The following is a 72,089-nucleotide window of genomic DNA, read 5'->3' on the forward strand; positions in this document are numbered from 1 at the left end:
AATTGATATCAACTGGTTGGGATAACAATTGAATTCTTGAGCTGTAATGCATTGAAGTTGAATACTCATCCAATCTTTGGGGATTCAGATCTCCTGCGGGCACAAAGAAACAGTTGCAGGCTGTTGCTGTCCAATCCGCGCTCTCTGGCTCGGTGCCAGGCTGTGCTGTGCGGCTTGCGACGGTGCGCTGCTGATGCTCACTGACCGGCTAGTTAGTGTTGGCTTTAACTAGCAAAGTTTGTGCACAGGAGAAAAGATGACTGTGGGTCCCAGCAAGTCAGGAAGAGGACCGGTTCGTTCCTAATGAAGAGCTAGTTCTGAATAGTGATTCAGCTGTCCACAGTTCCGACCTGTTCACGAGGCCTGCTGCTGGTTACTCTCTGGCAACCTCCACTCTAGACTCTTAGAACAAAGGAAAGTTCTGGCACTCGGACACACTGGCCGTTCCGTGGTTGTCCGGGCTGAGTCTCAGGATGGTCAGGAGGCGCGCTGCGAGGATGTCCTGCCCTTGGGAGCCTTCTGCTCCTGGGCCGTCCTGCCCTGGAATTCTCCTTTGAATTCCCTTTAGAACAGTCCACAGAATCCTCTCCAGAATCCCTTCTGAATCTTGTTTTCTGAATCTGAATCTTGTTGAATCTCTGTGTTGCCTGTTTTTACCTGGAGGAACTTCAGCTCATTGATTGGCTGAAAGTTCCATGGGCATCAGAGTCCCACGTGGGTTACTCGGCCCTACCAGTCCCTGATTGGTTGATCAAGGTGAGATATGAGTCACTTACTCCTGACACTTAGGAATGCAATCCAGATGTCCAACTCGCACTCCCTAGACAGATAGGCGCCAATGGATGACCATTGATCACGATAGCCAGGCTTAGCTAAGTGCATCCCCCTTTGGGAGCTGGTTTCTTATCACAAGAAAACATCTTAAATCAGCTTGCATGAATTCTTTCTCTGTGGCTGCACCACAGAGATGAACAGAGAAATTAGGCCTAATTTGGGAAAGCTCAGAAACACTTAATTCTGCCTTATTAATAAGCCTCACCGCTACAATACACAACTGAAGCCCATATATGTGCTACTAAATGTAATAGACAATTAGCACTTCAGTGTAAGGAAGATCTCAGGAGGAATTACATAATATAACAGAACAAAAATAAGCATAATCTATTTGAATTCAATAAACACTTCATTGCATTCAAAAAGCATTGTTTAACGCCATATACAGTATATGCACAGTGCCACCTTGGTTCGTGCCATTATATGCTATGAGGATTCCAAGAGTCTTAAGTAGGAATGAGTTAACAATGTAAGGAATTAATGGGCATCGTGTGTTTACACATTATATAGTGGACTGACATATAATTGAGCACACTGACTGTTCTATGCATTTGTGTAAAACAAGAATACATTTTTGTAGTTTGCTGTAACACTGCCCTCTGGGATGCTAGGCTAGCTGCCAACAAACATTCACCCCATGAGGGTGCTGTGTAGTTGAAAACAAGAAAACTCAATTCTCAGCCATTCTTAAAATGTAGCATAAGCTGAGAATGACTTGAATAAAAAACACTGCCAGGTCCACATCAAAGAAAATATATTTTGTATATGAAGAGGAGAAAAATTAAGTCACTTCAGGATGATTGAAAACAATGGGTAAAAATAAAGCGAGAAGGAGAGCAGTGGAGTTTCAAATAAAACTCATAGGTTTCTCTGGCACTTTTTTTAGTGCCACTTTTTTTTCTGTTTACAAAGTACGTAACAGAAGCATGACAGTTTTGGTAACCTAATGATGTGAAAGTAGTATGCCAATATCAGCATTCTTCTGCAATATTCTCTTCATCATTTCCCAATCTTAGAGATTATATTCTGATTTTATTTTAATTGTAATTTCTTTATTAAATTTTAACTTGAAATTTAATTCTCTCTATCTTATGTATAGATGGCTAAGACCACCCACTGTACACATGACATGTCTTTGGAAAAATAAAACATTAAAGCAACCAAAACTTTCATATTTCTTGGTGTTATATACACTGGTATATATACTCAAAACTGGATTTCCTTCAAATTTGTAAATATACAGCCATTCAAAATGAGCGAGGTACGCTGCGCTGAAACACGGTGGATGTAGTGCAACATACCGCAACATACCGCATGATTTTTTAAATAAGATAATAGTATCTGGAAGTAACTTGCAAAACCGCCAGGTGGAGCTGATAAAGCTTAATGTCTCATGTACAGCATGTGAGCTGTCACCAGAAAACACTTGGTTTTGAATCCCGGTCACTGCTGAGGGACAACCTTTTCACCAATTAAGAAATTTAGTTGTATATTGTTTAGACTTTTAATAATTTAAAATTGTGTATTACAGCACGTTAAACATTAAACATTAAAAAGTCTGTATATTTTATGAAAGCAAGATTTCTCAGTTGGACAAAAGATCACAACCTTCCACCTTCTTCATAAATAATTTAATTATGCATAAATATTTTATGCATCAAAGTCTTTAACCTGGTAACTTACAGTGGGTTCTGGTTTTAATGTGTTTGTTCTAACATTCTTAAGTTCATATACTGTACTTCATAAAAAGGTAACATTTTATCCTTTTCTAAGAATACATACTGTAGTAAGAACAAGTATTGTAAAAAGATACATGTTGTAGTGATTTAACACCACTTGATAGTTACACGATTCCATATTAATATAACTAAGCAGGCAAAGTATCACAAGTGGACATTTTAGAAACATCTTGATATTAGTTTCTTTTTTTAAAAAAAACTTCTATTGTCCTTCTAGTGATAATGAGTTCTGTAATGTAGCGAGTTGCATCCAGGTGGTTCAAAGCACGATCAGAGCATTACTTTCGGTTTGTTTCTCATATAGCCGAATACATAAAATAGTCCACTATTGTAGCTTTTTGTGAACATGATGTGTCTCTTTCAGGTTTACACACGGAGTGAGAAAATCTATGTTTTGGCTTATTCCAAATGTCTGCAGCCAGTAATCAGCCAACAATTTGACTTGGAATTAAAAAAAAACTTTAAATTAAACTATATAGTACACTGCCTGGGATTGATCCCGATCTGACAACTCCATTCAACAAGGAACCAGTTGGCTGACCTAAAGGAAACCTCAGCTGGGGCACCTGATTTTCTCTGGGAGGCTGTTTCTGGAAAAATTAGCTCCGGCATGCGTATCTGGATGAATTATTATAGGTGATGGTTTTGTGTTTAAGGATGTCTTCACGGAAATCTTTAAATTAAACAAGGGAGAGGGGAATGGTTATTTTTTACATTTGCCAGTAATCGGAGAAAAGCCTATCAACATGTTGGGTGAATGATTTTTGTTTTATTTTTAAAAACGAAATAAAAAACTAAAATACAATGACGTGTCGTTGCCTAACATTGTATGACATTATAAGCTGCAAAAAACTGGTTTAGATGTTAAAAACCACTTTTTATTTTATTTATTTATGGCTGCTGCAGTTGAACCCTTTGCAATGGCTGGATAATTAACACTTCCCAATTGCTTTGTCAGTTTGTCCGTGTAGGGTAGGAGGGGGGCTCTCCTTGACAGCTAACACTCCTCCATATGCTTAAGTGAAAAATTAATAAAAACATCAATGTAAACGTCATATTTACAATTTGTTGAAAATAAAAATGTAAAGTTCTCTAAAGCCTTCTCAGTCAAGAACGAGAATTCACATATGGAGCTGTGTCAGCATACGTAGGCTGCAAAAGATCAGCTAAAGAGTGAAGAAAATGCTTTCAGAGAAAATAATGTTTTGGGTGTGAAGAATACAGAGTCCCAATTCAATTGCAGCCTAAACCTTTCCCCACACACCCTGCCCCAGCTACGATTGGAATATACACAAACAAAACACTGAAGGCATTTCAATAGATGGTCAGGTGTTTCACAGACATAGGGATAGTACATAATTCTGGCTTTATGAACTCACACAATAAGTGTTTTTAACTGTTTCATATATATATATAAACTCTTTTCGTGTTAATTTAAGTGTCCTTCTTTCAGATGGATTGCATGTTTAGAATGAAACAACTCGGGGTTATTGTTCTGATTTACAGATGCAGCCATTCAAAGTGCGCGGTACAGAAACGTACCGGAGGTAATTGGCTACGGCGTCGCGCATCGTGACGCAAGATGACGCGGGGTACCGCGGTACGTGATTGGTTGACCGACAGGGGCACTCGTGGTCCGTTGGTCTGTCGTAGAAAGATTTACAGTAAACGTCTTTACTGTGTCCATTGTAGTATTTAATATTTATATGGAATTTTACCTCTGAAGGGAAATCTTAGTGCCTGAGCATAAAAAGCATAGGAGCATACTGCAACGCGTGTGAAGTCCATAAACGATATTAATTTTGGAACTTAAACATACAGTATATGGCTGGTCTCGGTACTTTAAAGAAAACATACACACCAGTATTCCATTTCTCCCTAAACATTTTAAGCATCGAAGTCTTTAACTAACGTGATACCGGAGTCAACAAGCATACTTTTAGAATTTGATTAAAAGGGAATATAATATGGAATCGCGTATCTCAAGAAATTAATAACGATATAATTATATTCATGTTGCAAAAGAACTGCAACGGAAATACAAACTCCCTTGCTCTTAACAGAGCGTTCCATAATTTCTAACTACGAAAATTATTTAAACTGCGACACTTATCATTCACCAAGAGCTCGAAATATCACAAGGATCCTCTAGAGCACAGCAAAGACTGTATTAAAAGAATCGCGTATCTCAAGAAATTAATAAGATATAATTATATTTGTGTACTGCGACAGGGCTGTGTAGGGCTGTTTCACCTCTGTCTTCATGTGACTCGATTCAAAAGCCATTTGGCAAAGAGGGGATGAGAAGAGTGACAAACTAGTATACGGTACAGTACTTCAGATCTTTTTTTCTGAACCGGGGAAAATCTGATCATGTTTCTCTATAACAATAATAAAAAACATTGCCACACCCGGACTGTTAAACCAACGCATTAGCACGTCGAAGCCCATTGAGGAGCCGGGCGCAATAACTGTTTTGTCCCTTGATTTACTGATCTGCATTAATTACAGAAATCGAGTTCCTCCTCTTTGCAGACGAACTGGTCCTGCTGTCGCCCACAGAACAGAGGCTGGAGCAGAACTGTCAGACCTGGGCGCTGACAGTCAATCTGGACAAGACCAGAGTTATGGTTTTCCAGAAAAAAAGCCAGACCCCCATTAGTCTTCCTGAGATCGTCGGATTATGAACGAATAAAAGCATCTTATTAAAAACGTGTTTGCTTTTGTCTGGGTATTTACTTTGTAATCTGTGGTTTACATCTACTGTATTGTTTTGAGATGCCACTTTTAAAGGTGATATGTAAAATAAAGTTTTTTATTATTGTTATAGAGAAACATGATCAGATTTTCCCTGGTTCAGAAAAAAGACGATTAAAATCTGTAATCTTTCCAAGACGTTTCTGCTTTGTGCTAAGACATTAACGAGTACAACCCCCCTCTCTGTCAAATTCTTCTAGCACGCTTTAAAGCGGAGACGACGGCACCGAAAAGTTTTGGAGCGCCTTCTCTTTAAAGCCCTGGCCAAATATGAAGACAGTACGTACAGTTATAATTCAAACGGAATTAAAAACTACACATCCCAGTTACCATGGTGGTGCTTGTGATCATTGCGTTTAACCAATGAAACAGGGTGAAAAATCAGTCACATGACTTTGGGGCAGAGTTTCGAAAGCTTAACCTATCAGCAACAAAGCGAAATTTACACGATAGGCTACCTCAAACTGTCAGTTACATGACTGTGTATGTCGCTTAAGCCACTCCTATTTGGCATTTTAGTTATGGAGGTGAGAAGACGCCCCCCCCCCCCCCCTCTGGGTGTCTGATTTCCCGCCATCTTTAACTGTTCTTTGTAAACACGGAAAAACAGATTCACAACGCAAAGCTGTATCGCTGTGTAAAAAAACCCGGTTTGTAATGAGCTGCTGAGCTAAGAATAGGAATGTTCCTGCTGGCAGAGGGGGTGGAAAGTGCCTGCGGTCATTTAATTAGTATTGCAATTCGCACTGATTCCCTTACGAAAATATGGACTTAAGAATATTCGTGCCTGGTCAAAAAATGGCATTAAGCACTTAAAATTAATATGGTTAATAAAAGTAAACTGTAACATGCTGTAACAAGATCGGCTAAACTGCGAAGAAAATGCTTTCAGAGAAAATGTTTCAGGTGTGAAGAACATAGATCTCCAATGCAATTTCAACCAAACCTGTTCCCACACACCCTGCCCCCACTACCATTAGAATATACACAAAGCACTCAAATCTTTCGAGCTAATGATCAGGTGACCCGAGAGAGAGCGAGAGAAACACCAAGGGGTGCGGAACCAGGGAATTATTTACATGGAAAATGGGCGATCTCCCCAGACTGTCTGCCCATTTCACTGTTACCTGGATACCTCTTTATTTAGAACTCACTAAGACTGATTTTTAGTTTAGAAGGATTCAAGTAGGGTTTTAGATGAAAGGCAGCGACCTTAATCAAGCCCAGATCATAATTGAACCCATTCAGAGCCTACATTACATTTTAGCGTTTCATTCTGAGCAGAAGACCCTCACACCTGTAGAAGGCTTGCGTTTTCTCTCTTCTCTTTTAAGCATGTGTACAATGTTTCACCAATACTATTGGATAACAATTTTTACGATTTTGACAGACTGTTTTTTCAGAATGTTTCGACTGATGCTTAAAAATGTAGCAATGTGTACTGTGGGAAGAGCACAGAACATCTTTCCTCCTGTTAATAGATTTGCATATGTAGTTTATTCTTATCTGTGTGAAAACGGGAAACACATAGGGAGTTTCAGAAATTAAACAGTGGTCTGGAACACCCTGTCTCAAAAATAGACGTTTAATAAATTGAAGGTTGTGAAAACAGTGACAAAGCACCCAAAACAAAATACAATTTTAAAATACAAGCAGTATGAAATTATTAGTTGTTATTAATAAATCACTTAACTTCGAACATGTTTTGATATTAAGAAATACCAAAAAATTCAATGTAGTGTCCGTAATATTTACTATTTTCGTTTTTCAAAGCAATGTTTATTTGTTAAAGGAAAGCTCATGCTGGGAGCTGGGCTTGATCCCCCAACCTCCAGCATGCAAGTCACACGCATAAGCCATTACACCAATGCCCTGCTTGATAACATCCTATAGCTGAAAAGGCAGGCAAAATGTTTCCAAGTAATCGCGGATGAATTAATCAAATTGATGCAGATGTTTACAAAGAAAGTGGACTACAGTAATATTTTAAACTATATGAAAAAAATAAATCCTTAAATATCATTATTAATTTCTTTACATATGCGATTCCATTTTGTATTCCCTTGTAGAGGTTTGATGGGTTTTCTGAGAAAATTATTAATTGTAGCAGTAATCATGAGGTTGTTCGTTGGGGCTTTTAGAAAATCAATCGTCAGAACAACTAACAACGCACACACACGGGTTCAATACACGAGATACGTTTATTAATATAAATTGTGCACCAAACATATACTAGTCTGCCTGGATACGAGCGGCAGACCTTACTGTGAGGGTTATCAATATACAAGGTATATAATCTCGAAGAGATGCAAACACAAAGAGATACACAACAGAGAATATATGTCAATATATATCGTTCGGTTACCAAATCGCTAATCAGTGTTATTACCCACTGTTACTCTAAACTCGTAAGTAAATACATTACTCATGAATGAAATTGATAACAACTTGTGTTGAGGTACAATTGAATTCTCGAGACGCAATGTAGAACATGGGGTTTACTTATCCACTGTGTATGGATTTGGAATTTCCCGGCACGAACACCAAACCAGCTGACAGGCTCTGTTGCAGCCTCTGTTTCAGCGGTTGTCCAATGGGCATTGTCCCGGCGTCCTCTGGCTACCGGCCAACCAGTCGAGGTGCAGCTCGGAGTAGGACGGGCGGAGGAATCTGACTGCGGCGCGCAGGGCAGTCGTTGCTCCGAGGGGATCTACCAGCAGTCCGGCTGGCTAGTAGAAAGTCTCAATGCACAGAGTGTGACCGCAAGTCCTCACAAGCCACTCTTTCGTCTGGGAAGAAGCTGGTTCGTTCCCGGTCCAGCGCTGCTTCAGAATAAGCTATTCAGGTTGTCGACGAGGGTCCAACTGTAGGCTGCCGTTGATCAAGCGGAGCATTCACGTTGGTAGAATTCTGAGTACGTACGGGATCTTCGGCCTCGCGCTTAGCAGTTGTCACGTGATTGTCTCTGAGGATGCGCGAAAATGGCCAAGGAGAGCCCCGATCTGAGCTTGCGCTCCCTTTTTGACCAAGACACAGATGTGAGCTGATTGGTTGAGAGTTTGGCGGGCATTGGAGACCCACGTAGGATTACCACGCCCTGCCAGTCCCTGATTGGTTGGTCAAGGTGAGATATAAGTCACTTACTCTTGACACTTAGGAATGCAGTCCAGATGTCCATTCGGCACTCCCTAGACTGATAGGCGCCAATGGATGACCATTGATCATGATAGCCAGGCTTAGCTAAGTGCATCCCCATCTGGGAGCTGTCCCTTATCGAAAGAAAACATCTTAAATCAGCATGCATGAATGCTTTCTCTGTGGCTGCACCACAGAGATGGAGGGTGAGATGGGGCCTCATTTAGGAAAGCATTCCAACGCTTAATTATGTCTTATTAACAAGCATTGCCGCTACACCCTTTTAATTAAACTCTAAAAATAATGCTTTTTTTAACTGCGATAACGATCACAAGTATTCATAGAAAAGGTAAAACATTATATCTTTTTATAAAGTATATAAAATTAATATAGTCAAAAGGAGCACATAAAATCTTTTCCAAAATAACCACAGTAAGTAACTGAATGAAAGACTTTGATGCTTATAATGTTTATGAAGAAAGTGGAATACTGGTGTGTAATTTTTATTTAAACTACCAATACCAGCCATATACAGCATATATGTTTATATTCCTAAATTAATACTGTTTATGATGTTCAGAGACATTATACTCCTCTTATATTTGTGCTCAGCCACCACAATTTCCCTTTAGTTGTAAAATTCCATATTCATATTCAATATTAAGTGGATTTAAACATGCACAGTAAAGAGATTAAATGAAGCAATCGTTTCACTTACAACCAATGCACCACGAGTGCTACCTGTTGGTCATTTCGGCCAGCCTATCACTTACTGTGGTATTCCATGCTAATCTGCAGATAATTTTAAGTGGTATGGGGTTTTACAGCGCATTTTGAATGGCTGCATCTGTAGCTTGCTCTAATTCCCTCCAGATGGCTCAGCCTGCTTTCCAAGTGAGTACCGGGGGTTAATCCTTCCAGGGTTAATAGGCCGGCCAGAGTGTGATGCTGACCACATCACCTCCACCTCCAGTGTCAGATGGTCAAAGAAAAATGGTGGCCCTTGCCCCCCATTCTCCATAGGCCTTTATGGCCTGAAAAGGGACCTATGTACCTACTCCTTTATTTACACATTATGTTGGATTTGATTTTCTTGGTCTGAAAAAAAAACATTAAACCAAAGTAAAAAGAGCTTACATAACTAGTGATTTACTTGGTTTACAAATAACATTACTTAAATTAACAGGAAATTAAATCACTGAAACAGACAAGTTGATTTTTTTCTCTTGTTCATAACTTAACAAAATAAATCTTTGTGATGACTATCTTCCCTACTAAAAATGAAATGTTCACAATAAACAGAAATTGGGAAGCTTATCATCTAATATGGAGGAAACCTAATTTAGCTTACATCTTCAATGACACAATAGGATTATTTGTTTGTTAATTATTGTACTCCTACAACTCCAAGGTAAAAATTAAAGAATGCACCTTAATTCATAAAATACTAGATTCAAAAGAAATTGTGACGAATGAGTAAAAGTGGCACAGTGGCATATCTGCTGTCTGCATATCCAAAGACATTCTGGTATGTTAATTAGCTTCTGGGAAGAATTGGCCCTGGTTTGACTGTGTGTGTTTTTCTGTATGTGCCCTGCGATTGACTGGTGTCCCAACTAGGGCGTATCCTGGATTGTGCCTATTGCTTGCTGTGATTGGCTCTGGCCCTGTATTGGATAAAGAGGTTAGAAAAAGGATGCACGGAGTAATACAGAGTTTCACACACTAGTTATACAATGGCTGATTTACAGCAACAAATACAATAGATCCCAAAATATGAGAAATTAGTTACCAATAAAAATATCGAACATATATAACATATAAACTCACTGGCCATTTATGAGAAACCCCTACTCACACAAACTCTCAGCGGCAAGCAATATATGGTTGATGTGAGTAGCACGAGATACAGATCCAGCCATTCAAAATGTGCAAAGTGTAACGCACCATACTGAAAATTGCATATTTTATTATGCTGTGTGGCAACGCAAAGACCTTTTTATTTTTCTCTAAAGATCTGATGCCGCAATGCACTACTTTGAAAAACCAATAGTGCCACAGTGAATACTATATGTGGAATGTGAGCTGTCATGTAAAATGCCTAGGTAAGAATCCCTGCCAATGCAAAGTCCTGTGGGAAAAATCTTTGTCCCATAATAACATTTAATTTATATACTATATTTGACATTTGTATTTATTTTATATATCACAGTATGATAAATATGAAATTTATATTAAAACATAAATGAAGAGCTATTTGAAAAGCAGAATTACTCAGGAGGATATATAAAAAATAATATATATTTTAGAGGCCATTGTGAAGATTATGTTTTTTTCAGGTTAAAATAAAAAAACACATTTAAATAAACTATATTTGCCATAATGTTAATTTAACTAAAAAGTAATTAGGAAACTTATACTTTTATTTAAATTATTCTAAAAATATATTATACAGTACATATACTGTAGTGGCTATACAACCATACAGTATCATATTGTATTCAAGGACGAATAAACACAAACAGTACAGTAAAAAAAGACTTTGGGTCTCCTGTGCCGCTGTAGTGGAGCTGAAATAAAGTGCTCTGTCTCAGGAACCAAAGCAGCACAAATTCTACTTTATACAGCATAAATGGAGCACATAATACTAAGTAAAAAACTAAACATTTCCTTTAGCTATTCATCATTTCCTGCATCAGTTTTGACTAATACCATTCGTCTTTACAAAACTGCTTTAACTTGGTGGTGTTTAAGGACAGTGAAATGAGGTCTTTTGCAGGACTGTTCCCATGCCTATGACCTCACCACTGATAAATTAACTCATTTTAGTAAGGGTGCCTAAGAAGCAAAGTTCAACATATACATTAAATAAGAAAAACCTGTTGATAAATTTATGCAAGTACCTATCAGTCCACTAATTACAACTAACCTAATCCACATGGGGATTTATGACAGATTACTGGAAAAAGGTCAATGCATCATTCCGTTTTTTTCATTGCTTTCTACAGTATATTGGTTAGTTCAAAGCTTGAGTATGTTAGCAACAGTAAAGAAGTGGCAGGGCCCTGGGTAGTTCAATAACAATTTTCTCATTTTCATGGTTTACAGTTTATTGCACTCAAAACAGAGAGTGTGAAATCTTTCAGTGTACTAAACATGTTAAAACTGCCATAGAAGAATTAAAGACAACTAGTTTTCTATACTAGTCATTTGACCAGCAGAGAGTAAGCCAGCAGCTGTATCATCCTTTAGACTCACAACGTGCAGCCAACTGAAGCTAAGGAAGTATGAGCCTGTCCACTACCTGGATGGGGGATTACTGCCCTTACTGAATCTTGCACTGTCTGACAGAACAGAAAAGAAGAAAAAATGTGTAATGTGAGCCATCCATCCATTTTCTAATTGTTTATCCAGTACAGAATCACTTTGGCATAGTGATCCACACAACCACATGCCCATAACAACTCACTCTGTACAGGAGCCGGTAGTAGTAGGCTTGATGTGCTGATCAAAGCATTTCAGGGTTTTTCTCCTGCATTCAATATTTTTGTAATAAAAGCAAAAAAATGAACTAGAAACTGTAGATTGCTTAAGCAATTCCCAATGTATTTGGGAATGCACACAACACGTGAAATGCATATCAGTCAAAGAGAAAACACCTCACAAATCTAAAATAAGACACTGTATTGAGATTTGAAACTCCAGCCTTATCGTTCCACCTATGGGTGTTAAGTGTTGTGAAATCTGTATGTCTGCAAAATGAGTTATTTACAGTAAGTCTTGTTAATGCATTTTGGTAAAAAATGACATCTCAGTCTCCAAAGTCACATGGAATATGAAATTTGAGACTGTTTGTGGTGTTGTTCGTGTGTAGGGAGTTACATATTTTCACTTTGATTAAAATCATCAACAGACAAGATCAATAATTGTGATTTTTAAGTGATACGTGATTTTTCAGTTTATTCTTTACCTGATCTTTTGTAAAAAAAAATCCTTTTATGTCAGTGGTCGCAGTGCTTAAAGCAGTTAGAAAATGGATGGATCAGTGGAAGCATAATTCTAAAACTTCACAATTCAACATGCAAAACATTCTCTTCAAATGTTGTTTAACATTGTAGCTTACACTCGGTTTTCCTCCCCGCACTGCAGGGACATAGGTGCTAAGTGAGAAAGCTTACGTTAAGCCAGATGATTAGAAGCTGATTAGAAATGATATATATTGATCATATTGCTTGAAGAATTTAAAAACTGTCTGCATGAATATATTGTAATTTATCTCAAGGAGCAGAAAGAGCATCTGGAGATTCATTTAGATTCAAGTCTTCTGCTAATGGTTGTTTTTACTGATCACCATCCTTTAGACTTTTCTTCATCATATGTATAACCATAATCAACAACTGATGTGCTGGTCACTTATGGAGTTACTCCCTGGAAATTAGAAGGGCACAAAGAATGTTGTATCACATTGCTTAGCTTTGAGGGAACTTTTCTGCAAGCTGAAGAGTTATAGCGGAGTTTTATCTTGTGAAATTGTCTACTTTGTTCTAACAATCATTATTTGTTGAAAAGGGTGGGGGTGTTATATTCCACTGTGTATGTTAATTGGAATAAGCAGGCTTGTTTGGATTGAGGGTGTTTTTTCTTTGGTAACTGCCTAGCAAATCTAGTATCTTTGAATCACAATGATGAAGTATGCTACAGTACATTGAAGAAAAGTGCTGCCCCTGTGACGCACTATGGGTTTTAACACACATTCTGAATGGCTGTATCTGTAGACTTCCATTAGTTACTCTGGCTAGGACAATCCACAGATGTCTTATATTTATACAGTTTTTAAATTATCTAATTTTTATAAACCTGTGTAAATCATTAGGAAATGCATTTTTTGAATTTTCTGTGTGATAAAACGCTTCATTTTACATCACTTGTGTCATATCCTGGTGCATCTGAAATGTGTAATGATGGAGCAAGATGAAAAATAGGTGTCAATTTGAGAACTTACAAGCAGATGTTTTACAAGCAATTTTAGTGTCCCCATCACTATACTGGGACATCAGGACCCACATGGACTGCAGGGTGAGCACCCCCTGCTGGCCCCACTAACACCTCTTCAAGCAGCAACCTTAGTTTTTCACAGGAGATTTCCCATCCAGGTACTGACCAGGCTCACACCTGCTTAGCATCAGTGGGCTACCAGTGGTGAGCTGCAGGGTGATATGGCTGCTGGATGGTTAAACAGAAAGAGTAAAGATCTGGAAACTTATCTGCGGTGTCACGTGTCTTCGTTCCAGGATGACTGGGCCATCCATTTCCCATAGGCCAAATTCACTAGGAACATCCTCTTGATGTTCTAATGTTCTAATACTGATAAGCAGTTATCAATATTAAAGGCAGTCTTCCACTCATCACCTCCCCAAATCCAGATGAGATTGTATGCCCCTTGCAAGTCAGTTTTGATGAAGAAGGCTGCCCAGCTGGCTTACTCTACAAGCAGTGGAATGAGAGGTATAGGAAAATGATTTTTCTTGGTTACCTGATTGAATAACCAGGGAAAATCAATACATGGTCGTTGAGATCCATCCTTCTTCTTGACAAAGACTAATCTAGCTCCAACAGAAGAAGAGGACGATTGAATGAACCTATACTGCAGATTTTCATTGATATACTGTCTACCCTCATAGCCTCTGTCTCCAGTTGAGATAGATTAAAAAGGCATCCTCTTGGTGGTGAGGAAGGGTTAAAGCTTTCTTTTTGGAGAACACATCGCCTAAGTTGTGATTACATGATGGGAGAGAGGACAGATCAATAGTCACAGAAGTAGGGAGAAGTGACACGTTCCATTAAACTTTTTGACAGATGTCAGCCCCCTTTTTCAACCAATGAGAGACCGTTATGTGTCAGTTGTCCCGCCCCCTTCTGAGCCAATGGTGTGTCATTATGAGTTGTAATGCCCTGCCTTCCTTAGTGGTTCAGTGCCTCTGGGTCCAAATATCCGCCACTGTGGTCCCCCTCGTTTATAAATATATGTATAAAAGTGTGCATTAGCATCAAGGGGTAGGCAATCATGACTGCCGCGGGTTTGAGTGTGCTCTATTGTACCCCTAAGGAATCGGGGAGTTACAGCGGCGTGGGGAGTCTGGTTAGAGCTGCAAGTTCCAGGGGTGTGAGCGCAAGCTGCAGTCGGGTGTCAGACTAGCTGTCCAATCAGCTTGCTTATACACTGCACAAGCCAGCTTGTGTGAGATTTAAGAGAAACAGGATGCTGGTGTCCGATATGGACTGGCACTGGCAGGCCGACTTGGTAGACATGAGAGAGTACAACAAGTCAACTACAGTTTGTTTTACATCTTAACATGTATAGACATGCTGTCTAAATATGCCTGAGCTGTACCGCTGGAAATCAAGTCTGGAGGGGCTGTGAGAGGGGTTTTCCGAAATATACTCCAAGAGGGTCGTTCCCCTAAAAACTACAAAGGGACGAGGGAGAATAATTTCTTAACAGGACCTTCCAAAATTTACTCAAACATAAGAATATTGAACATTTCGTTATGGCCAGCGATGTGAAGGCTAGTGCGGTAGAGAGGTTTAACAGAACTATTAAAACAAAAATGTGCAGGTACTTGACACACAAAAACACCTTCCGATATATTGATGTCTTGACTGATCTTGTTTACTCTTATAACCACAGTTACCACACAACTATTAAGCAATCTCCAGCTTCTGTCACACCAGATAACTCCATTAAGGTGTGTAGAACAGTCTATGGTAATCACTTTGCGAGAAAACTGTCAAAGTTTTCATTAATTGTGGGTGACCATGTGTGGGTGTCCAAAATAAAGGGATTTGAGAAGGGGTATGAACAGACCTTCACAGATGAAATTTTCATTGTCAAAGAGCGGCCCCCGGCTCTGAGACCCTATTACAAACTGCAGGACTACGCAGGCGATGACATTAAGGGCTCCTTTTACTCAGAAGACCTACAGAAAATAAATCCCAATGTCAAGAGCGTCTTCCGCATCCAAAAGATTTAAGCATCCAGAGGGCGTGGTAAAAACAAACAGCATTTGGTAAAGTGGTGTGGCTGGAACGATAAATTCAATAGCTGGGTAAAGGGTTCTGAGGTGAAAGATATATAGAGGTGCTAAAAAAAATTAACCCCAATGCTTTTATGTTACACTGGACAGTAATTAATCCTCAAAGATGTCTCCAAAGAACGTCACTTTGTCCTTCACAGAGTATTTAGCAAAGGCGATTGACCTGGATGGGAGCTGGGAAGTGGGCCTGGTAGAACTACTATCCGCACACACTATACACATTGGACCGAAGATCCAATGAAGATTTTCTGCTCATCAACGATGAAACCGAGGTTAGTTCCCAGAGGGTACTACAGCAGCATCGACCAGCTCATACTTGAAATGAAGCGCGCTGTAGACAAAACCAAGCTAAGTAGTGTAGGTTTTAAATACAGCCCCATTAGCCGGTCTGTCAGGACTGTTGGTGATAACCGGCTTGTTATGCACATGCATAACCATCTGTCATGGATGCTGGGTTTCAAATCAGGTATTGGAAGTTTAAAATCACTATATCCCGTCAATATGACGTGTGGGTTTAACACCATGTATATACAGATGCAGCCATTCAAAACCAGCGGCCGATACCGCATTATAATGCGGTGCGCTTGTCGCGGTGTAATGCAAGTTACCGTATTAATACTGTATATTCTCGCATAGTACCGCATTGTACCGCAAGTAAAATAATAGCATCTGGAATTTCCGCAAGGTGGAGATAATAAAGCTCAACCTCTCATGTTTGAGCTGTCGCCATCAAAGTCTTTATCGAAGATATTACTAATAGTATCAATAATCAATGGCCTTGGACAAGCTGTAAACTCAAAGTATTGCCCTGGTCCACATTCTTTGTAACCCTCTTTGTAAACAAAAATATTGTATTTTTTCATTGACCATCTTTTTGTAAAAGTAACACCACAGCATTCCGTTGATCCAATTATGCATTTGTTTCCAATCATTCAAAGTACAGTAATTTTTGAGAATCTCCGATTCACCATGCCTTTCACATGCTCATAAAAGATATTGATTTAGGAACATAAACATATTACTGTATGCAAACTGTACTGTATACAGTATGTATATGTATATTTAATGTCTTTACTGTGCCCGTTTTAGAATTGAATATTTCTATGGAATTTTAGCACTGAAGGGAAATTTTAGTAGCATAAAAAGAATAGGACCATAATGCGTGTGAAGGTCATAAACTATATTAATTTTGGAACATATACAGTATTATGTAAACTGTATATAGCTGGTCTCGGTACTTTAAAGAACAAATACACACCAGTATTCCATTTCTCCCTAAACATTTTAAGCATCAAAGTATTTAACTAACTTGTGAAATAACGTGTATAAAAAGTGGTAGTTTTAAGCTTTTCTGCGAATACGCTCGATACCGGAATAAACAAGCATACTTTTAGAATTTGATTAATAGGGCATACATTATGGAATTGCATATCTAAAGACATGTCTTGTAAAGATTACTCATAGCTTGGCTTGTTTTTCAGGAAGTTAAAAAACACTTTAATTACTTATCCAGTCTCTCGAAATTAAATTATTTTTCAAGCAATGTAATGCAAGATGCTTTCTAACGTCGGGCAATGTGTTTTTTTTAATCTAACATTGATAGATTAAAAAATCATTCCTAATAGCAATTATTTACCCACATAAACTTATAAAGGTTGTATTTTCACACAGTGAAGAGGTTTTAGTTGTTTTAGTTTTAGTTGTGAAAGCTCTGGTGAGTGTGTCTTTTTTTATGAGTTTCAAAGGGAAATAGGTTCATATTCGTCTTCCCTGACGCAAAACACTCACATTCATGCGAAGACAGAGCCATTTCCTCTTGTGAAGATTCCCTGTGTGAACAAAATCAGAACAGTGCTGATTTTAGGTACAGCAAAAAGTAGTTTTTGTTTTCTGATGCCGTACTAAATATGTCTGAAAATGCTTCTAAAATAAATTTTATTTAATGCCAATTAGCATTAACTTTCAGAAAAAATGCAGATCTAAATACTCACCTATTGCATGTTATACTTCTCAGCCCGTGAGTGCTAGAAATGATTTTTAGCTACAACATTTCGTGCACTGCCAACATGTCTTCAGAGAATAGTTTTGGGTTTCTGGCACATACTAACTTGATTGTGTCTGAACACATCCCAGAGCACCTAAAACTGGGAATCAGTAAAATGGTGATGAAGAAAATCTTTCAGGCACAAAAAAACTTAATTGCACATTCTTTAGTTCATTTTTTATATAGCCACATCTTAAATCTTGTCCATCAGCTCTTTTTTCTCTGTTTGATTTGTGGTGATTCAAATAACTTGGGATAACAAGTAGTCTCAAAGTCAACGAGCTCACAGAGCTTCAACAACAGATGACAACTTTCTCGGGAATGTGAGTTATGTGAGTTAGATTATGAATAAAAGCATTTTATCAAAAACATGTTTGCGTTTGTTTGGGTGCTATATTATGTATTTTTCATATATAAGATATAATGATGTGTTCCTGCTTAGACATTGCACGACTTTAAAAGCTATAAAAACAGGTTTCGATTCAGGCTTGAAGAACTAACAATTAATAACCCTAATTAGTCGAATCCCAGGTGTGAGTTCATAAAGCCTGAATTACGTACTATGCCTACGTCTGCGAAACACCTGATCATCTGCTCGAAAGATTTCAGTGCTTTGTGTACAGTATATTCTAGTCACAGTGGGGGCAGGACATTTGAGGTGCCCACCTGCACTGTGACCACTCAACAGCCGGCTGGCTGTGCCGGAGAATAAATAAAAAACGTTTTGACAACTCTTAAGCATACTTAAGCATACTGTGGTTTTTGTTAACAGAAGTTTATCAGTGAAAAGACAACGAGCATTCTCAGAGTAGAATATTAGTGCTCTCCAATCAAAGACAGTCCCCCTTCCCCCCACAGAAAGACAGACAAATGTTTTCATTGCCTATTCAGCTACAGGCTACAGGCGTGCGAAAAAACTACAGGCGTGCCAATTGTAATCGTTTTTATTTTTAAATACATTTTAGCAAAGTCATGTTCCATAAAAGTACGGTAATTAAAAGCCTTTAATACTTTAGTTGGAGTTTAAATAAAGTTGATGTTTTCTCTTTTGGCTAGACTTGACTATTTAGCCATGAGATTATGTTTATGTTTATGTCTATTAATCTTCCTTGTCATGCACTGTGAGACTGATCATGTAGCCTTTGGCTACAAAACTAAAACCAAAACTAAAAATAAGATACACTCTACAGACATTCACAACAGCGACATATCATAAAACATTTACATATATTGTTAAATTATTACTTTAAATAAATACTTTGAGTTACTGAAATTTTTATCTTGTAAAGCACTTTGAGAAGCCACCTTTAAAGGTGCTATATAAATGCGTGTATGGCTGGTCTTGGTACTGTATTTTAAGGAAAAAATACACACCAGTATTCCATTTCTCCTGTGTCCTGTCACAGTGCAGTAGGAAGTGCACCTCTGTTTCTATTTCTCCCTGCTGGCAGTGGGAGCACAGCCTGTCCTCTCTGGGCAGCCAGGTCTGCCCATTGAGTGTAATCCTGGTCTGTGAGGATACCAGGATGACAACAGCATACGTTGTTTCTATTCAAAACATGTGTTTAATTAAGAAGTAAAAACCTTACAGCGTACAGAGATTTCTAAGCTGATCAGGAAGAGGAAAAATCACCCGTGTTTTGTGCATAAAAAGTGATTATTAACTATCGAAACCTATTTTTTTTATTTTTATTTTTAATTAGATTAAGAGTTCCCGTCACCCCAAATCCGTGTTTAATTAAATGTCTTTATTGATTCACAGTCTGGCAATGCAACATAAATCGTTATCTTTGTCTTCTGGATATTAATGTTCACCTCTCTGTCCAGCAAAATAATAATAATAATAATAATAATAATAATAATAATAATTGCTTACACTTATATAGCACTTTTCTGGACACTCCACTCAAAGCTCTTTACAGGTAATGGGGACTCCCCTCCACCACCACGACAGCCATAGTGCGCCAGAACGCTCACCACACATCAGCTAGCAGTGGGGAGGAGAGCAGAGTAATGTAGCCAATTCATAGAGGGGGATTATAAGGAGGCCACGATTGGTAAGGGCCAATGGGAAATTTGGCCAGGACGCCGGGGTTACACCCCTACTCTTTTCGAGAAACGCCCTGGGATTTTTAATGACCACAGAGAGTCAGGACCACAGTTTTATGTCTCATCCGAAGGACGGCGCCTGTTTACAGTATAGTGTCCCTGTCACTATACTGGGGCATAAGGACCCACATGGACCGCAGGGTGAGCGCCCCCTGCTGGACCCACTAACACCTCTTATATAAAATAAACTTTATTTTATATAGCGCCTTTAAAGGTGGCTTCTCAAAGCGCTTTACAAGATAAACATAACAATAACAATACTGTTAGACTGGGCAAAAGATTTTTAATTTTTTTAAAAATGAGATATAATGATGTGTGCCAGCTTAGACATTGCACGACTTTAAAACCTATAAAAACAGATTTTGAGAGTTAATAACCACTTTTTATGTGTGAAAAATGGGTGATCTTTTGCAATTGACATTTCACTGTTTTAAACGAATAAGAAATTAGATTGCTCATAAATCTAATCGCTTATTCTACATAAACACAGCGTAATTGATCTCTGAAAATGCTCTTTTTCTTGTTCGTTTTGGAGACCTTGATCAAAACTGATTTGAGATGTCAGAACGGATTTATTTTCTGTGTATGTCTGTGTGCGCATTTCCTACATTGCTTTGTTTGTCGAGATTTTAACTTTATATTTATAAATCATACACTAATTACTAGCAGTAAATACTGATGTTTTGCTCCCTCTTACCAGAAAAATCTATATGTATTGTAGCTGGGATGAACTTTTTTTTGTACGTGTCTCTACCTACTGCGACTCGGACACGGAACAGTTAAAGATGGCGACAAGTCAGGCACCCAGAGGTGGGGGGGGGGGGGTGCCTTTCCGCCTCCGTAACTAAAATGTCTATTTTTAAGCGCCATGGCCAGGGTGCCAACCTGTAGAAGCAGCACCTGTATGGAGACTTTTCGGCAGCAGCAGGAGCAGTATGACTTATTACTGGGGAGGATTGGGAGGTTAGAGACACTCCTGAAGATGCAGAAGCCAGAGACAGTGTGTACCAGCAGTCAAACGCTAGAGCAGCTGTCTCCCGATAAGTGCCTCTCCCCGCCGCGCAGGTTGCAATGCCTGGCGGAAGCTCTGCCCCCTACAGAGCACACACTGCCTCAGGACACTCCTCCCGGCCTCTCTGCTCACCACTGCCCAGGACTTGGCTGATGCTGTCCCCACCGTCTATCTCCCCTCAGGAAGCACCGTTTACACAGCGGAATTCACAGACGCCAGTGGAACGAACAGTTCTCCCAGATATCCAACTGTTGCCCATAACTCAAGAGAAAGAGGGGGGGTTGTACTTGCAGTGCATCGGTATAGATGGGAAAGCGAGAGCCTACCACTACGCTGCCCTTGTGTTTCGAAATCTTGTGTCTTTTGAAATTTGGGGATGGACCACATCAGTAAATTTCGATGGATCCAGAGGCAAAAGTGTCTTGCCTTGCAATCTCCAGGAAACCATTAGTAGCATGGTGAATCGGAGATTCTCAACACTAACTTTGTGCGACTGGAAAATAATTTGTGATCGGATCAACGAAATGCTTCAAAGAAGGAGGTGGTCTTTTACTCTAGTTTTACAGGCTGTCCAGAAGCAAAACATTCCTGTTAAACAAGAGGAATGTAAAAAAAATTGTACAAAAGTAAAAAACAATTACTTTTTGACAATGAAAAACTGTGTGTGTGTCTTCTCTCTCTGCTGGCGCACGGGCGCGGTGGGGTGCTGTACCAGCCGTACAGAAAATTAAAGTGCCCCTTTCCATTCAACGGGTGTCTGAGTCGCTGTGTCCTATCTTCTGACAGTCGCTGTTGTGAATGTCTGTAGAGTTTATCTTATTTTTAGTACTAGATTTTTATATTATATTCCCTATTAATCAAACTCTAAAAGTATGCTTTTAAATGCGCAACAACATGGTCAGAAGGAGCAAGGGGCATGGTTGTGGCAACGAGGGTGATAGATCGGCGGGCGCATTTTCAGGTAGTACAACACTTAGTCCCCTTTTCAGAAGCCTCTTGATGTACTAAGGTCAGATACTGCTGTAACACCTGACTATACAATTTCACTTTTTCATATTTGGTCATATGTGTATTTTGAAGAATGTCTCTCATTTCATCATCCAGCCTACGGGCTGTTAATCGTCTCACATCGCTCTCATTGCCAGATTACTCTCAGAGATGGTACAATGTACATTTTTTCAGCATGCTCCATTATCAATTTTGTAGAAGCCCCGTAATCAACAGTGTCCCTATAAAACCACAGGACTGGTTAACTAAGAGTCTCTTTCTTTAAAGAGAAACCCCCTTTCAACTCAAAGTCTTACGCTTTCTCTTCAGGGTCAACTGCTTAGCAGATAGTGGTATGTTCCCTTTCAAAGTGTTCAATGTGATTTCTGTGATTGTCTGAACAAGGTCGTCAGTGGCTCCACAGAGAATAGTTTTCCGCTGACTGGGGCTGGCTATTATCAGAAACTGTAAGAGAGTCAGGTTTCTCCGAATGCGTGAAGACATGTCATCGGACCGAATGCGGTTTGTCAACTGAGACTGTGGCTGCAAAATCATCGACTTTTAGATTTTTTTAATACATAAGCTGTGGGTACATCTGGGGGGAAAAGACCTGTTCTCAATCAGTAGTGTTCTGCATTTAAATCCACCAGCAAGTAACCAATAGGTTTTTTAGTAGCATCCTCGAACGCTTCTAAAATAAGTTGGCCTTACCAGGGTACATCTGTCGGGACAGCATTGTAATCTGTAGTTTATCTTTAGGGTTTTTAAAAAGCACCGTGTACTTTGTATTAAATGCAATGGTTCTGCTTTTCTGCCCCTGACAAAACACATTTTGCACAATATACAAAATGCTAAGGTTTCTTTGGTGTACATATTTGGTAAAAGCCTTTTCCATCTCATTATTTTCACACGCAGACTCCATCAAATCATCAACTATAATCAAATTTACTTTATCAGCCGGCAGTAACTGATCATCAGAAAACAACGCCGGTAGACCTTCTATAAACTAAATATATGGAAATTTCACAAGCAACTCTTGAGTAAAGAGGCTACCAGCAGCTGTAACACCAGATGACGTTTTCAGGTTTACAAGTGATAATGGCATCACCACTCTTCAAGAGCTGTTTTATAAAAGAACTTTTACCACAATTTGAAGGTCCGGACAAAATGCAGGAAAAGGGGTGCTTTAACCTGACATCCATCGTATTGATATCCATATGGCAGCGATGTAAAAAGTTCCTGGAGCACCCTCTTGTCATACACCACTTTCTGCGTTTTCTTTAATGTCTGGGTTTCGATGCACCAGTCCTTTTTAACACATACAATCCCCGGCTGCTCAATAAAAATGTATTTAAATTCCCAGCCCTCATCATAAGGGTTAACGCCAAAGTAAAACACAAAGCCTCTCAAAGTTAACTTTTTTGCAATTACTCACATTGAGCATAATACCATTTACCTTTAAACAGGCTTTCCCTCCAGACAGCTTGTACCTATACGACTTAGGCCCTGTTGATACAAATTCTGTGATGTGCTGGTTGGTATCGATTTCATTGGTCAACTCCCCCATATAATCACCCAGTTCTGGATTCCACTCCCCTTAGCGGCTCACAAAGATGACCAAGTCTGTGTTGTGGTATAGACAGCGGTCTAACAAAGCATTTAACAATGTGTATAACTCCAATCAGGCATAGATGGTGGAAAAGTTAGCTATGAAAAGGTTGGTGTTGGATTGGCCTGTATAGTGGTCTTAGTGTGTTTCCAGGTGACACAGGCTGTGTTTTCATCGATAAACTTGCAGGTTGACACCTCATAATAAGGCGCAAATAAGTACCTGAACAATTCATCGGGGTTTCTCACAATGGTGGTCTGTGGTAAATTGGGTCTTTACCTGTACTTGCCCCATAAACTGTTCAAGGCAATTTTTAAGAGCTGTCTTTTGGCTGGGTTCTTTTTAATGTTTTCGGGATCCAAGCGGACACCCTCTTTTTCATAATATTCATTGATATGCAGTACCTTTGCTGTTTCTTGGCATCAGTACACCACTCTGGAAACCCCAAAGCGTCTTGTTTTCCTTTCAGATACAGTTTGATGTAGTCAGAAAAAAGATTGTGTGAGGCCTCGTCAAAATGCCAAATCTAGTAAATTTCACCCACCCTGTACCCCAGATCTAAGGCCACCTGTAATTTCGGAGTGCACCACACGCCAGTCAAAGCGTGATCTCTATCACAGTGTGCACAGGGGATGCTCTGTTTTGTTTCAACACACGTGTGACACAGCATGAAAAACAATTTTTGTTGGAAGAACAGGAAAGTACAACCATCTGGATGGGTAAACTTTCACTTTTGCTAAACCAAAATACCCGTTCAAATTGTTATAAATTATTCTGGGGTGACCCACTGGGTATTTTTTAGTTTTGTTCACAAATGGATACAGACTGGTGAAATCATAGTAATAAATGTTTTCACCAGGCTTCTCTATGTAATGCATGCAAGGGAATCGCATGGTTGCAGGGGCTCTGGGAACTGAGCAGATGTGAGAAATTTTCCATTTTCAACAAGCATGTCTCTGAACTCGTGCTCCCACAAAACACGCACGTTAAAACCTCTTAATTTCAGAAAAATAATTTTTACCATCGCCTTTCTGTACAACCAGCCAAAAGTAGTATTTGTCACCAGATAAAAATAATTTTTGCTCAAAAGCAGTCTGCACTCCATCAATCACAGCATAACCATCCAGAAAATATGGTCCGCCTTAAACTTGCCAGGTGTGGTTAATGCGAGTTGGATTTTAATGTGCTCTGTATGTTCGATGTACCTAAGCCACTGAATGCTGGGGGTAGAAAATTGTTTTTGCTGGCGGTGGTAATAAGTCTGAACATGCCATGCACAAGCTAGCGATTGTCACAAATTGAAAGGGGTCAATGCATACCATGCACACAGCCCCCGACTCAGTCACAAATGCCTGCTGTTCATGTTCATGACCTCGTCTCTGAATCTGACACAACCTTCTCTTAGAATTGCAATATCCTCCTTGCAGTAACGTTTCAATTCAGCCTGCAAGTTAAACACATTTCTTCATACCAATTGTCATAGCCCTTGCCATTGTGCGATATAAAAGTAAAGTTTTGAAACAACCATCAATAAACTTACACACAAAATCCTTTAAACAAGTTTCACCATAAAATTCCCAGCTTTGTTTGTTGTTAATGTGAAGGGTGTAAACGTGATTTGGAATGTGTGTCCCTGTTTCTTGCATGCATTCAAAGTAAAAAACAAAATGTACTTGTTTGAAATTTTGAGGTTCTCCAAAGGCTGTATGTAGCACAAGTGTCAGGGGTGTCGATTTTGATGTAATATCAGAAGCACAGTTTCTCTTAAGATTTGTGATTTGTGAGGTTATAAACCCCACATTTCTCACAAAAGGACCTGCTCTCACACTTACTGATACCCATCGCCGTATTCTGAAATTGTCTCGTCAAACACGTACAGAGCTATGACAAAAGACTTTACAGACAGGGCAATTCTGAATTTCTACCTCAATTTCACAACACTGGTGATCTAAACATGTTTTACCAGATTTAATGCATGCATGCATGTTTTTGTGGCTGCATGTGGCGTGGCAGTGACTGTAAAAATACAGATGCAGCCATTCAAAGTGCGCGGCACAGACACGTACCAGAGGTAATTGGCTACGGCGTCGCACATTGTGACGCACGATGACGCGCGGTACCGCGGTACGTGATTGGTTGACCGACATGGGCACTCGTGGTCCGTTGGTCTGTTGTAGAAAGATTTACAGTAAACGTCTTTACTGTGCCCATTTTAGTATTGAATATTTATATGGAATTTTACCACTGAAGGGAAATCATAGTAGCTGAGCATAAAAAGAATAGGAGCCTACTACAACGCGTGTGAAGGCCATAAACGATATTAATTTTGGAACATAAACATACAGTATATGGCTGGTCTTGGTACTTTAAAGAAAAAATACACACCAGTATTCCATTTCTCCCTAAACATTTTAAGCATCGAAGTCTTTAACTAACGAGATACCGGAGTCAACAAGCATACTTTTAGAATTTGATTAAAAGGGAATATAATATGGAATCGCATGTCTAAAGAAATTAATAACGATATAATTATATTCATGTACCGCAACACAAGAATAGTACACGCTGTACATTGTCTGTTGATAATGTTTCTGTAGTGCTTTTTCAGCACTCTGCATATGACCTTGCCAGTGGCGCTGTGGGTTAGGTTCCTGACTCCCATGGCACATGGTCTGTGATCAAATCCCACTGGAGCTATGACTTTTTTTTTAACAAACATTTCTTTGAAAAAATGAAACGTTTCCCTTGGTCAGAGATTAAATAAAACCTCACTCGCACCAAACAAATTTATATTTCTAAATATCACAACATGATCGAATTTAAGTCATTTTAATAACAATGAATAGTCACCTATGCGTTACAATATAAACATTTATATTGATTTAAATCGCGTTTTGATTTAAATCGTAAACGCGTGTTTAAATATATGTGTTTTTTGATTCACAATCAGACAAATGCAACATAAATTGATATCTTTGTCTTCTAAGTATCTTAAAAACTTTCAGCATAACTTTCTCCCCGTTTAGATTTATTTTTCTTGGGATCTTGGGATCAAACGTGGAAAGATTAGATTGTAATCGTTTTTATTTTTTAAATACATTTTATAAAAGTGTTATCTATGCAAAAACGTTGTACACCACCTGCTATAAAGATACATATTGTAATACTTTCGGGTTCGGATAGGACAGACACGAGAACTCAGACTTGCGGAGTTAAAGCAAGTTAAAGCCTTGATTTTATATATCACCTTTAAAAGTGGAATCTCAAAGCAAAGTAAATACCCAACACTGATTGTACCCATCTGTCATGCTAATAAAGCACATGAATTGAATTGAATTGAGGGAGAGAGGGGGGAGGGCGAGCGAGAGAGCCAGGACAGACAGGCAAATAAGATACACTCCACAGACATTCACAACAGCGACATATCATAAAATGCATGTCATATATTATATAGTATATAGTTAAGTTATTACTTGGTTTTCAAAGTGCAATGAAATACAATATTGTTGTTGTTGCTGTTATTGTTGTTTTTATCCTGTAAAGCGTTTTGAGAAGCCACCTTTAAAGGCCATATATAAAAGCGCTGATTCTTATGGAATGTGTTCCACCGGGGATTCCAAAAATTTATTTTTTTTAATCGCGTATCTAAGGAAATAGCAGTATAACTTTGTTCATGCACAAACAGTGGCATGTTACATTATTAATTTGGGTGTCTCCTCTTGCCAGAAAGCTCTAAATTGCATTTTAAGTGCGGTTTTTGACTTTTTCTAAATTGCAACCCATAAATAAAGCTGATACAGTTTAGACTTTGAATTATTTTAAACTGTATTACAGCAGCACAATGGACAATGCAACGTAAATTGCAAAAATGCACTTGGAATCTGTCCAAGCCCTACTTTATCAGGCATTTTCTTTTACTGCAACGGACATAAAAACTCCCTTGCTTTTAACAGAGCATTTCATAATTTCTAACTACGAAAATTATTTAGACTGCGACACTTATCATTCAACCAGAGCTCAAAATATCACAAGGACCCTCAAGAGCACAGCAAAGAGTGTATTAAAAGAATCGCGTATCTAAAGAAATTAATAAGATATTATTATATTCGTGTACTGCGACAGGGCTGTGTAGGGCTGTTTCACCTTTCTCTTCATGTGACTCTATTCAAAAGCCATTTAGCAGAGAAGGGATGAGAAGAGTGACAAACTAGTATACTTTAGATTTTTTTTTCTGAACCGGGGAAAATCTGATCATGTTTCTCTATAACAATAATAAAAAACATTATTTTACATATAACCTTTAAAAGTGATATCTCAAAGCAATACAGTAGATGGAAAAACAGTTAAAGGGACCAAAGTAAATACCAGACAAACGCAAACGCGTTTTTAATAAAATGCTTTTATTAATTCAGCAGAGAGTGAGAGGGACATCCAGCAGAGAGAGACACACACACCGGTTTTCATTGACAAAAAGTAATTGTTTTTTTACATTCCTCTTGTCTAACAGGAATGTTTTGTTTGTGGACAGACTGTTAGACTAGAGGAAAAGAGTGCCTCCTTCTACGAAGCATTCCGTTGATCCAATCACGAATTATTTTCCAGTCGCACGAAGTAAGGGTTGAGAATCTCCAATTCACCATGCTACTAATGGTTTCCCAGAGATTGCAAGGCAAGGCACTTTTGCCTCTGGACCCATCGAAATTTACAGACATGGTCCACCCCCAGTAAATTTCAAAAGTCACAAGATTTCGAAATACGAGGGCGGCGTAGCGGTCTGCTCTTGCTTTCCCGTCCAATGAAAAGCAGGTTCCTTTTGCCAAAGTCGGGAGACATCTGAGGCTTGCCACACCCGGACTGTTAAACCAACGCATTAGCACGTCAAAGCCCATTGAGGAGCTGGGCGCAACAATTCTTTTGTCCCTTGATTTACTGATCTGCATTAATTACAGAAATCGAGTTCCTGCTCTTTGCAGATGACCTGGTCCTGCTGTCGCCCACAGAACAGAGGCTGCAGCAGAACCTGTCACTGCTGGATCAGCACTGACAGACCTGGGCGCTGACAGTCAATCTGGACAAGACCAGAGTTATGGTTTTCCAGAAAAAAAGCCAGACCTCAGGGAAACAGGTACAAATTCACACTTAACAACAACACATTAACACCTAACAACGGGAGCAGGGACGAATTAGGCCAGTACCCACTATTGTTAAACATACAGAAAAGAATATTAAAGTATTGGCTCTAGTATTAGCCATACAGAACATTAAAGTGCCCCTTTCCATTCAGCGGGTGTCTAAGCCGCTGTGTCCTATCGTCTGACAGTCGCTGTTGTGAATGTCTGTAGAGTGTATCTTATTTTTAGTACTATATTTTTGTATTATATTCCCTATTAATCAAACTCTAAGAGTATGTATCGGCTTGTCCCCCCCTCCCGCCCCTCTCTGTGTACAGTAGAGCCTCCTGTCCAGCCAGCACATGTCCACAGACATTCACAACAGCGACATATCATAAAATGTTTGCACATATAGTTAAATTATTAGTTGTTTTTCAGGAAGTTAAAAAAGCACTTGAATTACTTATCCAGTCTCTCGAAATAAAGTTATTTTTCAAGCAATGCAACAAACGTCGGGCAATGTGTTTTTTTTTTTAATCCAACATTGACAGCTACATCTTAAATCTTGTCAGTCAGCTCTTTTTTCTCTATTTGAATTGTGGCGATTCAAACAACCTGGGATAACAAGTGGTCTCAAAGTCACCGAGCTCACAGAGCTTCAGCAACAGATGACAATTCCCTTAGTCCTTCCTTAGTCTTCCTGAAATTGTCAGATTATGAGTGAATAAAAGCATCTTATTAAAAACACGTTTGCGTTTGTTTGGGGGCTATATTATGTATTTTTCATATGTAAGATATAATGATGTGTTCCCGCTTACACATCACACGACTTTAAAAGCTAGAAAAACAGGTTTCGATTCACATTATCTGGCGAGCCTTGTTTTGTCAAAGGACAGCACAAAAAAACAGACAATACACAGGGGGGGGCAAGCGAGAGAGAGTTTTTTGCCCTCTGTCAAAAAAAAAACAAATCCCCTGAGGCAGAGACTCTGGGGTGATCATTGTGTGGTACAGAGCTGAGCTCAGTCACTCCAAACAAGTAGTAAAGAGAGAAGAGTCAACAGTTGATTTAAGGACGCTCTGTCAAAGTGCAATGAAATACAATATTGTTGTTGTTGCTGTTATTGTTGTTTTTATCCTGTAAAGCATTTTGAGAAGCCAACTTTAAAGGCGATATATAAAAGCACTGATTCTTATGGAATGTGTTCCGCCGGGGATTCAACATTTTTTTTTTTTTAATCGCATATCCAATTAAATAGCAGTATAACCTTTATGTGATATCACCTTAAGGACAGCACATACAGGGGTTAATTGCACAATGAACCGCGCCAAGAAATTTAAAATAGTTTTCTTTAGGTGTGAGGGTAGGAGTGGATCGCAGCAGGCATAATCAGCAAATTAGGAAAACAAAGAACAGGACAGATGAGACGTGTATCCAGAGAGCGAGTGATCAGAAAAAGGGACAGCTGTTACACCCAGGTTTTTGACGCAATTGTTTTAACTTGCTAATGCATCAGACACATTTCCTGGTGTCCTGGTATTAGCTCATCGGTATGGTGTAAGTTTTATCTGTACCATACCATACAGTATATAGGTACAGAATTCAAGCTGCACCACTGTTTATCTTTGGTAAGGAGACGGACAATGGCCAAAATCACAAAACTCTCTCACACCAAATAATGAAGATGAAAAGAAACGGGAAGTCAACACGGGACATTGTACTTTATTTGGCTTCGATGGACATCTTCATTTCTGATGACTAATGAAAATGATGAGCTGCCGGCGATGCAAGTCCAAAGATGGCTATGGGCTGACCTCGGTGCGACCGTTAGTCCGACATCGATAAGAAGAGTGCGCAGGAGGCTTGGATGGAGATACAGAAAAACCAACACATGCCTCATGATAAGGCTAAAAAACAAAGAGGAAAGACTCAAACAAGCGCTCCAATGGATTGAACCGGGAGGCATTTCAGGATTTACTTTTCACCGACGAAACAACAGTGGCTCTGGAACAGTTTTCAACAATGTCATTTTGCAAAAGGGGGAGATATGTGGACAAGCCAAAGCCCAAACATCCACTGAAGGTTCACGTCTGGGGGGGTATATCTAGAAGAGGCCCGGGACCACTTCTTATTTTCGAAGGAATTATGGACCGTGAATTGTTCGAAACACACAGCAGCAAGGGCGAGGCTTGTGGCAGAAGGAGTGAAGGTGAAAACCAGCCGAATCCCCAGATCTAAATCCGATAGAGATGGTTTGGCATTCTCTGAAAAACTACGTTCGGAAAACTGCTAAGCCCGTCACAAAGCAGGAACTGATCAATGCGATCTATAAATTCTGGGAGGAAGAACTGACCGAACAAAATTGTAACAATTTTATTAACAGGCTGTTTTGTGTTCTTCCTAGGATTGTTGACCGGGGCGGGGGACATTCGGGAATGTGAGTCTGAGAAAGACAGTCTCACGTTTGTCCTGTTAAACAAGAGGAATGTAAAAAAAACAATTACTTTTTGTCAATGAAAACCTGCTGGATGTCTCTCTCTCTCTCTGCTGAAAGAATAAAAGCATTTTATTAAAAACGAGTTTGTGTTTGTCTGGGTATTTACTTTGTAATCTGTGGTTTACATCTACTGTATTGCTTTGAGATACCACTTTTAAAGGTGATATGTAAAATAAAGTTTTTTATTATTGTTATAGAGAAACATGATCAGATTTTCGCTGGTTCAGAAAAAAACATCTAAAGTGCTACACCTAACTTTCTTTATTCGATGTATTTAAAGCAGTGAACTACTGTAGGTGTAACATAACATTCAGAAATACAATCGAGAATAGTTTTGTGGTGTTTGTATAGATGAAACGTTCCTAACATGTATAACATAACAAAATTAAAGACGATTAAAATCTGTAATCTTTCCACTTGTACTGTATGTCATCGGAAAATACAAGAAGTTTCTGCTTTGTGTAAGGATGGTATCAAAAAGTAATCTAAGTGGTGAGAAAGCTGTGCTCAATGTATTTAAGGGACTTAAAAGTAAAAGGAGATGCTTCATATTGCTTGACTAATTTTAAAAACGAAGTTATAAATGCAGGCGCTCTCTCGGTGCCGCGCCGGGTGTAAATATCAAAATATACATTCGTCCAGGGCAGAGGCCGAAGAGTGCCCGGCTGGGGTGCGCGGGGAAGAGCAGGACAGGAGTGAAAGTGGTCAGGGCGGGGTTTAGGAAGGCGTACAGTCTGGGCAGGTATAGATTACACTTTTCTAAAACGTATTTGAAAAATAAAAACGATTACAATCTAATCCTTCCACGTTTGATCCCAAAATCCTAAGAAAAATAAATCTAAACGGGTAGAAAGCTATGCTAAACGTTTATTAAGATACTTAGAAGACAAAGATACTGTATCAATTTACGTTGCATTTGTCTGATTATGATTAAAAAAAACACATATAATTAAATACGCGTTTGCGATTTAAATCAAAACGCGATTTAAATCATAATAAATGTTTATATTGTAACGCATACTGTCCAGCCTCCATTTCTCTATAAAAATTTACTCTATTACAAATTTACAATTTGTTGATAATAGAAATGTTAGGTTCTCTAAAGCTTTGTGATAGTTGACCCACCCAGGCAGCAAAAGATCAGCTGCACTGGTAAGATGCGACACCGAAGATATGATTAATAACCTTTTAAATCTGAAGGGAGATCTGAAGGGGTCCCCCCCCACACACACACACAATAGAAGCAGGAAGCAGAAGCAGGGACCGTTGTCAGAAGGAAAGAAGGTGACTATTCATTGTTATCAAAAATGACTTAGATTCGATCATGTTGTGATATTTTGAAATATAAAAGTCAATTGATTGTCCATAATATTGCTATTCTATTTTTTCAAAGAAATGTTTGTTAAAAGAAAAGTCACAGCGCCAGCTGGATTTGAACACACAACCCAGGCGTTGGTAATCAGGCACGTAGACCAGTAGGCTACAAGGGAAGTCACATGGAAAGAGAGGCGAAACAGCCCTACACAGCCCTGTTGCAGTACACAAATATAATTATATCTTATTAATTTCTTTAGATACGCGATTCTTTTAATACAGTCTTTGCTGTGCTCTTGGGTATCCTTGTGATATTTCCAGCTCTGGTTGAATGATAAGTGTCGCAGTTTAAATAATTTTCGTAGTTAGAAATTATGGAACGCTCTGTTAAAAGCAAGGGAGTTTTTATGTCCGTTGCAGTTTTTTTGCAACATGAATATAATTATATCGTTATTAATTTCTTTAGATATGCGATTTCATATTATATTCCCTTTTAATCAAATTCTAAAAGTATGCTTGTTGACTCCGGTATCACGTTAGTTAAAGACTTCGATGCATAAAATGTTTAGGGAGAAATGGAATACTGGTGTGTATGTTTTCTTTAAAGTGCCGAGACCAGCCATATACTGTATGTTTAAGTTCCAAAATTAATATCGTTTATGGCCTTCACACGTGTTACAGTATGCTCCTATTCTTTTTATGCTCAGGTACTAAGATTTCCCTTCAGTGGTAAAATTCCATATAAATATTCAATACTTAAACGGGCACAGTTAAGACATTAAATATACATATACATACTGTATACAGTACAGTTTGCATACAGTAATATGTTTATGTTCCTAAATCAATCTCTTTTATGAGTATGTGAAAGGCATGGTGAATCGATTCTCAAAAATTACTGTACTTTGCATGATTGGAAACAAATGCGTGATTGCGAAATGCTGTGGTGTTACTTTTACAAAGACGGTCAATGAAAAAAAGAATGTGGACCAGGGCATACTTTGAGTTTACAGCTTGTCCAAGGTCATTCATTATTAATACTATTAGTAATATCTTCGTTAAAGACTTTGATGGCGACAGCTCAAACATGAGAGGTTGAGCTTTATTAACTCCACCTTGCGGGAATTCCGGATACTATTATTTTGCTTGCGGTATTATAGGAGAATTTACGGTAACTAGGGGTATTTACTGGTAACTCGCGGTAGACTGCGTAAAGCCCACCGCAAAATAATGCGGTATCGCCCGCGCATTTTGAATGGCTGCATCTGTATAAGGACCCCACAGAAGCTTTAATATTTAAAACACCATAGAAATGATCTTCATGCAGTAGAACAAAAAGTATTTTAGATTCTGATGGCATGGGACCCAATGTAAAATATTTACACTCTTCCTGAGCATGGTACAAAATTTTAATGACCACCTTTAAATAATTTTCAAAAGCTGCAACATCTGAAAAGCTAATTTTCTGATTCTCTGAAAAACCCAACTTGTTGTGTAATCGTTTAGCCCCCTGCAACTTTTCCCTATCACTACAACCAGTATTCATCAAACCATATACACAACCGGCGAAACACAAATTACTGTCCAGGTAATGCAAGTTGATAAGGTGCGCTTTTTCCATTCAGTTACCCTACTGTACAAAATTGATTTAAACCTTCTGCGGGCACCACCCTACATTTTCCGAACTATGGTAACTACTAATCTGAAGCTGCCATCTGTGAGAAATTCTGCGTGGCTCTTTAAGAGGTCTGAGATGTGGATTTAAAAATCAGCAGCATTTAATTCACCGGGGCATCTTCTGAGCAAGTAAAATGGGTTGTTAAAGCTTCCGGAAGACAAACGCAACTGTACAAAATCATTCGGCTCTACGTTTTGCCAAAGTTCATTCAATATTCTCTGAACTGCACCATGCACAACGTCTATAGCCTCTAAATATGAGTCTATTCTGTCAAGATTAACAAAACGAAATTTTTCATAGTTCTCTGTTGCTCTGAAATTATTATACGGTCTATCATAACTATGCACACGTTCCAGGAAAATTAAGGGGGTCTCTATTTGCATCACAACAGCCACGATCGTTCTCATCATTCATCACAACCGGCTCTTGGTTTTCATTGTTATCGTTATCAGGTTCTACTACCCCAACCCTGAGCATTACATTATTTTCTACCCCAGCATTCTCATTATGTGGCTTGGGTGGGCCTTGGGAAATCTTGTGCCTCTCTCTGAACCTTTTGTGTCTCAACAAAAATGCTTTTGCAAGTTTAATTATTTTATTAACATACAAACGCTTGATGTTAGTAAGGGTTCGATCTTTTAACCACTTCTTAGACCGCATGTTGAGTCATTTACAGACACCAGGGGTCGGCATCATTGAACCATAAAATATCATTGTCAGGTCAGGAAATCCTGATTTTAGAGCTGTATCCTCTGTAGAAGTTATGTCAAAAAGTCTAGTGGTAAAAGACTGGACAGGTTTGGGTAGAACGGATTGTACATCTGTAAAAACAGATTTTGATTCAGTGCTCTAAATCTCTCTTTTTATCCAATTCATTAGTTCTTGCGGTAGCCACTAACCGAGCTATGTAGCTCGCACAATTTGCCGCATTACAAATCTCTAAACGCGTTATCAGTTCTTTCCAAAGGTTTGACACATTTTGATCTGGACAGCATTTTAACTGCAATCTTCCATGATGAAATGTTCTCCCCTGGAACTACCGTCGGCCCCACCGTTTCTTCCACATTGTTTTCTCTGTTCGAAGATGCAGCGTCTGTGTGAATAAAAAAATAAGAGGCTAATAAAGGATTAGTCAGCAATACTGAATATCTCAAAAACAGAAAACTGTGTTAACTAGGAACTTTTAATGAATTAACATTCCACCAAAAAAGTAACTGTTTAAGAGATGTGATACAAAGTTCATTTTGACAACCTTTTAATTGTAACTTGAAATAAAGTGGTTCAACATTACATCTTGACACCGCTTAAAATATATGAACCTATTGTCGCAGCTGTGCTTCATCTTGTGTTCTGTTTCATTTACAGTATTTGAAGTCTTTGTCCTTCTTTCTTGTGCATCTACTTTATTTTCTGACGGTGTAGCGTCTGTATGGATGAGAAAAAAAGTGCATTAGCAGAAGACCGCAATACTGAATACCACAAATTACCAAAAATAGAAAACTTGTAAGTTGGAATTTTGTTTTTAATTAGTTTAATTCACCTTTAATTGTGATTGATAAAAGTATGTTTTATAATACATCGCAGACAACTCTTAACTAATATCAACCCTTTTTCACAGATGTTTTGGAAATGCTCCCCTTCTTCTCTGGATTTCTGCGGACAATGGCCTGAGTTTCCACACAAGGAGGTACTGAAAATCCCATGCGTGGTTTTTTAAACTTGTATCGACTCAGACCTTCACCATCACCTGAGAATAAACACACATAATGGTGAGGAGAGAGTGAACTAACACTACATGAGGTTGGATCCGTGAAGTTGGAACCCCTAACGGACAGCACAATCGATGAAACGCAACTCATTTGTTAGTGCTACGCTTGTGCCGGTTTGTGCCATTGAAAGTAACTTCTTAGCTGCTTTTGTTCCTTAGATATAATGTCTTCTTTGTCAGTGGGTGATGTCACTCAGCCCCCCTACAATGTCGTAGGGGAACTGGACCGGTCTCAATCGTCAGTGCTGCATTTGTGCCGGTTTGTGCCGTTGAATGTAGCGTCTGCGGTGCTTTTGTTCCCGAGATATAGCGCCTTGTTTTTCTGGTGATCGCGTGACCATGTACGGTGACTATGACCTCCAGTAACCCCATCTACCGAGTTCAAGCGCTCTGTTACCGGTGCGAGAGTAACAATTCTGCAACTTTGTTCCTCTGTTTGCCCTGGTAAAGGCACGGTGGTGGATTTTGCATTTACTATAATTATCTTCTCTGCGTTTGTGTGAACAGGAAAATTAAATTTGTCTCCAATATCATACCCAAATCAGAAGAGTTGTGGGTGTAGCCTTAAAAAGCGAACATCAGCAAACAATTGTATGTTCTTACAAAGAGGCTTTAACGAACACGTCTTAATACCTCATAGTGGTGTCCTTTTTAAAAAATTTGAAGAACTCAGATATATCGCATTCTCTCCTTCTTAAATAAACATAGGCATCAAGGGACATGTGAAGATTCGACCTGTCTGTCAAGCCACGTTTTTAAAAAGACATGAATTTGCAACTTTCTGAACCAATGTTACTCTTTTTTATGCAAAGCACATTCGTCAACGTGAAAAGGAACCAGGACTTCAGGATGTTTTTTGTAAAGAGGCACTATGTACAAAGTTTACACAGTTCATAACACATCCGAGAAACAAGAGTCTACCATCTCACACATGCAGACCGCACTGTGCTGTCGCTGTGCAAACTGAAGCAGTACGTTATTAATTACACTCTGCTTATTGTTTCAGTGTACGTTTAATTTATGTCATTTTAAACACCTGACTTTCTTTTTAGCAGACATCAGACACTGACACAGTCATCGCAGACGGAGGCTTTCCTATACATTCTGAAAGTGTTTTTGGTAATGAGGAAGCGTCAACATCTAACGATGAAGATTCCCTACAAGTGGTACAGATGCAGCCATTCAAAGTTCGCAGTACAAACCCGTACCGCGGCCATCTACGCGTGCGCCACCACGCCCTACCACGGTACGTGATTGGCTGGCCGAAATGACAAAACAGGGGCACTTGTGGTGCGTTGGTCAGTCGTGGAAAGATTTAATCATTTAATCTCTTTACTGTGCATGTTTTAATACGCTTAATATTGAATATTTATATGGAATTTTACCACTAAAGGGAAATTTTAGTAGCTAAGCATTAAAAGCAGAGGAGCATAACGCATCTGAAGGTCATAAACTATATTAATTTAGGAACATAAACACATTATGTAAACTGTATGTTGCTGGTACTTATATTTTAAAGAAAAAATATACACCAATATTCCATTTCTCCCTAAACATTTTAAGCATCAAAGTCTTACATGTGGTTGATCTTCTGACCATATTACTCTATCTGTGAAGGCACTCTGGGCACTGTGGGAGAGAGGCCTTGGAGGTGAGGGATGGGGTGCTGCGCCGGGGATGGCAGGTGCCCTCCAGCGGCGAGGTCAGGTGGCAGTTTGTGGTGCCACGGTCACTCTGCGGTGCGATTCTCCAAGCAGCAGCCCATCTCTCACCTCCAAGGCCTCCCACAGTGCCCAGAGTGCCTTCATAGACTTGGAGTGAGGGGCAAGCTTATCTCACCATTGCGCTTGGCCCCCACATTCCCCCTAGCAGCCGCCCCGTCAACCACCCAGCCGGGTGGCCTGGGAGTCAGCTCTGGCATGCTCGCCCGACACCCGCAGCTCCGACAGGCCCTGGCGATGCCCGCCGCTGCCGCCTCCGCTTCCTGCTCCGGTCAACCCGTGTGCCCTGGATACCTCCTGCCTCGCCCACTGCGAGACTGATTCGTTCCCCCTACCCCACCAACTCTCGCTTGCCCAAGTCAAGTCAACCACCCACCTGCTGCAACTAGTCCAACCCCAGGATACAGTCCTTGCGGACTGGTGCGAGGTAGAAGGGGTGTTTCACCCTCACAGCCCCTAACTGCAGGTGAGCGCCCGCTTACCGAGGACCTCTGCGGCCTGCCCTGTCACCATCCTCAGGCGCAGGCTGGTGGTTTCCCATCCTGGGGGTCCGGCTGCCTCGGACATCAGGCCGAAGTAGGATGATGTTCAAACCGATGTCGACGAGGGCCTGAAATAAGCCCCAGCTGTGGCCAACCCGTCCCACTGCAGCAGGCGGGGTGAAGCGCTCCTTCTGGCTTTCCGGAACGGGGGTAGCGTCGCTCAAGGACGCTCGAGCGCCTGGCACAAAACCGGGGCTCGAGCGCCTGGCACTCTAGGGCGAAGTCCCCCCTCTCCCCACAGCGGTGGCAGATGACCCACCGTCATCGCTCCCCTGGCGTCGCTGCGCTGGCCGTCTCCTCCTCCCCGTCTGATTCCCCGTGTACCGCCTCCGCTGCCTGGCAGGGAGCACCCCTCCGTTTGTGCCCACCGGTCACCTCGAATACAGCATCAGCCTGCTCAGCCAGAGCCAGGGCCTGCTCCAAGGGGACCAGCGCGGCCAGCATCACATGGCGTTGCACCTCAGTCGGCGCCAGGGCCCGGAGGAACGCCTGGAGCGCTATATCCCGGTGGGCCTCCTCCGGGAGAGTAGGGTAACCCTGGCGGGCTAAGTAGGCCACGTCTGCGGTGACAGGACCCAGTGGCTCTCCCATTCGGTGGCAGCATTGGGCCAATCTCGCCCACAGCAGTCCCAGCGCCTCCTCTCTCCCGCCAAAATGCCTCCAGAGGGCCGACGCCAACGCCACGTAGTTGTACCGCTGGTCCCTGGGTACATCCAGCAAAGCCTGGCAGGCCATCCCCTCCAGAACCGCGGCGAGGTGGCATTATTTCTAAATATCTAAATATCACAACATGTGTACACAGCGATCCCCTCAGATTCAAGCTAGTGCGTAATTACGCATCGATGAAAAACCGGAGGTTTAAAAAAAGATAATTAGCTCACTGATAGTTTTATGTGCAAGCTGTGAACATTTTCACAACTCATGGTCTTTAAAATGCAGTTATTGGTTCACAATCTGACAATGCATTGTAAATCATTATATTTGCATTGTAAGTCCCTTAATTCACTTTAAAGATAGCTTTCTCACTATTTAGATTTATTTTTCATACGATTGTTAAACAAAGCAGGAGCGTATACTACAGGTATTTCCTCATGAGATCAAATGTGGAAAGGTTAGAGTAATCATTTTTATTTTTTAAATAAATTTTAAAAAAGTGTCAATTATATAAAAAAAGTTGCATTTAATACCACTCGATAGTTATATTAATAGAGATAAGCTCTGTATTAAAGCTCACATCAAAGATCAAACAGCAATATCTCATACACAGGGACTGATCTGTGATGTGGTTGAGTGTGAATTGTGGCGTTCTACCAGGCAAAGTTGTCTGTGCTGAAAAATAAAAATCGGTTTAAGAACTATAAAGCATACTGTAGTTTTTGTTAGACCATTAGACATGCAATATACTTCCTCATGATCATCTTACAATCTCTGATTAAGCTGCAAGTTTTTATTTTTATTTTATATACACAATACTGCTGACAGAAGAAAGATTCCCATGCTTTTACTCAGCAGCTTCTTAAAAACAGCACCAATGGTGTTTAAAACGATTTTGTTACACAGAAGACTGACACAGCTTCGCGCTGTGAATCTCTTTTTCTAAGAAAACATGTTTCCATAGGGGGAGGTGCCTTTCGCTGGAAGACTCGCCCTATTCTACTTTGAAAATACCTGTGAAACCGGTTTAATTCGTCACAGCCAGCACTCCCGCAGAGAGTGATGAAAGCCGCGCAGCGCCAGGCAAATGCACATTAATGTTGGGCTTTTGGGCTTAGGTGGATTTGCGCCATACAGTTCAACCTGCGGTACTGCTGTGTACATACAGTATGAACATGTTGTGTTATTTTGAATTATAAAAAATGTCAATATACTGTAGTCTCCATAATATTTGCTATTTTAGTTTTTCAAAGAAGTGTTTTTGTTAAAAAAAAATTCATAGCGATTGCTGGATTTGAACATCCGACCTCATGCTTATACTGTAAATCGGTCACTTAAACTGTCACGTGACCAAGGCAAGTCATGTGACACGAACTGAAACAGCAATACAGATAGAGAAATATGGTCAGAAGGTCAACCACATGTAAGACTTTGATGCTTAAAATGTTTAGGGAGAAATGGAATATTGGTGTGTATTTTTTCTTTAAAATACCAATACCAGCAACATACAGTTTACATAATATCTTTATGTTCCTAAATTAATATAGTTTATGACCTTTGCATGCATTATGCTCCTCTGCTTTTTAAGCTTAGCTGCTAAAATTTCCCTTTAGTAAAATTTCATATAAATATTCAATACTGAGCGGATTAAAATGTGCACAGTAAAGAGATTAAATGATTAAATCTTTTCACTAACGACCAATACACCACAAGCCCAAAAGCACAACATTATTAATAATATCTTCCGTGTCGCACTAACATTGGAATGTTTTTTTTACAAGTGTAAAAAGAAGCGATACACAACATGTCTCCTCTATAACTCTTCAGTTTACAGAGAAATTTCACCAGAGCCTCACAAGATTGTCCAATAATACTCTTCTTGTGTCTAATTTTTAGTTAAGCAGGATTTGAGCTACAGACCATAAGAAAAAAAAAGAATCCACCTGCGATTCGGGTGTTAACAAAACGTGTTTACAAAGAAAGTGAAATACAGTAATACTACCAGCTATATAGATACATAGATTTAGATATTTAGATCCTTAAATTAATATCATTATTAATTTCTTTAGATATGTGATTCTATATTATATTCCCGATTATAAAACAGATAATTCCTGTCCTGGAATCTGATTGGCTGACACCTTTCTGAAGCGGTGCCATAATCTCTGGTATATGCACACCCCAGAATTTTGACTTTTTACTTTGTGATAAAGAAATTTAAAGACTACTTCTTAGCATAAATAAGAAAGCATAGATAAAAGAGCTTGGATTCTCATGTATCTCATACACATATCTTTTTCTGCTGTCTTTGTTGAGGTCTTGAGGATCCTTGTGATATTTTGAGCTCTCGTTGAATGATAAGTATCGCAGTTTAAATCATTTTCATTGTTAGAAATTATGAAAAATAAAGTATTTTTGTTTAAAATGACGGTTACAAAGAATGTGAACCAGCATAATACTTTGAGTTTACAGCTTGTCCAAGGTCATTAATTATTAACACTATTGGTAATATCTTTGGTAAAGGCTTTGATGCATAAAATATTTCTGCATAATTAAAATATTTATGATAAAGGTAGGTTGTGTGCTTTTGCCCAATTGAGCAATCTTGCTTTCATAAAATATATCAACTTTTTAATGAATGATGATTAACATGCTGTAATACACAGTTTAAATTTAAAAGCTCAAATGCTGTACATGAGAGGTTAAGCTTTATTGGCTCCTCCTGGCAGTTTAACAAGGTGATTCCGGATACTATTAACATAATCTCATTTGCATATGGTAATTTCCGGTATGATGTCAAATGACGCATTATACCGCATTATACCGCGTTTTGATGTGGCAGGCCCACCGCGTTGTACCGTGGCGTACCCCACTCGTTTTGAATGGCTGCATCTGTAAATATCTTATTTTAGGAAAAAGCATACTAACGACTACTTGTTTATTTTGTTAAGCATTCTTTTTCTTTTATCTTTTAATAGAATAATGAAGAGGCAATCTTCAAATTACCATCAAGATTGAATGTTTCATGTCTGTGCATGTGTGTTCTCAAAAATGTAAATAATGACAATGGTCAACCTACTTTAGGTAACATGAACAGTAATGCGACCTTTGCTATGTACCAGATTGTAAACTTGGTTGTTTGTTGTATCTTCAACCACTGTTTACGGGGTGTTCTGATTGATGAATGCGAAACCTGTTTGATTAATCATTCAGGTTAGATGGGGCACTCATGCCTGACTATCGGGTATGAAGATGTGTCAATTGCAGCATTAGAAATGTATAAGTCTCTCAGTTTTACTTGAATTTTAGCAGCTGTTCTGTACATCACATGTGCCCTGGGTACATTTACTATTATGCAGGATACTTAGCAGTGTATAAGGCAGTTACTAAAAAATATAAATGATGACTGATCACCACACCACTATACGAGCTCCTTACTTGAAAATGTAGATGAAAAAATATTAGACATATTAGACAAAAATATTTTGATACTGTGCAAAATAAACATTTTTTTTTTACAGAAATAAAAAAGATCTAAGTAAAAACCAGGGATGTGAAATATTTGCATTGTGAATAGAGCTTTCAGTCTGTTTTACAGACCTGTTTGAGACACTGTCTGAAGAATGAGGAATGTCGATTGTATGTACAAGAATTCTTGCAAACAGTGCTTTTAATCTTCTTTCTGCAAAGCTAGAAATGAAAATCAAAGAGTAGAATGCTAATGCCTTCAACTTTGTAAAAGAATTGGAGGTATATGTAAAGAACATGAGTGAAATTACTTCAAATTTGCTGTTTTCAGATGGGAAACTAAAACCTGGTGCATAGAACATGTGGTAACACCATATCACTGATCACCCAAACAAATTTATTTGCCCTGATGGACAGAGTAGCGCAGATAGGTGTTTACAGCTATAGAAATGGAGAGAGAAAGGTTGTTATGAATGTCTTTTCAGATGCAGCAGAGTTTTTGAGCCATGTTGGAATAATAGCTACATGTACTTAACTAATTTTCTGCACCAACATTTAATTGTAGATTGCAACCAGGAGTCTGTAACATATGTAAAAAGTTTAATAAGTTCAAAGTGTATACTGGGGTGTTTCTGTCTTTGTGTTTTTAACAAAAATAATAATTGCTTACACTTATATAGCGTTTTTCTGGACACTCCAGTCAAAGCACTTTACAGGTAATGGGGACTCCCCTCCACCACAACCAATGTGCAGTATCCACCTGGATGATGCAACGGCAGCCATAGTGCACCAGAACGCTCACCACACATCAGCTATCAGTGGGGAGGAGAGCAGAGTAAGGTAGCCAATTCATAGAGGGGGATTATTAGGAGGCCATGATTGGTAACGGCCAATTGGAAATTTGGCCAGAACACCACGGTTACACCCCTACGCTTTTCAAGAAGCGCCCTGGGATTTTTAATGACCACAGAGAGTCAGGACCTCGGTTTTACGTCTCATCCAAAGGACGGCGCCTGTTTACAGTATAGGGGCATCAGGACCCACATGGACCGCAGGGTGAGCGCCCCCTGCTGGCCCCACTAACACCTCTTCCAGCAGCAACCTTAGTTTTTCCCAGGAGGTCTCCCATCCAGGTACTGACCAGGCTCCCACCTGCTTTGCTTCAGTGGGTTGCCAGTTGTGAGTTGCAGGGTGATATGGCAGCTGGCAGGTGATATGTTTGCTTTGATACAGACTCCAGACCCCCAACATCTCGGCAAAGATGCCCCCTGTTTTGAAGCTGGAATGTTCATGGTGCCAGGTGTTTCACAAATTATCTATATTCTTAGACAACTGTTTTGTCACCTTCCTCAGCCTGTAACAATATCATCTAATAGGAAGTAGAAAAAAGCAAGCACATAGTTAAGACTGAGTTTTTGTTGCTCTAATTTGTACTTAAAAACATTTGATTGGATAGTATATAGTCTACCAATTTTACTTAAAATATGTAAAATAAATCATACTGTGAAATATAAAAATGCATATTAGTTATTTTAAAACTATGAAAAATGATAATTTCCCTGTCGCCTACTCAGAAAGTTTCTAGAGGTTTCTTTATCATGTAAATCAACCCAGAAACCAATTATTCTAATGGACCCATTGTCCTTTTGTCTTTTTATCTTTAGAAATATTCCCTTTTATCATGAGGTTCTGAGTAGTATATCCTGGTGGTATTAGTAAAAAATATAAACAATTAAAACTCATAGTTAGGACTATATTTTTCATATGTAGATCTTTTGATACTCCTCTTGTATATGGGATGCTCCAAAATTTTTGGCCCGACTGGTGAGTGGTATAAACCTCTCATGTTGTGACAAGAGTTAACTTTCCAAACATATTTTTTTATTGTGACATACAGTCACAATAGCTATTATTCTTAACAATTAAATATTAAATACTGTTAATATTACAATTGCATTAAGGGATGTCAGAAATATATTGGTAGGGGAGTAAGTATGTCAAAATAAAATATACAAAGCTCTTGACAGGAAGTTGCAAAAATTCTGCACTTAAGTTGCTTTGTCAAAAGGTGACACTTCCAGTTTTCATGAAATGTCTTTTTTTTTGCTTGCAACAACCTTGGAATTACAGTTTGCTTTATGGGCTTCCATCCTGATAATGTACCTGGAAACCTATCTATTGCCCCATTTATACATATGCAATAAGGTTTCAGTTTGCCCTAGCTGTAAATAAACCATAGATAATTGGGTCCAAAGTTGTAAAACACTCTTTGTTGAATCGTACACTGCCAGTGTTAATCAAATTCATCACAGTCAATAACAAAAATAATTTGTCTAACAGTTCCTTGAGTCACTAAGGATCCATTCTGAATACGCTTCAGATGCATTGGTTTGTGTCAGTATAATCTGCTGATAGATTGCTTTTCCTAATGCAAGAATAATGACACACCCACAATGTCTTAATAGTGTTTACAGATAAATAAATGTAAACATTTCAAGGTTTGTTTTAAGATTCTCATACTGATCACTGTTCTATTAATTGCAACAAATGCATTGAGAATGTCTGGAGAAGGCCAATTTTAAAATTAACACATACAGCCTCTTCCATCATGTCCAGCTCCCTTTTGAGCAAACGGTGTGTAATTATATGTTGTGATGTCCCACCTTCCTGAGTAGCCTGGTGCCTCTGGGTCCAAATATCCACCACCACGGTCCCCCTCGTTTATAAATATATGTATAAAAGTTGCGTATTACCGTCAAGGGGTAGGCGATCATGACTGCCACGGGTTTAAGCATGTTCTATCGTATCCCTAAGGAATCAGGCAGTTATGGCTGCGTGGGATGTCTGGTTAGAGCTGCAGTTCCTGGGGTGTGAGTGCAAGCCGTGGATGGGTGTCAGACTGGCTGTCCAATCAGCTTGCTTATACGCTGCACAAACAGGCTCGTGTGAAATTTAAGAGAAACAGGATGCTGGTGCCTTATATGGACTGGCAGTGGCAGGCCGACTTGGTGGACATGAGAGAGTACACCGAGTTCAACAACGGTTTGTTACATCTTAACATGTATACTCTCTGAGGTCATTAAAAATCCCAGGGCTTTTTTCGAAAAGAGTAGGGGTGTAACCCCGGCGTCCTGGCCAAATTTCCCATTGGCCCTTACCAATCATGGCCTCCTAATAATCCACCTCTATGAATTAGCTTCATTACTCTGCTCTCCTCCCCACTGATGTGTGGTGAGCATGCTGGTGCACTAGGTGGATGCTTCACATTGGTGGAGGGGAGTCCCCATTACCTGTAAAGCGCTTTGAGTGGAGTGTCCAGAAAAGCGCTATATAAGTGTAAGTAATTATTAATTATTAATTATTATTATTATTATTATTATTATTATTATTATTATTAAACATTGGCTTACCTTAGTTAAGTTCTGGGTAAATGGTTAAGTGTCAATCAACAGTCCAGAAGCACAATATATAAGATCACATCAGGAGAAGGAAAGAGAAGAAGAAAAAGGAAAAAAAGAGGTCAGATTACAAGACAGGGAAGGGAAGGCGGAACTTGAAGCTTGTACCAAGTGAGGGTCCCTAATTCATGCTCATCCAAAAAAACTCATGTGATAAAATGCATTTCTTTTGAATTTTGCTAAGACAGCTTGCCATTATGTAGCTTTTAGGGAAGTTGGAGTTCCTGAGTGAAGAATCTCTTGAATTAAAAGAGATAGGGTCCCATTTATTTTGTAGCTTTCAGGTTAATTGTAATTGTATTCTATTTAGTTTTTAAAAGGAAGTTTATCTTTGGCTCCTGTAGGCATTATTTTAGAGTCAAATACTTGGTAGCAGCCAGTGGGTCTTCTGGGTGTAGGCCTCTGAAACGCCTTATCTGTGTACTTATACAGATGCAGCCATTCAAAGTGCGCAGTACAGACACGTACCGGAGGTAATTGGCTACAGCCTCGCGATGATGCAAAATACCGCGGTACCTGATTGGTTGACCGACAGGGGCACTCGTGGTCCGTTGGTCGGTCGTAGAAAGATTTACAGTAAATGTCTTTACTGTGCCCGTTTTAATATTGAATATTTATATGGAATTTTACCACTGAAGGGAAATCTTAGTAGCTGAGCATAAAAAGAATAGGAGCATACTGTAACGCGTGTGAAGGCCATAAACGATATTAATTTTGGAACATAAACATACAGTATATGGCTAGTCTCGGTACTTTAAAGAAAAAATACACACCAGTATTCCATTTCTCCCTAAACATTTTAAGCATCGAAGTCTTTAACTAACATGATACAACAAGCATACTTTTAGAATTTGATTAAAATGGAATATAATATGGAATCGTGTATCTAAAGAAATTAATAACGATATAATTATATTCATGTACCGCAACACAAGAATAGTACACGCTGTACATTGTCTGTTGATAATGCACTCCGCATGGGACCTTGCTGGTGGCGCTGTGGGTTAGGTTCCTGACTCCCATGACACATGGTGAGTGTTCAAATCCAGCTGAAACCATTACTTTTTTTTTAACAAACATTTCTTTGAAAAAATAAAACTTTTCCCTGGGTTAGAGATTAAATAAAACCTCACTCGCACCAAACAAATTTATATTTCTAAATATCACAACATGATCGAATTTAAGTCATTTTAATAACAATGAATAGTCACCTATGCATTACAATATAAACATTTATATTGATTTAAATAGTGTTTTGATTTCAATCGCAAACGCAGGTTTAAATATATGTGTTTTTTGATATCTTTGATATCTTTGTCTTCTAAGTATCTTAATAAACTTTCAGCATAGCTTTCTTCCCATTTAGATTTATTTTTCTTGGGATCTTGGGATCAAACGTGGGAAGATTAGATTGTAATTGTTTTTATTTTTTAAATACGTTTTCGGGTTTGGATAGGACGGACACAAGAACTCAGACTTGCGGAGTTAAAGCAACTTAAAGCCTTTATTTTTCTTCTCCGTCACTACCTGCTAGCCCGGCTCTCACGCGCCCCCGCCCGCCAACAACGCAAGCCAACACACCGCCTGCGCACCCGAGAGAGAGAGAAAAGAGAGAGAGAGTAAGACCCAGGGGTGCAGAAGCAGGGAACTATTTACAAGGAAAACGGATACCTCCCCAGACTGTACGCCCACTTCACTGTGGGACAGCTAAACTGGTCGGCGGCCTTCCTAAACCCCGCCATGACCACATTCACTCCTGTCCTGCCCTTCCCCGTGCACCCCAGCTGGGCGCTCTTCGGCCTCTGCCCGGGGCGAATGTATATTTAGATATTTAGACCTGGCACGGCACTGAGAGAGAGTCTGCATTTATAACTTAGTTTTTAAAATTAGTCAAGCAATATGAAGCATCTATTTCCATTTAAGGAAATCTAGAAAATACATAATTGAGATATACAGGTATGACAAACATGCATTTTTTACTATATTAATAATTTATATTACATGAAAACATAGTAAAGTATCCTAAATTCACTCAATATTTTAGAATTGCATTCTGGTTTTTCAACATTTTATTCCAATTTTACTTATAATGCTCTGGGACATAAAATGTACCACAATTATAGAATGACCCTGGCATTAAGAACATATTTTATTTAAAAGGAAATAAGCACGTACTGTACTGTAAAAAAAAGAGGTCAGAGTCAAATAATAAAGTTTTGATTAGTGATTTGAATTACTCTGTCAATAATGTATGGATATTTCAAAATTCTTTAACTTGGTAACTAATTTTGACATTACTCAGCTTTGTGTAACTGAAAATGTAGTAACTAGACACGTAGACTACAGGTGTTTTACTAGAAGTTAACAGATCTGTGTTTCATGTTCTTGCTTATAGTGTTAAAATACATGTTATTGTATTAGTGCTTCTTGTTCTTGTTTGTAAGTTATTTATGATGTATTTTTCAAAGCTTGTTAATAAAAGTTTTGTAGTTATATACTTCATTATTTTAATTGTTCTAAATAGTAAAATAAGTTTGGAATAGGTGCTGATAATAGTAGTGTATGTGCATATCATGATCTGGAGGGGTTTCTTTCCAAAAGCTTGCTTAGGGCTGGCCCTGCAGCAGGAGTTCAATATGAAAACATACAGATGCAGCCATTCAAAGTTCACGGTACAAACCCGTACCGTGGGCAACTCACTATGTCATTTTAACAGGCTGTGAAAACAGTAACAATATACTTTGTACACACAGCAAGTGTTTTTTGTAACTCTAGGAGGTTTCGTGAAAAAGCTAACTTTACTCCTGTAAACACCTGATCATCTACTCTAAAGATTTCAGTGCTTTGTGTATATTCTAATCACAGTGGGTGCAGGGTGTGTGGGGACACTGCTGTTCACAAGCCAATAGCATTTAAACCACAGCACCCACAATGCAAAAAGCACTAAGCACAGAAGAGTGACACAGCTTCGTTTTTAAGCCATTTTTTTACCACGCTTGAATATTCTTTTGTTCATATCTTCGCAAGGGAAACACAGAAAGCCTTCAAACCAAATGCATTTTAAAGACCACAACTTGTGAAAATGTTCACAGCCTCCACATAAAACTATCAGTGAGCTAATTCTCTTTTTTTAAACCTCCGGTTTTTCATTGATGCGTAATTAGGCTCTAACTGGAACCCTGGGGGACTACTGTGTACACAGACTCTAAATATTAATGTAGGGATTTCGGGTGCACGTGGATTTGCGCCCTACACCCTGCGGCACCGCTGTGTACAAACATGTTGTGATATTTAGAAATATAAAAAATGTCAGTATACTGTAGTGTCCATAATATTTGCTAATTTAGTTTTTCAAAGAAATGTTTATTTGTTAAAAGAAAACTCATGGCGACAGCTGGGTTTGAACACCCAACCTCAGGGTTACAAATCAGCTGCTTAAGCTGTCATGCCACCAAGGCAAGTCAGATGACAAGCATACATATAGCAATGGAAAGTCTCATACTACTGTTTGTGCAACAGTACATGGATATAGTTATACCGTTATTAATTAATTTAGATTTGCGAATCCATATTATATTTCTTATTAATCAAATTCTAAAAGTATGCTTTTGTTTACCCCGATAATGAGCATATTCCCAGAAAAGGTTAAAACGATAACTTTTCACAAAGTACATAAATATACAATAATATGGTCAGAAGGAGCATGTAAAAACGTTTCCGAAATAACCACATGTAAGACTTTAATGCTAAAAATGTTTAGGTAGAAATGGAATATTGGTGTGTATTTTTTCTTTAAACTACCAAGACAAGCCATATACAGTACAGTTTACATATAGTAATATGTTTATGTTCCTAAATTAATATCTTTTATGAGCTTGTGAAAGGCATGGTGAATCAGAGATTCTCAAGACTTACTTTGTAAGATTGGAAATGAATGTGTGATCGGATCAACGAAATGTTGTGGTGTTACTTTTTGTTAATGAAAAAATATTTTTTTTTTTACAAAGTATTTTACAAAGAATGTGGACCAGGGTAATACTTTGAGTTACAGCTTGTCCAAGGTCATTCATTATTAACACTATTAGTAATATCTTCGGTAAAGACTTTGATGCATAAAATATTTCTGCATAATTACAATATTTATGATAAAGGTGGTAGGTTGTGTACTTTTGCGCAACTAAGCAATCTTGCTTTCATAAAATATGACAACTTTTTAATATATAATGATTAACATGCTGTAATACACAGTTTAAATTTAAAAGTCTAAAAGGTATTTTAACTTAAATTCTTAATTGAATAAAGATTGTCCCTCAGCAGTGATCAGGATTCGAAACCCGGTGTTTTCTGGCGACAGTTCAAATACTGTACATGAAAGGTTAAGCTTTATTAGCTCAACCTGGCGGTGATTCCGGATACTATTATCTTACTGCAGTATTATAAGGTATGACGCGATATGACATGTTAAGACACGTTAATTTGCGTCAAAACGCTCCTTTTGAATGGCTGCTGTACAGTATGAGAACCAGATAAATTCACATTTTACAAAAAATTAAAAGAGATGATCAAGGAGCTGAAAAATTCTTAGAGCTATAGCCACCACCTCCAGACAGAGCTGGAAAAGGCACAGCAGGCGATGGCTGCCCTTTCTGGTCTCCAAAACTGGTCTGAAGTGAAAGACAGAAGTAATAAAAATTGGCAAAGGTAGAAAAACCACTGTTTCAGCTTAGCTAGGCCCTTACTGAACATTTTTGCAATGGTGGATTTTCAGAAGCCCTGCTACAAAATAGCCAGTGGAAAAAAAATAGAAATCTAAAGAAGAATCTCTTGCTTAAGGAAAAAAAAATAACAACAAAAGAACCAAATCCAACATCTCTCACAGGAACTTTTAAAGGTTACAATAGACTTGCATCTGCTGAAAAGAAGTAACAAAGACATTCAATGAGTTTAACTCAAAAGTTCCTAGAGACCACTGAGGTTCATAATCCTGTAACCAAAGAGTTCTCCAAAGTACGGGGCATACTGCAATCTGTGACACAAGAGTTTCATATTCACAGACACAGACAATACCAAGCATATGTATAACAAAAATTCAGAGGAAATGTGGAAAAATTTGAATTGAAGTTGTCCTCAAAAACTTGGTATTAGAAATTTTTCTGGGAATAGAAGTGTATATAGAAATATACAAAACAATCTAATAATCAATAGTGTTTTCTTTCTTCTTTTTTCAGCATGGAATAAACCTATTTCTTGTTCCTTTGCACCCTACGTATGCTTTCGCAGCTACCCACCTGAACTAATAATCAATCTGTTTATTTTTTAATTTTTAAACCTAATACTGATGTTTTTGATGAATGATTCAGCAAACAAACAAAAGATCACCAGTTAATGCTCTGGAACAGGAATCCCATTTTTACCCAAAGAGTTGCGGAAGCATAGAATAAGCTACCTTGGATCAATGTACTACTAGCTACCAACAGGCAACTGAATGGCCTTCTACCATGTGTAAACTTTATTATATTAGTATGGAATTGGAATAGTTACATATTTACTCAAAAAGTTTCTTAGATTTCCCATTTTTGTCTTCTACCTTTATTGTTAGTACAGCTTAGTTTGGATGAAAAGACAAGATTCCTGTCATTTAACAATCACATTGATCAGAATCTTCATAACAACAACTTACAGTACATTATACATGAGCAGTCTATATGAAATGTGGCAGTATCTAATCCATCCCATTTACCAATCACATCTTACAGACATATTGATAATTGTTTAATTAAAATAATTTGTTCATGCACAAAGCCTAAAAAGGCCGCTTTAATGCAGCAGCATCTTACTTCTACTACATCCGGTACTACACTCTGTCTCTAGTCAGAGTGGATCCCTCCAGACCGACCTCTACATTAATAGAAACTCACCTGTATTTAAACAAGGTCCTTGTGAGGTTACTTTGGCTACTGAGGTTACTGTGGTGTTCTCTATATTGGAAGTTTTCTTTTGTTACAAGCCTGTCTTTTCTGTAAATGTTGTGTTTTCCTGATTTAATTAAATGAATGCAATTTTTAACATATTCGTGTTTCTGTTTATCACCACCTACCCCTAGAATGAACTGAATCCATATCCATACAAACAGCATTCTGCACCATATACAGATCCAGCCATTCAAAATGCGCGAGGTCCGCAATATACTGCATCATACCGCATGTTAATTGAATTATGATAATAGTATCCAGAAGCACCTTGCAGAACCACCAGATGGAGCTAATAAAGCTTAACGGCTCAGAGAATGCACCCGGTTTCGAATCTCAGTCACTGCTGAGGGACAATCTTTTGTAAATTAAGAATTTAAGTTGTATACTCTTTAGACTTTTAATAATTTTAAACTGTATATTACAGCATGTTAATCATTAAACGTTAAAAAGTCAGTATGTTTTATAAAAGCAAGATTGCTCAGTTGGAAAAAAGTATACAACCTTCCAACTTCTTCATAAATAATTTAATTATGCATAAATAATTTATGCATCAAAGTCTTTAACTTGGTAACTTACAGCGGGTTATGGTTTTAACATGCTTGTTCTAACATTATTAAGCTTATATACTGTACTTCATAAAAAGTTATAACGTTTTATCCTTTTCTAAGAATACGTACTGTAGTAAGAACACCACTTGCAGTTATTCTAAAAAGATAAATGTTGTAATGATTTAACTAACTTGATAATTATGTTAATATGGAATTGTGTAACTAAACAGCTAAAGTATCACAAGTGGACATTTTGGAAAAATAAGTAATAGGTTTATTCCATGCTGAAAAAAAGAAGAAAGAGAACACAACGTTTCGGCCGTGGAGCCTTCTTCAGGTGTGCTAAGATTTTTGAAAGAGAATGCGTTCAGTGTGAGGACCAATTCTGCAAGGCGTACCAGGGTGTGGGTGGGTGGATCAAGCACTGTGCGTTTGTCCAGCGTGTGCTTGAGGGCTGTAAGGCCGTCATTATGGGGAATGATGGTGTAAAGAGATGTGATGTCCATGGTAAAAATATGGCATTCGGTACCCTGAAATTGGAAATCATTGAAAAGTTGGAGCGCGTGGTTGGTGTCTTTGATGTATGAGGGAAGATCTTCAACCAGCGGTCTCATGAGGCTGTCGAGAAAGGCTGAGATGTAAGTAGTTGGACAGTTACATGCTGATACGATGGGGCGTCCAGGGGTGTCCGGTTTGTGGATTTTGGGGAGGAGGTAAAATTGAGATACCTGTGGGTGTTCCATGATGAGCCGGTTCGCCTCCTGGGGGAGCTCGTTGCTGCTGATAAGAAGGGAAATGGTGGATACCACTTCCTTTTGGTAGTCAGTGGTAGGGTCCTGTTGGAGAGGGAGGTAGGCAGAAGTGTCAGTTAGATGTCTAGAGGCTTCAAAGATATATAGATCCTTACGCCACACCACAACAGCACCTCCTTTGTCCGCTGGTTTGATGACGATATCATCCCTGTTGCGGAGAGACTGGAGCGCCTGATTTTCTCCTTGGGTGAGGTTAGACCTATGTTTACTGGGTATAGAGAGTGCCTTGGGAGCTTGATTAGTGCATTGGTTGATGAAATAATCAACTGGTGGAAAACAACCAGAGGAGGGAGTCCAACAGCTCCGTTTGGGATTAATGTTGTTAATGACATCAATAACCGGGTTGTTATCAGCTGCCTGTGAAGAGGAATTGTCGGCAAAATGTGCTCTGAGACGGATCCTGCGATAAAAGCGGTTAAGGTCGACATTGGTCTGAGGGATGTTCAGCTTCCTGGGAACTGGTACAAAACTGAGCCCTTTGCTGAGGAGGGATCGCTCATCCTGTGAAAGGGAAAGGTCAGAAGGTATGGTGACAACAAGGTTAGGGTTGGTGAGGGTGTCCGGGGTGTTGATGGTTTTCTTCTGTAGAAGATGACTGAGTTTTTTGTCCTTCTCTGTAGTGAGAAACTGGTAGAGTTTAGAGTTGAGAGATCTAATGAGGTTAGTTATGAAGGGAAGATGATGTGGAGCTGACAGCCGTAGAAATTCCTTAGCCTCTTTGATGTTGTTGTCGGAAAGGATAATCTGTTTTTTGAGGGAGAAAATGGTAGAGAGCATTAGTTTCCTAGAAAATTGTTTTGGAAGTCTCTGAGTGTTACTCTGGGTGTTATCAGAGTCAAAAGAAAAGGTATTAAATTTAAGGTGAAATCCTTTAGGGATGATATTATGTCGACGACATCTGTAAAGATGCAGCCTTTGCAGCCTACGCATTCTGAGGCAGCTACCCACCTGAACTACTATTTTGGAAAAATGTTGACATTTAAAAAAAAAACTTCTATTGTCCTTGTAGTGGTAATTAGCACTTCAATATCAAAGCGCAATCAGAGCATTACTTTAGGTCTGTTTCTCATAGAGCCATATGAATAAAATAGTCCACTATTATAGATTATTGTGAATATGATGTGTCTCTTTCAGGTTTACACCTGAATTGAGAAAATCTATATTTTGTCTTAATCCAAATGTCAGCAGCCAGCCAACAATTTAACTTGAAATGTAAAGAAAAAATTTCAACTGTACTATACAGTACACCACCTGGAACTGAACCTGGTCCGTTGGCGTTATTCAACAGGGAACCAGCTAGATGAATTATTGTTACAGATACGGCTGACATTACTGATTGTGCAAGCGGGTTGCCAGTGCGGTGACGTCACCACCCTTTCCTGTGAACAGCAGGGACCTCAGTTGGCAGGCTGAGGGGAGATCTCCCTTTAGCTCAGCTTGCTGGTTCCCTGTTGAGTGACACCAGAGACCCAGGTTCAAGCCCCAGTGGCAGATGGCCAACTTGAGGCAGGAGCAGTGAGGGTACAAACCCTCAAGAAACCAAAAACGTTACATTATTATACATGAAAGTTTTATATTTAAATGACCGACAGGGGCACTCATGGTGCATTGGTTGTTAGTGAAAAGATTGAATCATTTAATCTCTTTACTGTGCATGTTTTAATCCGCTTAATTTTGAATATGTATATGGAATTTTACATCTAAAGGGAAATTTTAGTAGCTGAGCATAAAAAGAGGAAAAGCATAACTTGTCTAAAGGTCATAAATTATATTAATTTAGGAATATAAACATATAAGCTGTATATGGCTGGTATTGGTAGTTTAAAGAACAAATACAAAGCAGTATTCCACTTTCTTCCTAAACATTTTAAGCATCGGAGTCTTACATGTGGTTATTTTGGAAACATTTTTACGTGCTCCTTCTGACTATATTAAGTTTCTATACTTTGTAAAAAGTTATAATGTTTTAACCTTTTCTGTGAATACACTCTTTATCGCAGTAAACAAAAGCATACTTTTAGAATCTGATTAATAGGAAATATAATATGGAATCGTGTATCTAAAGAAATTAATAACGATATAATTATATTCATGTACTGTAGCTCAAATTATCACAGTAGTACACTTTCTTTGGATATGTCTTCTTCAGTTTCACTCCTTTCCACATGATTACATCTGTGGTGTGATGGCTTAAGTGTGTGCCTTGTATGCCTCAGATTATTCAATATAGTGTTGAGAATATTTACTATTTTAATTTTTCAAAGAAATGTTTATTTGTTAAAAGAAAACTCATGGCAAGAGCTGGGTTTCAAACCCCCAACCTCCAGCATGCAAGTCAGATGCCTGAGCCATTATACCAGTGCACTCCTTAACATCTTCTGCTAAACTGAACAAGACAGGCAAAAAGTTTCCAAGTAATCGTGGGTGAATGAATCAAATTGCTGCAGATGTTTACAAAGAAAATGTACTACTGTAATAATTTGAGCTATATCAATATGATTATATTGTTATTAATTTATTTAGATACGCGATTCAATATTATGCTCAGCTACTAAAATTTCCTTTTAGTTGTAAAATCCCATATAAATATTCAATATTAAGCAGATTTAAACATATTTTTTTTTCTTATAAAATAGACTTTATTCCGAAAAAAAACACATCTCAAAAGGAAACATCTCACACAATAACACTCCACAAAATTAAAACATCGGCGGAACGGCGGTGATTGTTCGTTATCAATCCTTGCAAGGGTGGGCGGATTTGCGCTATTATGAGAGTCCCTCCAAACCCTACCGCTTGCTGTAAACCATTAATCCCTGTACAGGGTCCATAGGCCTTTCCAGCGCTCCTTTGCCGTGGGGAAACCCCATTTAGCAACGTCGCGCTTCATCCTCCTCCTGAGGTCCGCCAGGATCCTCTCTTCCAGCTCCCTCGCTCCCCACTTGTTGTTGTGCCGGATGAGATTGTTCCTCGCGTCCCACAGGCCTTTCTTTGTGAGGGACAGCAGCAGCCACATCAGGAACTGCGTCCCCCTGTCAAGTCCGGTAGGTGCCAGCCCCAGCAGAACGTACTGGTAACTGAGCACCGCACCCGTCCCCAGGAGTTGCATGGTGTTGTCCATTCTGCCCCACACCGCCTTGGCGAAGGGGCAGCTCCAGAACACGTGCTCCTAAGTCTCCTCGACGAAACACGTGTCCCGGGGGCAATGCGGGTTCCTGGAAAGCGAGTGTCTGTAGAGGACCTCTCTGGTAGCCAGTCTCTTGTGGACGGCCATCCAGTTGAGGTCCTTCAGTTCGTTGTCCAGTTCTTTAGGCTGCGTCCTTTCCCAGACTTGTCTGGGAACTCCCAGCCTTTCGTCGGCGACCAGATGCCCCCTCACCTCTTTGTACAGAGCTCTGTGGTTGGTGCAGAGCTCTGGCTGTCTCGTGGCCTCGTACCTCCTGCTCCACTTGACAGCGTGGGTGTAGAACTTTGGTCGCCTCTCTGCCTTTGGCCCAGTGTTTGACCGCTGGACCATGTGCCTCATCGGGATGGAGAGCCACAGCCTGACAAAGTACTGGTACTTGTGGCCGATGGGCTCCCGCAGCGCCCGACAGAGGTTGCAGTAAAAGATGCAGTCGAGTTTCAGGGGGAAATGTGGGACATCTCGACCCCCTTCCTCGACCGGCTGACACATCCGGTTTCTAGTGATGGACTCGTACCTGCCGCCCCAGACGAAGCAGAAGATCATCCCTTGCAGCGCCCGTCTGAGTCTGGCCGGCAGCGGGTACACCACCGCCAGGTAAACCAAAGCCGGCAGGACGTCTGCTTTCAACACCATCACTTTCCCTGTGTAGGACAGCGACCGCGTTTTCCACAGACCCAGCTTTGCGTTCACCCTGGCGATCCTCTCAGTCCAGTTGTTGGTCTCGTTGTCCTGGCTCTGGAAGGAAACCCCCAGTATTCTGAGGGGCTCCGTGCAGAGCTCGAGACCCTCCGGGGCCGTCGTCCTGTGCTTCCAGGGCCCGAAGAACTTCAGTTTGCTCTTTCGGCGGTTGAGCTTCGACCCCGAGGCTCTGGAGTATTGCTCCATGAGCTGCAGGGCCCTCCTCAACCCCCTGTCCGACCTCAGGAACAGCGTCGTGTCGTCGGCGTACTGGGAGATCTTCAGGGTTTCCCCCGCGCCTCCCGGTATCTCCAGGCCGTCAGTGACGGGGTCCCATCTCACCACCTCTGCTAAGGGCTCTGTAAAGAGAACATAGAGAAGGGGTGAAAGGGGGCAGCCCTGTCGTACTCCGGATTCCTCGGGAATGAAATCCCCCAGGTTTCCGTTCACGTTCACTCTGCTGCCCACATCAGAGTACAGAATCTGAATCCAGCGGCTGAAACTCTCTCCGAAACCGAAGCGTTCCAGCACCCTGAACAGATAGCTGTGGTTCACTCTGTCGAAGGCTTTCTCCTGGTCCAGGCTGACCACCATCATGGGCACGTTCCGGTCCTCGGCCCAGGCGATGGCGTCTCTAGTCAGCTGGAGGTTCCAGCTGACGGATCGCCCCTCCACCCCACACGTCTGATCGCTGTGGATGATGTGGGGGAGGGCGGTTCTCAGTCTGCCGGTCAGGAGCTTGGACAGGATCTTTACGTCCACGCAGAGCATCGTGATCGGCCTCCAGTTTTTGAGGTCGGCGGCGTCTCCTCCCTTGAAGAGCAGGGAGATGACGCCCTCCCTCATGGTGTCTCTGAGTTTCCCCCGGCGGAAGATCTCCTGCACCACTTCCACCAGATCTGCCGCCAGGGTGTCCCAGAAGCAGGTGTAGAATTCCTTGGGGAGTCCGTCCCGCCCCGGCACCTTGCCATTCTCCATGGACAAGAGCGCCGTCTTCAGCTCCTCGGCCGTGATCGGACCCTCCAAGTCCTCCCTCACCTCCTCCGGTACTCGTGCCGTCAGCCCCTCCAGAAAAGCATCGCCTGCCTCCACCTCCGTCTGCTTTTCTGAAAAGAGCTCCGTGTATAAAGCGGTGGCCGCCTCTACTTTGTCGCTCTCGTCCAGCACTTCCTCTCCATCTCCCCGTCTCAGGCTGTGGATCACCCTCTTTTTCTGGGCTCCCCGGACCTGGTTGAAGAAATAGGAGGAACAGGTTTCATTATTTTCATAATGCTCCCTTTGTGTCTTGACCAGGAAAGCCTTGGCTTTCTCCGTGTGCAGTCTGCGGAGCCTCTCCTTCAGGTACCGTGCCCGGGCTGAATTGAAGGCTCCTCCCCCGTTAGCCGAGCTGTACTCCTCCTCGAGTTGCCTCTGGAGTCGTGCAGCTTCCTTCCTCTCCCTGGCCGCCTTCCGTCTGCAGTACGTCTGCGCCAGGGTTCGGGTCCTATCCTTCATCGACTCCCACCATTCCACCACGGAGCTGTAGCCGTCTCTCAGGTCTCCCCAGCTCGCGTAGTCTTTCCGGAACAGTGCCCTGAAGTTGTCTTCCTCCAGTATCTCCCGGTTCAGCTTCCAGTACCCACGACCGAATGCCGGCAGGCTGGTGTTAGCCACCACCGTCAAGCGCCGGTTGTCCCTAGGCCTTTAGGGAAGAAAGTTCCGTTTCCTCTAGGACGAGGAAACGGTTTTCCCTTACCACTCTCTTTTTTTGTCCTTCCGAAGGTGGGTCCGCTCTGGGTCTCTTCTCCCGCTTGCGCTTTCCCGTTTTGCTGGGAGTTATCCAGGGCCCTTCCTCCCGTCGGCCATGTTGTCCCTCTTCCTGGCGGCCATCTTGTGGCACCGATGCGGCTGGGGGTGTGGCCTCGGCAGTTTCGGGTCTCAGCGGGGGAGGTGCGGGTTCTTTGTTCTCAGCCCTCTCCCTTTGTCTGGAGACCGGTTTCTGCCTGCTGGCTTCCACCACCTGCGCAAACGAAGGTTTGCTTACCTTGCATTGGCGAAGGAGGTGTCCCTCGGCGCCGCATCCGTCGCACTTTTTGGCTGCCCGGCAGGTTTTTGCCAGGTGCCCGTCCTCATTGCAGTTGTGACATCTGACGATGTCACATGTGTTTGTCTTGTGGCCGGACCGTCTGCACTTGCTGCAGAAATCCGGCATCCTGGGGTAGTAGAGGTACCCCCTGTCGGCTCCGATGTTGAAGCGAGCCGGGGGGTGCTGGAAACCGTCAACGCCCTCTGGGTCCTCCTTCAGGAGGACTCAGTACTGGCGTTTGCCGTACCAGACGCCTTCGTCCCTGACCTCTGTCGGTTTTCCCACCACGGTTACATACCTCCCTAGGTACGCTGTTACCCGTTCCGCTGGTACGTAGGGATTGTATGTGCAAACCGTAATGGTCCTCTGGTTCGTCTTCCTCATAGGCTCCGGCCTGAAATCAGAGAAACCAGGGTACTTACCTTTCTCCTTGATCAGTCTCGTTGCCTTTTCGTACGCCGCGTCCTTAGCCATGTAGGCCTCCATATATCTCTCTGCCTTGTTGTCCTGGAGGCAGTAGAGATCGCCGGCCACCAACTGCAAGATCCCTCGCAGGAAGGTCATAAAGAAGGCCTTTGCAGTCGGCATCGGCTCCGTCTTCTTTGTCCAGTGGAACCGGATCAAAGTCCTCTTGTCTGCCATCTCTGAGGGAGAAAAAGGGAAAAAAAAGGAGGGAAAGAGAGAGAGAGCAAAAGGAGCAGCGAGGGAGCCCTGGCCTTTGTCCCTGTGGGCAAAGCCCAGCTAGGTGCAGGCGCAGGAGGAGAGAGAGAGAGGAGAGCGGAAAGTGCTTCCGGGTCTCAAGGAAGAAAGCAAGCACCGCGGCCACGTGTACCTGCTCCCAGCCAAGAGGCCAAGGAGGCAGAGAGAGAGAGGGAGAGAGAGAGAGCGATAGAGAGAGGGAGCGGATAGCGCTTCCGAGTCTCGATATGGAAAGCAAGCACCGCGGGCAGGCCACGTGTACCTACTCCCAGCCAAGAGGCCAAGGAGGCAGAGAGAGATGGAGAGAGAGAGAGAGAGAGAGAGAGCGAGAGAGAGAGGGAGCGGATAGCGCTTCCGAGTCTCGAGGTGGAAAGCAAGCACCGCGGGCAGGCCACGTGTACCTACTCCCAGCCAAGAGGCCAAGGAGGCAGAGAGAGAGGGAGAGAGAGAGAGCGAGAGAGAGAGGGAGCGGATAGCGCTTCCAAGTCTCGAGGAAGAAAGCAAGCACCGCGGGTAGGCCACGTGTACCCACTTCCAGCCAAGAGGCCAAGGAGGCGGAGCAAGAGAAAGGGGGAGGGGAGAGGAGAGGAGAGGAGAGAGCAGAGAGAGAGAACGTTGCTGCCGGATCCCACCCAGCTCAGCTGCTGCTTGGCCTTAACCCCCTAGGCTCAACCTAGAGCGATACCAGCTCAAGCACTCTTCAGAATCTTCGATCGCCTTCTAGACCTTTGGAAAGACAAGAACTGCGGGCATGCCATTTGAACTTGATCTTAGCCAAAAGGTCGAGAAGCGATTTAAACATATTTTTTTTTATTAGAAAAATACAAAAGTACAGACAAACCAAAACCCCTAAAACACAGACGGAACACTAAAAATCATCCCAATGAAAACAGCCCCTTCCAGCGTTCTTTTGCCGCCGCGAAGCCCCATCTTTGAATGCCCCACTGGATGCGTCTGGCGACGTCGTGCCGCACCTTCCAGGCGATGCTGTCCGCCGAATCACTCCTTCCATGATTGACCAGGTCCTTCCGGGAAGCCCAAAGATAAAACTTAACAAGGCTGATGACCAGCCACACTAGAAACCCACGGTTCCATTTTCGTGGTCCCGAGACTCCTTTGAGGACAGTGTGGCTGGTCAACACCAAATCACCCATCACCCGTGTGCACAACTCCCCACACAAACCCCACACCCTTCGTGCAAACATACACTCCCAGAACACATGCAGGACAGTTTTGGGTTCTGAGCAATCCGGGCGGGGACACCTGTTGTGTCTAGAGAGACCATGGCTGTGAAGGGTCTCTCTGACAGGCAGGCGGTTCCAGAGGGTGAGCCAGTTCAGGTCCCTGAGTCGGTTTTCCAGGCCTGCGGGTTGGATTTGCCGCCAAGCCCCTTCGGAGACCCCAACCACCGCTGGGGCTGTTTTAGCTACCACTGCCCTGTACAAGGCCCTGTGGTCTAGTAAGGCCTGCCCTTCTCTGGCTTCGGGGTGCCTTTTCAGCCACTTCCTAACGTGCCTGTAGTGCGGTGGCAGTTGCTCAGCGCTAGGTGTCCTGTTTGACCAGACCACGAGGTGCCTCACAGTAGCAGCCAGCCACAGCCTTACAAAATAGACACACAGGTGGTCAGGGTCTTCATGGAGGGTCCTGCACAGACCCGCCACGAACATGGTGTCTAACTTGGCCGGCAAATCTGGGACAGCTCTCCCCCCTTCCTCAATCGGTCTGCACATATCCACCCGGGCGATGTACTCATAACCTCCGCCCCAAATGAAGCGGAAGACAGCTCTCACCAGGTCTCTTCTTAGGCTGACAGGCAGCGGAAACACCTTAGCCAAATACAATAGAATTGGCAGGACATCCACTTTTAGCACCAGCACCTTGCCAGAGTGGGACAGTGACCTGTCCTGCCACATACCCAGCTTTTGATTCCCTTTCCGCAGCCTGTCCTCCCAGTTCAACCTGGCGGAATCACCCGAGTGGAAACGGATGCCCAGGATCTTCATTGGGCCCGACTCCAGGGGAAGGCCCCCCACCTCTTCTCTCCTGTCCCTCCATTTGCCGAAGTACTTGACTGCGCACTTGTCCCTATTTAAACGGCTTTGGCCGCATCGAAGGAACCGCCACGGTTGAAGGCCGCGTACACCGCCTCTAGCTCTCGTTGTAAACGGGCCAGAGTCTCCCTACCCACAGACTGCCTGTGCCGGCAATAACTTATGGAGGCCTTGGCTATAGCCTTCTTGCAGGCTTCCCACCAAAGGACCGCCGTCGGGAAACTCCACCTCTTTCTCTGGAAGCTGCCCAGCAGGTCCACTATCCGGGCTAGATATTCTGCCTCGGACAGAACCTGCACGTTCAGCCTCCAGTACAGGGTCTTGTAAGTGGAAGCCTCAGGGATCACGGTTGCAGCCAGCAGGAGGTGATCAGAGAACCAAACTGGAACAACCCGCCTGGACTGGACTACTCCTTTTAAGGTGGTAAGAATGTAGTCCAGCCGCCTGAAACTGTCCCGCCCGTTGCTCCAGGTATAAGCCTTAGAGGCAGGACCAATTCCCTCAAAACAGTCCTGCAAACGAAACCGGTGTATTAATTCACACAAAACACCCACACCCGAACCACGCACATCACTCACATCGATGTTAAAATCGCCCCCCACTAGTATGGCGCGATTAGTGAAGAGCAGTGGCTCTAGTTCTTTTAAAAAGGACGCCTGTAGGCGCCTTTCTGCCGGCCCATATACGGCAATCAGCCGGACCCGCATAGTGTCCCATACTCCATCTACTACTAGGAGGCACCCGGGGACAACCGATGTGGCCTCACTAGCCACAAAATTCGGCGATCCGCTGAGAATCCCCACTCCCAAAGAATGCACCCCCCCCACACTCCACCACGAGTCTCCTTTACGCCAATCGCTCTTGAATTCAAGAACATCCCTCCCCGACCCCAAGTGTGCTTCTTGAAGAAAGCAAAAACTAAAACGTCTCTCGGCCAAGTCTTTAAAGACCGCAACACGTTTGATTTTGTTTTTCAAGCCTCTGACGTTGATCGAGCAGATGGTGTAATCCATGGTGAAGAGGAGGAATGCTTGCACTCAGGGTGCACCAAAGGGCTCATTCGGGCGTTCTTGGGGGGGTTCAACTTCACAGGAGTCGGCTCGGGGGATCATCTGGACCAATGCTGCTGCCAGGGCTCATAAATTCAGATAACGGAGGGGAGTCCGGAACAAAGGGGGACTCTTCGTCCGGACCTGACCTACCACTCATAGGTATGGAGCCACTCTCTTCTGACTCGATTAAATCTTCAGGCTGGAAATTTGGCTCTATTCCCATCGCCCGTTCTCCGGCTTGCTCGGCCCAGGAGAACCCCCTCCTCCTTCCTCTTCTGGCTGGGGGTTAGGTCTCTCCACTTCTTCGTCCATCTCTTCTACCTCCTGTTCTGGAACAGTGCCAGGTTCATTCTGAGCTGGGTCCCGTTCTGGATTCTCCTCTTCTCTTGGATCTTCCTCAATTTCCCTGTCCACCCTGGCCTCGTTCCCCTCGACTGACACACTCTCAGGGCCCTCGGACTCACTATCGGAAGTCATGGAGTCTTCATCCAGGGGAGACCATGTTTCCTTGACTCTTTTGTCTCCATCCCATTCGTCCTCTTCTTCTGAAGACTCTCTTTGTCTTTTTCCTTTCTTTCCCTTCTTCTTATCCTTCTTCTTTTTATTCCCAACAAGAGTCCACTCACCGCCCTAGGATGCCTCTTCTCTAGCTCCCTCTTGTGGCGCCACAGGTGTCAGACCATCGGCGGGAGGGTTTTGATGTTCCCTCCTCTCTCCGTCCGCAGCTTCCTGAGGGCTTGTTTCCAAATCTTCTAATGACACACCTTCTCTTGTCCCCTGTTCCGCAGAGTCATCCGCCAGGTGGGTGGGGCCTCCGTCTTTTCTCCCCTGCGGTGCAGAGGTTCCTGCTTGCCCGTCCACCTCACCCGCCCAAGAGAAAGGCAACTCACCCTTCGCTGCCGACATCTGGGAGCCCCACCTTCACCCCCTGGGCTCAACCCAGAGCGACTCCAGTGGTGGCTCAAGATCTTCCGGACTCCGCGGTCTTCAAAGGGTGTCTTCCACCTGGTTGCGGCCTTGTTGCCTTCCTCGTAATGAAGTCCCCTCCGGTAGGGTCCGCCGCTCTCTCCGTCCTTCGCCCTTCTCGTCTTTTGGTAAGCCCTCCAGCCGCGGTCAGGCCACGCGCTTTTGGATCTTGGCCAAAAGGCCGAGAAGCGATTTAAACATATTTTTTTTTTATTATAACAAAATACAAAATACTTCAAACTGAAACTCATTAAAACCAAAAGACTCAAACCCTCAAAACCAATTCTCCAATACACCAAATTTATACAAACCATCTATTAACATAATCCCACCCTTTATGCAAAACAACCAATCCCTCTTTTAATCCCAATTTATTCCCATTCTCCAAACACATCAAACCCAAAACAACCCTCATTCAATCCCCAAACTTTTACATAGTTTTCCATACTACTCTTTACCTTAATCCGTTTTTGCCAACCCTGGACAAATTTAACCTTCTTCCATGCTTTGTAAATATTGTTCTCCGTCTCCCGTCGTTGCCCCCTGTGCACCCTCCTCCACTTGCACCCCTACCATTACTCTCTCCTTTCACTGAAACAGATTCCACTTTACTTTTTTCCCCCTTCATGGCCCCTACGGACCCTAAGGGTGGAAAGTTCTCTTCATTCAATTCAATTTCTTTCACCTTCTCTGCAAATACAAAGTTCCACGAAATCCCCTGCAAAGGTGCCTTTAGCTTCCCATCAGAGTACCCTTCCTTCTTCCATTCTTTCATACACTGTTTCACGTATTCTGCATGTTCCCTCTCCATATCGCTATCTGTAAGTTCGCCGATATACATTCTATCATCCTTAATATCACTACCTCTTCCCGTCACATATACGTTTGTAGCTACATCCCTCGTCTCCTCTGCTCTAGACTCAAGCACCCTCATGCCGACCTCCCTCGCCTCTCCACCTCTGAATACTGCCTCTTCCTTGTTTTTCCTCATTTCTTTCTCGACATTCTCCCTCATACTCCCCGCACATCCACCAACCTTCATGCTTTCCACAACTTCCACTTTTGCCATCTCTACTTGCACACCATCCTTCGCCACCTCCGCATGTTCCCCCTTAACTCCCCCAATGCACCCACCCACACCCTCCTTATCTAATTTCCTAACCCCACTAACCTCCTTACTCCTAACCTCCTCATTCACCACACCTTTCTTATCTTTCTTTCTCCCATCCTTTCCATTCTCCCCCCTACTTCCCACACATTCTCCTATACTCTTCCTTTCTGCGTCCTCTACTTCCTGTGTCACACCTTGTGCAACCTCCTTAACCTCCTCCTGACTTCTATCTTTCTCTTTCTCCCCTTCCTTTCCAGATTCCACTCCTCCCTTAACCTTCTTCATTCCTGCCTTTTCAATCTCCTCCTTACTCCCTACACAATCTCCTTTACACATCCTTCCCACATCCTCTACATTCCAAATCTCTGTTTGCATATCATTTATCACCTCCTTATCACGCTTGCTCTCAGACTCACATTCCACCAGACTCTCAACCACATTCACCATACTTTCACTCTTCCCAACCTCACAATTATCACCTATATTATCTTCCAACTCCTCTTCCTCCGTACATTCTCCATCCGCATCTAAATCCCCCTCAGGCGCCTCAACACACTTTACTTCTTCCTCCCCCCTCTCCTTGCTTCCAAACCCACCCGTCTCTTCCCGCACCTGCAAACCCTGCCTTTCCTCCCCTTCAACCTCGTGACCTTCACCACCGCCTTCCGTCTCCACACAATCTTTATATAAATGCCCAAATCCCCCACACGTAAAACATTTAACCCCCTTCTTGCATTCTCTCACTGTATGACCTTGAACAAAACATCGTCCACAAAACACTATCGAACATTGTGCAGCAAAGTGCCCCAATCTTCCACATCTTCTGCACACCAAGGGCTGTCCTGGATAGGACAGACAACCCATCCCAGTCCCGATCTCAAAAAACGGTGGAGGGTGTATCACCCCCGCTTCAACTGTTTCCCCAAAACGCAGTCTCACCCAAAAAACCCTTTTCCCAGTCCAAACTCCTTTAGGATCCAGCTCTCTCTGTCCTTTCCCCTGCAGAAACACAAAGCCTTGCAAAAACCCAACAATTTCCTCTTCTGAAATAAACGGATCAGAAATATGCACAGTCATCTTCCTCAGATCCCCTGCAAACATTGGGTCCACGGAGAAGAGGCTCAACGGAGCCTCCTCTCTCTTCTCTTGTATCTTCCCCAACAAATCAAAACACAAATCACTAGAAACTAAAGTTAACTCAAAAATACAGCGTTCACAAAAGTCTTGTAAGCATAAAATGTCCCGTAAACAGGCCCAAAACCTCCTCCAAAATTAAAGTCACAAACTTATCTCGAGTCCATCTTCCTGGTCCATCTCGTCTCCGCAACACGAAGTGAAATGAATTCTTCCGTCGCTCCTTTCTCGCCCAGATGTATCCCGCTAACAGCTCCATGGTCCCAAAACTCGGCACCGCTTCCAAGCCCTCCGGAAACCTCCGTCACCCTCTCGCTCCGACCAACAGCAACTGCAGAATCCTCATCTCGGCTTCTTCAATCCTCCTGGCTCCAGCAAAAACGTACTCCACACCTTCCCGTCACAGCGTTCTTCTCCATGCCTTCCCGGCCCTCTGGACTAAGATCTGTGAGAACTGCGTACAAGCCACTTGAACCCTGATCTTAGCCAAAAGGCCGAGAAGCGATTTAAACATTTTTTTTTTCTGTTTTTTATTACAAACATAACAAACTTCAACACACCACAGTAAGACAACAACACCCTTCCCCACCATTCAAACATACTCAAACTAAACAAATCAGCCTCCCTCTGTAACACTCTGTAACAACAACCCTTATACTATTACACTCAACCATCGAAAACACAAATCAAACGGTCATTAAATTATTAATACAACAGTATTCATATTGATTCATTCCGAAAAAAAAAAACACAAGAAAACAGTCACCAAAGACATAAACACAAAACCTTTGCATTCCCATAATCCCGCCCTGTATGCAAAAAGGATCCCTCCTCCATCCCCAGCATTCCTTGTATTATTATTAAAATAAGGACCATAAATAAAATCCATACACAGAAACCCAATTTAGCACCCCAAAGAAATTAACCCCTTCCATCTTTCTTTGGCTGCAGCAAAACCCCACCGTAAGATGTCCCACCGAACACGTCTGATGACATCATTTTTGGCTTTACTAAATACAGATAAGGCTGGAGCACTACTGCCATGCTCCACAACCTCCCTCCTAGCTGCCCATATATAAAACTTAACCAAACTAATTATGAACCATAACACAAATTCTGTATTCCATTTTCTCGCCCCCGTTACTCCCCGAATCACCACCCGACTGCTTAAAACAAAATCAACAGCGACTTTCTGTAATAATTCAGCACTGTGACCCCACACCCTTTGAGCGAAAACACAGCCCCAGAAAACGTGAAGCAGGGTTTCAACCTCAGAACAGTCAGGCTGCGGGCACTTATCCTGTCTGGACAACCCATGTCTGTGGAGCGTGTCCCTCACCGGCAACCTGTTCCAGAGGGCCCGGCAGTTTAGGTCCTTGAGTCTGTTTTCTAGACCCACCGGCTGGATCTGCCGCCACTCCTCCTCCGACACTCCCACCACTGCAGGTTCCCCCTTCTCCATGATAGTCCTATACATCTGTTTGTGGTCCGTAGCACCCAAGCACTTTCTGAACTCTGGGTGCTTCTGTAACCACACCACCGCGTGTCTATAATGCCAGGGCAGTTTTTGCGCCTTCGGCGTTGTATTAGTCCAGACTACCAGGTGCTTCATCGTATTCGCAAACCACAAACGGATAAAACATACGCAGAGGTGATCCGGATCTTCGTATAGTGTTTTACACAAATTTGCGACGAATAGGGTGTCTAGTTTCAACGGGAAGTCCGGAACAGACCTCCCACCCTCCTCCACTGGCCTGCACATATCCGCTCTCCTGATATACTCATGCCCCCCACTCCAAACAAAGTGGAAGACCGCCCTCACCAGGTTTCGACGCAGCCGAGCAGGCAGGGGAAACACACAAGCCAAATGAAGCAGCAATGGCAGTATGTCCACCTTTAAGACTAGTACTTTCCCCGTGTACGTCAGCGACCTATTCAACCACAGACCGATCTTTTGATTTACCTTCCCCAGCCTCAGGTCCCAGTTGATCCTGGCGGAGTCCTGTGTATGAAAAAGAACTCCCAGAATTTTAACCGGTCCCGTCACCAAGGTAAGACCGCCCACCACATCTTGTCTTTCTTTCCATTTACCGAAAAATTTAACCGTACACTTTGATTTATTCAAAAAAGCACCTATCCCTTTGGTCATACTATCTACTATCTGTAATACTTGTCGAAGGCTTCTGTCAGTGCTAAGAAACAGCGAAATATCGTCTGCATAGGCTGCTATTTTCGCCTGTGCTCCCCCACTCCCCGGAACCACCACCCCTTCCACTCGAGGATCCCCACGAATCCGATGCGGAAAGGGTTCTATGTACAGCACATATAATAAGGGAGACAGAGGGCATCCCTGCCTCACCCCACACCTGACCGGGATACCCATGCCGAGCATACCGTTGATACATACCCTTGAGATGACATTATTATACAAAACCTTAATCCATCTGATGAGACCCTCGTCCAGCCCCACTCTTTTCATCACCTCCCAAAGGAAAGAGTGATGCACCCGGTCAAAAGCCTTATTTTGATCTAGGCTCACTAGCATCATCTCAAGGTTCCTGTCTTCCACCCATTCTATCACATCCCTGATCAACTGCAGGTTCCACTTTACATTTCTGCCCTCCACACTGCAGGTTTGGTCTTTACTTATCAGATCCGGCATCACCTTCCTCAGCCGTCTCCCCAATACTCTGGCCAAGATCTTATAATCAGAACAGAGTAATTGGATCGGCCTCCAGTTCTCCAGATCTTCTTTGTCCCCTTTCTTATACACCAGGGACATGATACCTCTCCTCATCGTTCTTCCGAGCTCACCCTCCCTCAGGACTTCGTTATAGACCTCCAACAACACCGGTAGTAACCTTTCCCGAAAGGTTACATAAAATTCTGTCGGGAGTCCGTCAATCCCTGGGGTAGTACCTCTACGCAGGCCACCAATGGCTTCTCCAATCTCTGTTATTGTTAGGTCCTCACCCACACCTTCCATACCATCAGTCTTCCTGTCAAAACCTATCAACCACTCATCCCACAAACTCTCATCCACTGGTTTCTCTGAAAATAAAAGCCTGTAAAAATTAGTTCACCTCACCATGCCTTCTATGTCTCTGACGTTGGACCCATCTTCTCTCCTCAGACCCTCAAAGAGAGTCCTCTTCTGTCTGGCTCAGACCGAGCCAAAGAACTGGGCTGAGCACCTCTCCTCCCCCTCAATCAGGTTACCCTTCAACCTAAACAAAAAATCCTTAGCTCTCTCTAACCAAAGTTCTTTCAGTCTGAGCTTGAGCTCAGAAACTTTTGTCATGTCAAAAGCACTGCCCTGGTTGGAAACCACATACTGCTCTTCAAGTTCCTGCTGCAATCTCACAAGCTCTCTTCTCTCTGCTACCTTCTTTTGGCAACAGTATGAGATAGAAGCCTTGGAGATAGCCCTTTTACAGGCTTCCCACCACAGCACCGCTGTCTGGTACCGCCCCCTCTGTAACTGGAAACGATCCAAAAGCGCAACTATCAAGCTCTGATAATCGGCTTCCAATAACACTTTCGTGTTCAGTTTCCAGTAATTTGATTTAGGGTCCATACCATCTGGTATCAAATCAACCGACAGCAACAGATGATCTGAAAACCATACCGGAGTAACCGTTGCCGCCTGTGTCAACCCACGTAGGGTGGTGAAGATATAATCAAGTCTTCTGAAAATACCCCTTCCATTACTCCATGTGTGCATTCTCTGTCCCTGACTATGGTCCTTATGACCATCCTTTAGGTGAAACCGTGATATTAATTCCTTAAGACCACTCACACTCGCACCACTCGCATCACACACATCAATATTAAAATCCCCTCCCATCACCACCACTCTATTGGTAAACAGATGTGGCTCAAGGTCCTTCAAAAACGCCGCCTGGAGCCGCCTTTCAGCAGGCCCGTAGACAGCTATCAAACGTACCTGCAATCCTTCCCATGCACCGTCTACAACCATAAGCCTTCCTGGGACTATGCTGTTAACGTCGCTTGCCGTGAATTTCGGGGTTCCACATAGGATCCCGATTCCGGACGAGTGCACTCCCCCTACATTCCACCAAGACTCCCCTTTTACCCAGTCTCTCTTAAAGGTGGCAATATCACCTTTTGTGCCTAAGTGTACCTCCTGCAGAAAACAAAAGCCGAATTGGCGCGCTTCTAAACATTTAAAGACGCCAATCCGCTTACTATAATTTTTAAGCCCTCTGGCGTTAACAGAACATACGGTACGACTCATGTTGGGTCAAAGGGAGTCTGCAGCTGTAACCCGTCTCCCAAACTAAAAGCACTTTCTATTCCAATAGGGCTAAGGGCATTTTCCACCACACCCAGAACCTGCGGAGACCCCTCCCCCAGGGATGATGGACTTACCCCAGGATCATCGGAGGTCAGGAGGTGGATACCGCCGTCTTTCCCGGACTGTTCTGAGGTCTCTGAAACAAAATCTTCCTGTTCCACCACTATATCGCCCTGGCCCGGGGGTATGGGGTCATCAAGGGTACTGACCTCAGCAGAGGCCTCCAAGGGGTCAGCCTCCTCTCCCTGCTCTCCACCCCTCTCCCTCTGTTCCCCTTCCTCCCTACCCCCCTCTCCTTCCTCCTCTACACCTCCCTCCACCCCTTCCTCCTTTCTACCCCCTTTCTTACACTCCCCCCTCGCCCTCTTCACAGCAATCGCCTTTTTCCGTCTCGGCTTTCTCTGTCCACTCTCTCCATCTTCTTCCTTCTCTGCCTCGACGTCGCTGTTCCCCGAGTCCTCCTCAAAAGCTAGGACCTGGAAACGGTTAGCCACAGTCTCAAACAAGCACTCGTCAGACCTCATTCTTCTCTTCTCTGCCGCCGACTTCCTCTTTGCAGCCCTGCTAGGCTGGGTAGCCCACTCCGGCGACTCCGACTCTGCCCTGTCCATCACTTCCGCCCACGTTGAGGTCCCCGGACGCGCCTCTTCAGGTACCTTGGTCGTCTTTGGCATCCCCTCTGGTCTGTCGTCTCTTTCCTCTCTTGCGTCTGCTTGAGGCCTCTGGGTGGTCACAGTCTTCTGCTGTGGTCTGGTCTCGCCTCCCCTCGGGCCCTCCGCCGAAGTCCGCACCACGTCTGCAAAACTTCGACTCTTCATCGGACAGACCCTGTAAACATGGCCTTCTGCCCCACACAGGTCGCAAGTTAAGACCTTCGTACAGTCCTTAGTTTCATGAGTTGTAGCCTTACACTTTCGGCACACACCGCCAGGACAGTTCGCGGCTACATGACCCCTCTGAAAACACTTCTTGCACGTCACAGGTTGGCCTGGATAGAAGAGGTAGCCTCTATTAGGCCCAATCGTGAAATAAGCCGGGGGATGTACCACACCCTCACCCTCAGATGGCTTAGGTTTTAGCCGCACCGTGTATCTTCTTTTACCGGTCCACACTCTGAGGGCATCTAAATCTTTTTGACCTTCTCCCTGCACATCCACAAATCTGGATAAAAAGGTAATTATGTCTCTTTCTGGGACCCGGTGGTTAAACAAATGAATTGTCAAGGTCCTGAGCTCCCTGGCAAACAACGGCTCTATTAGGAACTCATTAAGCAGTGCCACATCTCTTCCTTCACACACTCTTTCCCAGGCCTTCTCGCAAAGTTCATCCGACGCAAGCGACAGGTCGTATATCCCTCTAACTGGGAAATCCTGTAAACAATCAATATCCTTCAACTTTATCCCAAGAGCCTTCATCAAGACTACTCTTTCAAACCGCTCACGGTTCATCCATTCCTTCTTCTTCTCCGCCTCCTTCACAACAAAGCGCACTGTGCACCGCATCAGCCCCTCACGGGACAGAGGGTGCACAGCCGCCGAACCACGGGCCCACTCACCACATTCGACCGCTGTCATCTTGGAGGCCCCACTTCGCCCCCTGGGCTCAACCCAGGGCGACTACCCTTGGTGGCCTTGGTGGACTTCTCCTTCGGTCTTCTGTTGGTAAGGTTCCGCCCGTCTGGTCTGGTTCCGTTGTCCGCTGTCTTCTCCTTCTCCTCTTCGCCTTCACCTTTTGTCAAGTCCTCAGACCGCGGTCATGCCACGTATCCTTAGATCTTGGCCAAAAGGCCGAGAAGCGATTTAAACATTTTTTTTTTATTAGAAAACAGTTCATAAAATATTTCATTAACTTCACTTTCACACAAATTCCAACCTAAATTTACAATTCATACACAACCATAATATTATGTAACTTATTACCAAACACAAACAAAACTTTCAAACAACCACCTTACCAAAACACAA

General features: G+C 42.0%; 1 protein-coding gene and 1 pseudogene across 1 annotated transcript; one reads left to right on the plus strand and one right to left on the minus strand.

Moving 5' to 3' along the window:
- Positions 1-20,580: 20,580 nt before the first annotated feature.
- On the plus strand, positions 20,581-37,510 carry LOC148653660 (uncharacterized; annotated as a pseudogene).
- A 9,564-nt stretch (positions 37,511-47,074) lies between these two features.
- Positions 47,075-53,794, minus strand: LOC148653661 (uncharacterized). Its single transcript, XM_088647355.1, has 2 exons — positions 52,451-53,794; positions 47,075-47,116 (listed from the first exon to the last, which is right to left on the minus strand). The coding sequence occupies exons 1-2, from the start codon at positions 53,792-53,794 to the stop codon at positions 47,075-47,077; spliced, it is 1,386 nt and encodes a 461-aa protein (XP_088503481.1).
- Between the last annotated feature and the right edge of the window lie 18,295 nt (positions 53,795-72,089).

Source organism: Lepisosteus platostomus, chromosome 10 (assembly GCF_059453375.1).
Source record: "Lepisosteus platostomus isolate fLepPlt1 chromosome 10, fLepPlt1.hap1, whole genome shotgun sequence".
NCBI lineage: Eukaryota > Metazoa > Chordata > Actinopteri > Semionotiformes > Lepisosteidae > Lepisosteus > Lepisosteus platostomus.

What these genes read in the sequence shown, in the direction of transcription:
- LOC148653661 (XM_088647355.1), bottom strand. Translation starts at nt 53,794, where the DNA reads ATGCGTAGGCTGCAAAGGCTGCATCTTTACAGATGTCGTCGACATAAT. An exon ending in ATCCACCCACCCACACCCTG is followed by an intron (nt 47,117 to 52,450) that starts GTACGCCTTGCA and finishes TCGGGTGCGCAG; the next exon opens with GCGGTGTGTTGGCTTGCGTT.